The sequence below is a fragment of the Gymnogyps californianus genome, chromosome 6 (genome assembly GCF_018139145.2).
Source record: "Gymnogyps californianus isolate 813 chromosome 6, ASM1813914v2, whole genome shotgun sequence".
Classification (NCBI taxonomy): domain Eukaryota; kingdom Metazoa; phylum Chordata; class Aves; order Accipitriformes; family Cathartidae; genus Gymnogyps; species Gymnogyps californianus.
This window is the reverse complement of record NC_059476.1, coordinates 20,144,299-20,213,907: the sequence shown is the minus strand read 5'-3', so window position 1 is coordinate 20,213,907 and position 69,609 is coordinate 20,144,299. Positions and strand designations below refer to the sequence as shown.

At 41.6% G+C, this 69,609-nt stretch overlaps 4 protein-coding genes across 5 annotated transcripts; 2 read left to right on the top strand and 2 right to left on the bottom strand.

Moving 5' to 3' along the window:
• Positions 1 to 607: 607 nt before the first annotated feature.
• ANKRD22 (ankyrin repeat domain 22) lies at positions 608 to 12,062 on the bottom strand. 2 transcript variants are annotated; one of them, XM_050898692.1, is made up of 6 exons: positions 12,002 to 12,062; positions 5,752 to 5,943; positions 3,812 to 3,919; positions 3,407 to 3,484; positions 2,438 to 2,536; positions 608 to 1,662 (listed from the first exon to the last, which is right to left on the bottom strand). In XM_050898692.1, exons 1-6 carry the CDS (start codon positions 12,020 to 12,022, stop codon positions 1,585 to 1,587), a joined length of 576 nt encoding a protein of 191 aa, XP_050754649.1. In that variant the 5' UTR covers positions 12,023 to 12,062; the 3' UTR covers positions 608 to 1,584. The 2 variants fall into 2 exon arrangements, with proteins under 2 accessions (XP_050754649.1, XP_050754648.1); XM_050898691.1 differs by lacking the exon at positions 12,002 to 12,062 and having other exon boundaries at positions 5,752 to 6,003.
• Positions 12,063 to 19,011: 6,949 nt separating this feature from the next.
• On the top strand, positions 19,012 to 28,944 carry LOC127017564 (lipase member M-like). The gene is made up of 9 exons (XM_050898693.1): positions 19,012 to 19,155; positions 21,166 to 21,280; positions 21,520 to 21,718; positions 22,512 to 22,621; positions 23,514 to 23,650; positions 24,607 to 24,747; positions 25,730 to 25,801; positions 27,129 to 27,197; positions 28,711 to 28,944. The coding sequence occupies exons 1-9, from the start codon at positions 19,024 to 19,026 to the stop codon at positions 28,942 to 28,944; spliced, it is 1,209 nt and encodes a 402-aa protein (XP_050754650.1). The 5' UTR covers positions 19,012 to 19,023.
• Positions 28,945 to 32,366: 3,422 nt separating this feature from the next.
• On the top strand, positions 32,367 to 55,790 carry STAMBPL1 (STAM binding protein like 1). Its single transcript, XM_050899169.1, has 11 exons — positions 32,367 to 32,430; positions 43,534 to 43,728; positions 44,634 to 44,851; positions 46,289 to 46,364; positions 47,807 to 47,902; positions 49,268 to 49,622; positions 50,255 to 50,379; positions 51,265 to 51,402; positions 52,054 to 52,166; positions 53,742 to 53,841; positions 55,484 to 55,790. The coding sequence occupies exons 2-11, from the start codon at positions 43,645 to 43,647 to the stop codon at positions 55,538 to 55,540; spliced, it is 1,362 nt and encodes a 453-aa protein (XP_050755126.1). The 5' UTR covers positions 32,367 to 32,430; positions 43,534 to 43,644; the 3' UTR covers positions 55,541 to 55,790.
• A 1,623-nt stretch (positions 55,791 to 57,413) lies between these two features.
• On the bottom strand, positions 57,414 to 67,541 carry ACTA2 (actin alpha 2, smooth muscle). Its single transcript, XM_050899170.1, has 9 exons — positions 67,520 to 67,541; positions 64,738 to 64,909; positions 62,828 to 62,956; positions 61,374 to 61,484; positions 60,799 to 60,883; positions 60,546 to 60,707; positions 60,105 to 60,296; positions 58,513 to 58,694; positions 57,414 to 57,711 (listed from the first exon to the last, which is right to left on the bottom strand). Exons 2-9 carry the CDS (start codon positions 64,864 to 64,866, stop codon positions 57,568 to 57,570), a joined length of 1,134 nt encoding a protein of 377 aa, XP_050755127.1. The 5' UTR covers positions 64,867 to 64,909; positions 67,520 to 67,541; the 3' UTR covers positions 57,414 to 57,567.
• Positions 67,542 to 69,609: the final 2,068 nt, after the last annotated feature.

The following is a 69,609-nucleotide window of genomic DNA, read 5'->3' as shown; positions in this document are numbered from 1 at the left end:
TGAATTATTCTTGACACTGGCAATGAAGTTGTTGCAAGCACTCTGAGCTATCAGCTTTGACTTTTACATGGGTCTGTGTCTTGACCATTCCTTGTTTAAGCAATTTCTACAGCATGGGAAAGCAGTCAGCTGTTTTCCCTTTCTGGCCATTAGCCCAAAGACTGCCTCACATCTACTCACCTACAAGCTGATCTGGTAGGTAAGAGTGTCTGTCCCCGGTTACACCTAAAGTGTTCATTATTAGAGGCTGAGACAGGGTAGCTTTGTTTCCCGGGGTGTTTCTGGGTGGGGCCTCAAGCTCATATTGCCCAACCAAGACCCTTTGTAGTTGGAATCAGCATCCAATAGAACAGTTACACTGAAAAGTATGTCTGTGTTCTGTAACACAGGAAAAATACACTAGCGTGTCCATGAACCTAGTCTAACAGCCATTAGCAGTGCTGATCATGGCATCTATCTTCTGAACTTATGACAGCTTACAGGAAATGGCAAAAACTGTCAACAAAAATAAAGATCTATTAGACCAAGAAAGCAAGATACAGCAGCATTTGAAAGGAGATTCCCCTTTATTGCTGCATTATTAAATCACAAAGCACCAGGCCACATTAATACTTTGCTTACCACTGCAGGTTTTCTTCTGCCTTCACCTATGCAAGAGAAGACTCATTAATTTATTATTATTTTGGTATATGCATCCCCTGCTAAATGCACCACTCTGCAAAGCATGCTATCTTATATAGTCCAGTGGGAAGGATACATCTGGTTCCCATCAACAGCATTTCATTTATTGAATTTTTACTTCTTTAGTACACTGTTCATATTGGAAAAGTAGTCAAGAGACTTGTTTCTCTACCGCGCCAAACATGTTTTCATTATTATATCTTAATGCATTAAAGCGATGCAGGATTCGGCTTTCTTTGTGGCCTCCAGCAACTCATTGGATCTCTTTTTGCTATTTCTTATATTAAAAAAAAGAGAAGATAATCCTTCCCTTGTAGCAACATACTGAGAATTAAGGTGTGTGAAACTTGTAGCAGGGATGGAAGGAGGAAGTGCTAAGCTGAGAGATCTATTTTCCCAGTCACTCCCATTGTAGGAAAAGAAATACTGAAAGGAAGGGTACGAAACCTTGTAAAAACTGCTGTGGCATATTGTTCAGTTGTCAAGTGTATCCCCTACGGAACAAGTAACACACACTCTAAAGGATATTTTATTTTTGCATTGGCTGCCAACCGTCATGTGCCATGTTTAAACTTCCAGAAATATTATAGCTAGCTTTCAAAATCCACAGTCTGCACAAGTCAAGTAATAAAACTGGGGAAGCAGATGGGAAGGGCAATATTTTGAACACTATTGTAATCATTCACGGCTTAGTAAAATCAAATTAACTCCTTTCAGCCCACGTGGCCTTGGGGGTACTGACAAGTCTCGCACAAAAGCGTCAAAGTCTGCAGCAAGGAATGGGTGGATTTGGACCAAGTCTTTGCCAAGTAACAGCCCTCAACCCTCTGCAGGACTCCTGCTGCTGTGCAAGATGGATTGCCCGATGAGGTCATTTTCTGCATGTTCAAGAGTCCTTGATGACTAGAAAGTTTTCCTTAGCATACTTTCAATGTTGTGGAACTGCAATCTTCTTGCTATATCTAAGGGAGTCTCCCCATCCTGAAAGAAACAGATGAAATACATTGCAATATGATAGATATAGGTCAAATACAAAGAACTTTCCCAAATTTGCCACCCAGATGCAGTGCTGTCCTGCGTAAGTTTCACTGTCACTTCCTTGCTCTAAAACAAAGGTTTCAGAACATGCTGGGTCTAATACTACTCTCACTGAAGCCAGGGGCAGAGTCCGCCCCTCCCCTCCAGTAGTGCCAGCTATTCCACTGTTTCCTGGGGCTAATGTCCAAAGCCAGTGCAGAGCTAAGCGAAGAACTGATTTCAAGAGCAACATGGGCAATACATTGCTCACCTCAACCCAGCAATGCAGATACTACCAGGTCAATATTTATTTGGACAACATTTGAGCTTTTCTGATGACACAAGCAGCTTGACTTAGCCCCTCTCAGAAGAATGTTGTCCAGTGGCACAAAAAGCACCTAGGAAGGCTCTTACGACTCCCCTGCAGCCTGCATCTTAGGAACAACTGTAGAGCAGCTCTGAATTAAGAAGAGGTACCATAAAGATAGCTAAGAGATCTGCCAATCCAGTGGACATGCAGGCAGTGTTTACTGGTAGAAATCCAGCAGTGAAGGATTTGGACTTGCTTGCTCTTGCCAAAGGCAATGGAGCAAACATAGCTTTACAGCCCACAGCAAGCAAGTCTACTGCCAGGAAGCTGTGCACCCTTTTTTTAAACTGCTGCACACCAGCTAAGGCCTACAACGTACTGGTTCACCATCATGATAAGGAAATACAATTATCAACTTCACCTTCTTACCTGATTCTTTACAGAAGTGTCTGCGTCAGCTTCAAGCAGTAGAGGAACGACTGCCTGGTTTTTCATTTCACAAGCATAGTGAAGGGCTGTGCTACCAGACTGAAGGGAAACAGAAGCAGATGAGTTTTAGTTCTATTACTTCTTTAGTAGACCTTAGGCAAGTACAACTACCTGTAGCCTTATCAGTTTCCCCCTAACAGCTGGATGCAAAAGACACGTATCATTTCCTGTCACAATACACTACACAGTAAAACAAATACATTCTCATAAGGGCAACAGGAACAAAAAAAATCATTCCTTCCCCGGGATGGTAAAACAGGTCTGATATACCTTCAGCAGGAAGCCAGTAGTTCTTTACTAATTTCAGAGGATTCCATGATCTTGATCTCAACAACTATGTCTTAAGCAAGACTGTTTGCTCACACTTCAGTGTTTTAGAATTTGGTTGCTGCTAAAATTGGAGGTTCTCCTTTTCTACCTTAGAGTAGAGGAGCTCTTTACCACACCCAGTAGGCTAGTGGATGCAGAACTCTACATACGGCAGATCAGCGCACTCTGAAGACCAAGAGAACACAGGGCCTAGCACTGTGGCACGACCTTTGCCCACAAATCTGCTCCAGTCCAAGAACTCATAAATGGTGATAAACTCAGACCCTTATATCACTAGAATCTTTATAGGATCAGGTATTTAATACGTAAGTATCTCAACCCAGCTTGCCTGGATTCTCTTAAGAGGGCATTGGTCAGAAAGGGAGAATTAGTTATCAGTGGAGAATTATTTCTGTGTACATTACAAAACTATTGCCTAAGTATCAAGGGGAAACACTGAATCCTCCTGGTACATCACAGTCAGTTCAGTCCCTGATCCTACTCTGAAAGCAGGACTATGTTGCTAGAAGATTCTGAAGTCTGTTTTTAGTATGGTTGCATGCATACAAGCCACATTTGCATTTGTATAAACCCACTTACAAAGTCTGTAGCATTAACATCGGCTCCAGCTCTAAGCAACATCTTGATCAGGTTTTCATTCTGTTTAGTCTTTGAGACCTGTTTGGTGCAAGGGAAAGAGTAACACAGTAAGACAGTTCATCTGCATATAGTACTAAGTAGATTTTGGCTAAATACTGTGTTTTTTCCAAAAAGAAGAGTGTCTGACTTCTGCAAATGCCAGGCTGATGCAGTGATACAATTCTGTTCCTTCACCAGCTATATTCACGGCAAAATCCCTGCTCCTTCTGTTGCTCTCCATCAGTCCTTGCTTTAAAAAAGCAGTCTGTATTCTATACAGGTTCCCGGCCTGAAATACTGCCAAGAGCAAGGTGATAAGGGGAAAGGGAAAGGTACAGGGTCTTTCCTGCTTTCATCCAGACTCACCATGAGAAGATATCCAATAAGCATAACTGGCATGAGGATTATGATGAGCACATAGTCAAGGAAGGTAAACCGTTTTCTCACAGCATAATGCAGACAAGTGCGGTCCTTCTAAACACAAAATAACTCTGATTAGTACCAGATCCAGTGATCTGGTTATATTTGTTTAATATTGACAATAGTAGACCAATTTATATTTCGTGAGCGTTCTTTTAGGTTATCTACTAGAAATATTTCTCTGATCTTCAAGCAGAAACAGACACATGCATTTTGCTTCCTTCAAGTAGAAGCACATTTAACACATACAGGCTTATGGAAATTGGGCTACACATGCAAGAAGGATGTGGGATCAAAAAGATCCCATGTGTATGTCTGCAAGCTTGGACGTGGCTGCAGAGTGAAAGAGGGCAGAGTGGACATCTCATGTGGCTACTACCACTGCCTAGCAAGTTAGATCAGCAGGAAGAGTCCCTGCAGCTCCTCTTCTTATAGAGGTGCTGGTTACTGAAACAAAGACATGTGAGAGTTTATGGCATCTCCTTTGGCACACGTGAGAAACACAGGCAAGTAGCAACACCCCCAGCAGATTCCTAGTGAGAACAGAGTTTAAAAAATCTTTGAATACTGAGTGTACCAAAGCAACTAAAGGGCAGAGCTGTAAAACTGTGTGTTAAAGAACACTTGTGTTAAACCTCCTACAGGTTGTCAAACTGGAGTTTGACAAACTAGGTTACAGTGTTACACTGGGGCCCAAAATAAGCAGAGAAGCCTTTATGTGCCATCCTCTGCTCCCCATTCTCAGTCCTGAGCACCACAGTCGAGCTCTGCACCCAAGGGCCTGATTCCATCTGTGAAGGTGAAGCAGAGAGGCAATTAAGAAAGCCAGGCACAGCTAGCAAATGGCTGCCAATGCAATTAAAATTATCTTACTGCAAAATACTGAACGCTTTCAAAGGCACTTTGAGGTAAGATGGAGAGCCTTCTGCATCAAGAAGAAGAGATAGACTAGAATATGCCACTGACCTTACGAACATTTGCTGCCCTTCTATGAAATAAACAAATGCAGTGAAAACCAGAGATATAAGATAGTCCACAAATGTGTAGGAACTTGCTAAACGTTGCTGTGGAGTATGAGAGGATACAATAGAATTGACAATGTTGTGGGGCGTTTTCCTGGCTATTTATCAGCCTTAACATCATAAGAATAAATTATTAACGAAGCCAGAACACACATCTTTCAGCTACTTTTTATTTGTAACCTACAAGGAAATCTACCACAAAAACACACTTCCTCATCACCTTAGGGAAAATAGCCAGTCACAGCTATTGTGCAAGGCAGGTAGGTTTTTTAAAATAGGGAACAGGTGAAGAACAGATGGAAGGCTTCCCTCCTTGCCTCCCAGCACGCTATTACGTGCCATGCTACTGTTCTGTAGCATGACAAAAGCAGGTCTGCAGAGGAAATAAGGAAGGTTTTCACAGAGTCAGTCTCTCCTCAGGGATACATTTGTGAGAGATGGACAGGCTCTCTTTCAGACCTTCCTTTTAACCAGGGTAAAGAAAAAGACAGAGGGAAAGAAAGGCTACAGAAGGGACAGATACAAGCTGGAGGGCAAGATGAATGCAGAGTGCTGCATGGGTAAGCAGGCAGAACCCACTGGGGACTGGGGATGGCATGCAGTATTACCTAAACAGGGAACGTGAACACAGAGAGAAATTCAGATTGGCAATGTTTATTATCTTGTGTGTGCTAGCAAGTTAGGAAAATAAATGAGGAGACAAACAGAAACATATAGGTTTATTGAATTATAATTTGGGGGTTATACTTATGCCTCAGTTGGAAACAAACCTTAGGTTTGGCTGTGCTTGCCAGTGTCCCCACACATACACTCCAAGAATCTGAAAGAACAGTCGCTGCAAAGGAGAAGTCGGTAGCCACTCACCTTGTTTCTGAGGTTGACATCAGCATTTCTTTTTAGAAGATAGCTAACTATCCTGTTGTTTCCCTGTTTACATGCACAAATTAAGGGGGTGTCTCCACCGAAGCTGTCCTGAATGTTCAGATAGTTGCTGTTGCGCTCCAAAAGGGACTGAACGTCATTGAAATCGTTATTATAAGCTGCTTGACAAATGGGCTGAAGAGAGAAGATAATATTTATCAGCATACGTTTCACTAAGACATCCATACTTCCCATTCTGACTTACTACTCGCACATCCTAAGACACTGCCAAGCACTTGACAGAGGTTGTAGTTCTAGGTGACTTCCAGAAGATGGTGGTAAGAGATACTCCTGCAGCTGCCACGCAGCAGCTCTCAGCCCTCAGCCTGAGAAGTCACAGCCCTTACACAGTGGAATGAACTTTCTGTTCATTTTGGACGATGTATCTATAATCCAAGAAATAAATCCGGTTCATTTGCAGCCATTAAAACGGCTTCCGATCTCATAGGAGTTGGTCACTGTATTAAGCAGCAAGCACTGACAAGCCCATGCCTAAGTTTACAACAGGCTTTCCCTTTGGATGAGCACTGCTGAACAAGAGGTACCACTTCTGACTCATTAGTTCGCAGAACAGAACTACACTTCAGGTGAAAGTTGAAAAACCGAACCCCCACAAGGTTTCTTTTCTAGGGCTTGAAGTTAAATTTCATACCTAAAAAATACATGCATGTGTGCCCACACATCAGATCCTGCTTGGCTTTTGAGAACTGCTTGCTGCTCAAGTCTTTGCTCAGTATTTCTATGCACCCTTGATCTAACCTGCAATTCCTTCCCTCTCCAGCAGCAAGAACTCAGACTGAGGAGAAGCTGAGAATAACAGGAGTACTACGAGTTTCTAATGGCCTAATACAGGCAGAAAATAACAGTGCAAAGTGTGGCAGACTGGTAGCATTTGAAGTTCTCCAGTCGAAAAGAGAGTAAGTTTCTTTCTTTTCTTCTTTCTTTGATACTGAGGTTTTTATTCATCATTTTCCAAGATAGGCATGTTCTTTAAATATTATCTGCAGTTTTTCCTTCCCATCCTCCTTTTATCACATCCTAAATACACTACGTGAACAAGATCTAGCCCTGAACTTTAAGCCCTTTCCTCCCTCCCCATGCAGTTAGCTTCCCCCCCCCCCTTAAAAAGATTAATCTTATTTACATTTTCGCTTTAGACAAACTTTGATCTACAACACAAGTTTACCTCCAGCATCATTGCTGCTTAGTCTTCTGGACAGCTGCACAAGAGAAGTGATTTTCCTTTCTAAAGAAAGTATTTACATGCTTACCAGACTGTGCACCACTTCTTCTTTTGTTTTTATTATATCAGACAAAAATCTACAAAGAATACATGCAATGTTGTAAATTTGCATATCTGTCTGTATTCTTATAAAAGCCTACATATACCACTTGCTATTATACTCTCCTCCAGAGCCAGAACCATTTTAATGATTTTGAGGAGAAACCCCTCTTAAATCCCTCTTGGTGCAAGTAACCTGCACATTGATGCCATCTAAATGATCAATTTGGTCTAGAACCGCGGTCTCTGTCATGTTGGTGTCTAGTACTGTATCTTCATGTCCAGGAAAGAGAAGATCAAGTGGAGTCTGTCTGCACCTCTGATTTCCCTACTATTCTTGCTTTTAAGTATTGCTTTGTCTATTTAAAGATGCAGGAGATTTGCTGTTTGGTTGAACACCTGCTCAAATCCTAGCCATTTACCATACAACTTTACTCCTTTCTAGTCTGATTCTTGCTAGTTCAGCAGCTCATGTCACCAAATGATATGCTTTTGTACTTTTCTTTCTGTACTGCCTCAAAGAGTTTTACTTGCTAGGCCATTAGAGCCCAGGGCATTTCTGACTGATACTCTCATTGACCCGTGGGATCTTTTTCTAAACCTCACACTACTGTTGAACCCAGTTCTAGAGCCATGAATAATGATGAAGCACTTACCACTCCCTAAGAGACTACATTATTTGGGACTGAAGTCACGCACAGAGACTGGCACACAAGAGTCACGCGTGCTCTTTTACCTACTGAAACCAGCTGTGCTCAGAAAACATTCAGGGCACAGAGAACGTAAGGAAGCAATTCTCATCCATTCCAACAGTTAAAACATGGTTAATTGATGTACTTAAAGTATTTTTTAATTATTATTATTCCACTGCAGTGGGGGCTCTTTGTAGAATTGATTCTTTTACACATTAATATGTTCCCTTCGTATTAAAAAAAAAAAAAAAAACAACCAAACTTTTTTCCTGGTTTTATGGGATTTTCTTGAGGTCCACTCTGCTGGTTTGCATTGTAGAAAATGCCTCTTTTAGTCAAAGAAATGCGAAAAGTCCCATAGATCAGACTTGTAATATACCGCCCAAATTGATAAATACGACTCCATGACTGGAGGAGCAAACATAGTGGCAGAATATTTAAGTAAGGGAACAAAGTAATCCAAACAACTATAAGCTCATTATTTTGATATCAATAACAATAGGACTTCAGAAAAAATGTGTTAGGAAAGAATAAAGATAAGAAAAATTACAAATAGGTGGCAATCGGTCACCTGTGTAAGAAAGGTATCAGAAACAGCAACCAGTGGCAAACGTTGTATTAGGCAGTCTTTCTCACAAAAAGAGAAGCCAGCAGTTATAGAAGGCACTTAACTGGGATAGTGGATACAGTTCTCATTATCTGGGTCCAAAAATGAGATCAGACTATGGCAGGAGTGTAAAACCTCTACCCAACTGAGGAATCTGAAGAGCCTGAAGAAAGACTGATTTGCTTAGCTTGGCTAGGAAGAAGAGAGACAGGGCTGTAAGTGTTCCAAAATAAATTAAAGGGTAAATATTAGAGAAGAAGAGCCAAATAATTTCAAGGAGCAAGGTAAAAAAGGCGATATATCTGGCCAAGAAGTTTAGCTTGAAAATTAGAAAGAGATTTCTAGCCATGTGCAGAGTAAAGCTCCAAAACAGGCTTCCAGTAGCAGCAGAATGGACACAAAACCTGACTGGGTCCAGGCTGGAGCTTGAGAAGCGCGCAAGGATTTCTGTGGTTGTGAAGCCTTTGCCACAAACACCTCTTTCACCTTTCACTTTTTTGGGTTGCCACCCTGGCAGCTCTATCTAAATTAGGACTAACTGTGCTTACGACTGTTTTAAACAATTCTCCAAACTTTGCTCAGAAGACAATTAATAGTTTCTTACATACACACAGTTAGACAGCACCTGTCTGGAATACCAGCAGTGAGGCCAATTATAGAGTTAGGACAATGTTATGTACAAGCAGTAGATTCCATCCAAAACCCAAGAAAACACATTTCCTTTATGTCTACAGAAAAGCATGAAGGCTAAAAGTCTGGAAACCCTCACTCAGTTTTCTACAGTGTTAGAAGACGGCCTCAGCAATGATGTAGCTTAACAACCAGCTTCTGAGTCACATTATGGTTATCACTATCATTGTTATCCACCCATCATACACAAGAGGGAAATAAACCTATGGGATACGTACTCAGAATAACTGCGCTTCACATGCAAGACGGAAGCAGTATCAGAAGAATCCAAAGTTCACGTCTCAGACTCAAGCTCAGCTGTGGAGAGGAGCAGGACTACAAGTGCGGAGGTCTCACGGCAGTGTAGGACAGCCAGGAGAACCCCTGCAGCTTCCCTCGTTCGAGATGCACTGGCAACTGGAGCACAGACATAAAGTCTATAGCATCTCCTTTAGGCATGTGTGAGAAACAAAGGCCAGTGCTGCCACAACAAAAACCCTGAAGAAAGCATCAGTGGGACCTGAGCTCATAACTTCTGGAGAGGGTCGCAGTCCAAGACACAGAGATTGCAAAGTGGCTACTCTCACTTACACCACATTATTTACAAACCCCAGTGTCCTGACCACCCCAGAGAACGCAGAACAGACCTAGCCCACCTCCACAACGTAGCAGGGCAGACCTGGCACAGGCGCATCAAACATCGCACCCAATACAAACACGAGCTCTAGGTCTGAAGGGAGGGCGAGCAGGACCAAGAATTCCAGCTCAGGTAAAGAGGAAGCGAGCACCTCTTTGAACTGTCTGGCAGCAAAGCCCTTCACCTCTGCTCTCACTCACACTTCTGCAGCACCACCTAACATTCAGACAAGATGCACGCAACGAAGCTGACAGCGTGACCCCGCACAAAACATACGATGCAAGGGAGGGAAAACAGAGAATCACAACACCAAACTCCTTCTACCCTCACCAGTGGTGCCTTTTCCCTGCCGCAGCATCAGGGCTAACTATGAACCGGAGCACATGGCTCTGCCCGACTGAAGAAAGCAAAGGGCAGACACTGGGGACTGACAATTAGAGTTTGAAGATTAGATATGCCAATGACTGAGTGACGCTCACGGAAGTCAGGTGTTCAAAGGAAAACTGAATACACAGTTTTAAAGCAAAAGCTCTGTAGTTAGATTAGAATCTCTCTTTCTACAATACTACTTCTACAAGCCGTTCAGAAGAGGATTTCATTGTTCAGAAGTAGTCATAGGACAGGCAAGGGTTTTCATGGCTGAGATCACTCAGTACAAGATCACCAGATAAGGGGTGCAAGAAAAGTAAAAAAACTTTCGCTGTCAGGAAGAAGGACAATACCTCTACACAACTGATATTTAAAAAAAATTTTTTTAATCAATTGTAGTCCATGTGATTGAAATCAGGACCTGGTAGTTTACTCAGATCCAGATGAACTGCACATCTAAATTTGTCTACTTGTTTTCAGAGCTTCTTACATCTCTCTCTGCTTAGCTTTTTTTGAGGTAGCAATAAACCATGAGCTATTCAGCAAGTTCTACCACGCATGAAATAAAGGGTAAAGGCACGGCACTAAGGAGAAAGCATTCAGCCAATAGAGAGGAGGCTAAGGTAAAGCCGGTCTTGCAACTGGGAGAGCAATTTCAGATTATAATTGCTTCTTCCTTTCAGAACTGCAGGGGATTGCCCAAGTTACATCAATGCTTTGCAGTTGTTTAGACAAAAAGGAGTCTCTTCATAACATCCAGATATTCTGAACGAATCCATAGTCTCTTCCTGTGCACTAAAATTCATCCAAAGGCATGCTACGATCTAAACAGGAAAGTCTAAATCATGTTTGTGACGCTGAGGAATGCGCTAGTATCCAATCCATACTCCTCAGAAAAGGCAACATACACTTTCTAATTTGCACTTCTCTAGATTTCTATCCTGTATGTATGAACGATACTTTACCCAGAAAATTATATCTCACTCAAAATTTTTAAAGGAAGAGAACTAATGTGTATGAAAATGTTAACTAATAAGCATGGAAGATATGGACAGCATTTGAACATTCTCTAAACACCACTTTAATTAACCTAGATGACACTGGTTTCTTGTACAATCCTATCTCAGAGTAGTAGATCTGGAGAAAGGCAACAAATCCTTTCAGAATAAGGTGCAGTCTACCCAGCCCATGACCTTATGAATGCACAGATTCAAACTCCCTATAATACTGAAAGAGAAGATACTTGATTTCATTGAACAGCCTTTTAAAAATAAAAGGGTGGCTTTCAGCATAGAAACGTAACCTTTTAAAGGAACAGCTATGTAATGCTATCTCCAGAAAAAGAAACAGCAGTGCAATCCACTGTATTCAGTCAAAAAGGACCAAAATCCTCATTGGTTCCCAAGTGTACAAATGGAAAGTTTATAAAATAATGAATATGTTTAGGTAGCACTTATGCTAAAATCCAGGGGTATGCTAAATGGACCATGGTCTGGGGACAAACCCATAAAGATAAGAGCTAAAAAAAAAAAATCACATTCCTAAAACAATCATGGGGTGGGGGGAATGTTTCCTTAGGCATTAGTTTTATTATCTGTATTCAACATCAGCTAAGGAGTTGTTTGCAGTTTGCAAAGTTGTTTGTTGTTTGTACTGTGCTCAGAATCATTCTGATCTCAACACAGAACAACAAAAAATGTTGAACACGTACTTTCTGTGTGAAGTCACAATAATTACACTGGTTATTGCATTTTCCTTACTCCTACAAATAGTACTTCTGTCAATTTGTAATAGCTGAAGTACAGCATTTCCAAAGGAAAAGAACTTCCAGATCCGAATAAGCCTGTGTATGGGAGGCTGCGAAGGGAACAAACCAAACCCAGTGAATATCCATATCTTCAACAGCTTCAGTTACTGTGCAGAAAATGGTCACGTACCTCTGAATAGAGTATCCCCATGCCTATTCTTCACTGCTTGAGTTCGTTCTTGTTCACCAGCCCAACAAGTTAACCTCACTTGAAATGCTCTTGAGCTTGTTTGAATCTGATTAATATTTAACTTAAAAGTATCACTCTTTCTTAAGCTACATTTCCTTTAAGTGCTTTCTACTTGGTAGCATGAAACAATTGTCTTCAGAAACCCAACCCAGGGAGGTAAACGTGAGAACAGCAGCTTACGGTAGACTGACAGAACACAAGTTACAACACAGATGCGTTTTCCTTTGTCATTTTTGCAATAACAGCCTCCAGTTGCCTAAAAAGGAAAGCAGCAAAACAGGATGGGGCAGGGGAGGAGGGAGAGAGGGAGGAAGAAAGTGTCACAAGTGAAGAAAGGGAGGGGGGGAAAGAAAAAAAAGCATGAAACCTAAAACTTAAAACAAGTAACTATGAATGGTAGCTAGTTTGCCACCCAAGCTACTTCTGACTAAAACATACTCCAAACCCTCTGCAAGAACACCTCAAGACGCCTACCGGGAAAAGGGAAGCAAATAGATCCCACACCTTTAACGAGAGTCTCTTACTGAAATAGGCCAGCCGCTTTCATCACCTTTTGCTCAGTCTTCTCTTCCTAGCCCAGCCCAAACAATGAATATGATTCATGTTTAACCTGCTAATTTTATATGTTAATTGAATTAGAGCTTCCTTGGGAAGAGAATTATTGTTGATGTCTCCATCCCCTTTGCATGTTCATGGCTCTGAGGATAAGATGCTGACAGTATCTCTGTACTACACTCAGACAGTCTTTCTGAGTAGAGCATGCATATTTCAAGCATCTGCAGACACTCAAAAATATCTTTTCCCTTTATAGTTTAAATTCATGTTTCCTGTATTTCAAGCATATTTTAAAACAAGTTTTAAAACAAGCTTTAAAATATATGCATGTAACTGACCATCTTAAATCCAAGCCCTCTACCTTACATTTGAGAATGTTTATTTCCTTATAATTTTCGTATTTATTCTCCAGTGAGGTGCAGGACCATATAAAATTACATACACTGTCTCTTTCTTTCTCTGGTTAAAGTAGTATAGCACCACTGACTGTAGTGTTAGTTTGCTGGCACCAGTTCTAACCCTTTTGTCGTGGTTTAACCCCAGCCAGCAACTAAGCACCACGCAGCTGCTTCCCCCTCCCCCCTCCCAGTGGGGTGGGGAGGAGAAAAAAAAACAACCAAAAACTCGTGGGTTGAGATAAGAACAGTTTAATAACTAAAGTAAAATAAAATACACTACTAACTACGAATAGTAGTACAATAATAATTGTAATGAAAAGGAATATAACAAAAAAAAAGAAATAACACCCAAGAAAAGACAAGTGATGCACAATGCAATTGCTCACCACCCACTGACTGATGCCCGAGCAGCGATCCGCACCTCCCAGCCAACCCCCCCTGTTTATATACTGGGCATGACATTCCATGGTATGGAATACCCCTTTGGCTAGTTCAGGTCAGCTGCCCCGGCTCTGCTCCCTCCCAGCTTCTTGCACACCTGCTTGCTGGCAGAGCATGGGAAACTGAAAAATCCTGGACTTAAGATAAGCGCTACTTAGCAACAACCAAAGCATCAGCGTGTCAGCACTATACCAGCTACTAAGAAGAAAATTAACTCTACCCCAGCCGAAACCAGGACACTTTTCAATGGCTGTTTACCTGAAGAAAACTAGCTTGGCTTGTAACAGCAACGTACACTACACCTACCTGTGATAAACCTCACTAGGATCCTCCCGATAGATTGATCTATTTTGATCTTTCAGCATGCGGTGAATATTCTGTTGGCCTAAAGACATGGAGGAGTGAGTAACACCTCAAAGGTGAAAAGGTATTCCTTGCCAGTATTTCTCCACATCCAGATCCTAAGGAATGGACATCCTCCTACATCAACTGGCCAGGTCGTTAGAATTTATAAACTACAACTTGAAAGAAATCTCAAATCGCTCAGCTGTCACATATAACAACTTAGTGGTTTTCTTAATCCTCTCCTAACACCAATATATAAATGCATGGTAACATGGAAAAGTATTTTTAAAAAAACGACAAAAAAACCCCTCCTCCACAAAGCACAGCAACAGCTTCAGGCAACACCTTTCCCAAGATAGTGTAAATTACCCTTTAATCCAGCATCACTTCTCAGGCTCTTCTGAAAATCGCTTAAGTGACTGCTTTGGTCAGAGCTTCAGCTGGAGAACAGATAAGCAGCCCAACCATGATGAGGTATGAGACTCATGCAAATTTATGTAGTCACAGGTTCACTTCTGCTTCACAAATTGCTTTAGTGTTCTTTACTGTGCTTATAAATGAGGATTTGAATCCTGAATATTTTAATCTTTTTTTGTTGAATAAGTTTTTTTTCTCCAAAAGGTGCCAAGACACAATGCATGGGCAAACTGTCACCTTCTCAGTCTGCGCAGGAAAGGTGATTCTACTTCCTGAAGGAATTTAACAACACTTCAAAAGTTTCATGTGAGCCAGACGTGAACTAAGAGTTTGTCAGAAGGACCTTCACCAGAGAAAGAACAAGGGCAACTCATTTTTTAAACTAAATATCAATTAAACTTCAGAACAGCATATTCAATCAAAGACATGGAAGATCATTTGTCTCTTTAATTTCCAAGTGCTATAGGTGATATTGCTCCAAATGGCAAGAGTTACTCAGGAAAGAAATCTGTGGCCTGCTGGAGCTGTGTGTGCAGAACAGCCCTCAGAAACGTGAATTCCCAAGAAATGCAGTCCTGGAATGGCCAGTGTCTGGACAAGAGGAACACTCACCCCTTACACTTCCCCTTGGAAGACTGTTAGCTACTCAGACAACATCCTTGTAGCACTGCAAGGGTCCCTTGCACCTCTGCTTCAGCACAGGATTAACTCAACAGACCCACCAAGTACAAAGAAGCCCCTCCATGGCACGGAGCGGAGCCCGTATTTTATAAGACTTTAAGCCAAACTCAGTGAACCACTGGTGTCACATGAAAAACACAGGACTTCCCAGCCCTCCCCTTGCCTCCTGATGCTCATATGGTCACTATTGGGTTACTTCTGTTACAGCCCATCCTGTGGCTAAGCTCCAGCAGCTCATCGTTGATACAGGCTGATCCTGGCCTGCCCAAGATCCTGTTCCCCATAATCAGTTCACAGGCAGTACTGTACAATGTGGAACACGACAGTCCTGTAAAAGTCAGTGGGGCTGTATATCTGCACAAATCTGCTGACACGTGCAGGCATTTTCATGATCAGTGTTATCGTATATGGTAACACTTAATTTAAAATTGGCCAAGTAGCATAGTGACTGGGCGATGTCTCAGCAGACTGACACATTTGATAAACAGCTAGCTTCTTTCCCTTACATGCCTGCTCAAACAACAGGTAATCATCTGGCAAATGCAAGAAGAAAAATTGATGAGAACCACACAAGTACTTGGGAAGAGGAATAGGGCTCCAAGACAAAAGGAAGAGCACATACAGACCATTTCCTTAAATGAACACTATTTTTGTATTTTACAGGGTTTGCAGAGGAGAAAAGAACACACATGTTCCCCTTTGTCCTGCCCCTCCAAGCCTGCAGATCATCAGGGATGTGTTTAGAGGCACAGGATACCTCAAGGGTACCTAAGAGAGAGTTGGCAGACACTGGGGGTTAAGACATACTTGGACACCTCATGCTATGTCCAGCTGTAGGCCAGACCACCTGGGCATCAAAGTTTTGCTCCAGCATTTTCGAAACAGAATACTTACTATCTCAGCTGGCATGATTCTCTAAGTAAGGACAGCACATCCTGGGAAGTTTCTGTAAACCTTTAAGTTTTGTGTTTCCTATGCTCTTTTTATATGCATTACTTTCTTTGCCTATTCCCTATTCAGGTGGGTTTACCTATCTTTTGCTCTTCACTCAGTTCCTACTAACAATATCAGAAACAATATCATACATCCCATATACCGGCATGAGGAGAGACTAGGAAAAATGTTGCAGATCATTCCAGGCTGACAATTCTATAAAACAAAAAAATGTAGTATGGTGTTAGCTGGCAATACAGCAGAGAAAAGTCTTCTGTATCTCTCACTAAGCAGGGGTATCAGACTTGCCGAGCTGTAATGTTTTTCATTGAGAAATCACTTTTTTGGCTTTTCCACAGACTGCACTCTACTTCATAAAGCAGAATTGTTTCTGTGGTGACACTCAGGTCCTGTTTGCCAACAAAGACTTACTTCACTCCATTTTCCCACACAAGACAGCAGATGATTAGCACCCACGTTGCAGAGAATTCGTTGCACCAGGGCACCAGGCCAGTTTCTGTGAGCCCCCCAGGCTGACTGCAATTAATTCAGCAGTTAGGTAGAGGTCTCCAAACATACTGTGTTTTCACAGAGTTCATGGAAATGGCTTGAAAGAAGCAAGAAATCTTGTTAGCATCCTCTCTGAGTCAAAGTTTACACAACGTTTTAAAACTTAATTCAATACCTGAGAATCCCTACAGAAGCAGGCTAATGCAGAGCAAACTGGTCTTCGCACATTGTGGTGTTCACTGAACAACAGAAATGTGTGTGTGATGCTAAAAACACACCTTTCAAATAACTTGTATTTTTATTCTAAGATTACCTAACAAAGAAGAGTTGTCCCTGAGCAACCCGCAAACAGCTGTTCAGAAAACAAGTGGCAGGTGTGGAACCAGTGACCACGCCAGCTTCTGTACAAACCACAGCAGCAGAGACCGCATTCATAGGTAGAAAGTGTTGAGGAAAGCTGGACTCGTCCTCCTCTTCATCCCAAAAAAACGTGGTCACAGCACTCCCCAATACAGGCAGCAGTACAGATCAAGATCTGCCACTGCCTCGGGGAACAAGAATCCCCCAGGTCCCTGCTAAATATCCTAACCACAGGTTAGACCCCTCTTTATCTCTCCTGCTCCATGGTGCAATTTTGTCTTTCAGAATATCATGCAATGGTGCTGTTTATCATAAAATAACTCCACTCATTAAATACTGCCAAATCAGCAAACATGCTCACCTATACCTGCAGACATCACACAGCACTCTACTGCTGCTCCTTTTATTGGCAAAGGTTTCTGCCAGCGAATCAGTCTGCTAGCAGAGACAGACTGGGAACTGCAGCAGAAGACACAAGCAAGGCAGTCAAAGCAGAGGTAGGTTGCTTGTACATATGTGTTCATGGTCTTTTTCTCTGTTGCCTGTCTCCATAAAGATGTGCAGTCTTGCTTTTGTGCAGTTGCTTGTCAGAGTAGACAGCCTGCATCCTTTCTGATCCGCAAGCCTGATGCTATGCATCAAAGTGCATGTCTGCTAAAGTTGAGGAGAGGAAGAAGTCTTTGACCCACGCAAATGGGAAAAAGGAGTAATGGATGGTTTAATTTTGTTCTACTTGTTGGGTTTTTTTCCTAAGGATTTCACTGTGGATGCATGAAAATCTTGGTATTGAAAGCATGTGCATAAATTGGACATTTTTCTTTCATAGTTCCAAATGCATTTAAGCTTTCCTTGTAAGTTAACGAGGAGATTCTGACATCTGCTAGCCACATTAACTGCCCTGGTGCCTTTCTGTCCCATTTATACTATATGTGAAAAAAATATCATGACTCTCTCAAGAGTACACTGATGAATTTCTAGAAGGTTTAAAGCTTATTTTCATTAAATATCAAAAGTTTCCAGAAAAGGCCTTTTGAATGTATCTTTCAGGTCTCTTCCTCTACTTTTTTTTTTTAAGTAAGTATTTCAGTTAATTCCAGCTTGCCATGGTAAATGCCACTCTTTGGCATTGTTTCATTACATAAAAAGACTAGATTGCTGTTCAAGGCTCCTACAGTCAAGACTTTGCCGCTGAAATCAATGAGACAATGCGTGCCTAGCCTTGGAGTTAATTGGTGCACTCTTATTGATTTAAAAAGCATTCATCTGGAAGGGCCTTAAAACATGTCAGCTAGGCCAGGTGACAATATAGTATATAGAAAAAAGTATACCCTAAAAAGGGCAACAATTTAGCTACCCCAATGCTTCATCTTTAGTACAAAACCAAATTGTGATTTAAGCTGAACTTTTCAGTTTTGTTCCCAAACAATGTTGCACATGCAGAAATAGAGGAACATGTTTTACTTCTGTTTAAACTGAATAAAACAGCAGAAAGCAGTGGAGTATCTACTGTAAAATTGTGCTTCCAGAGCACACAGGTGGGAGGATTTCTGTTCTATTGACAGAAGAATGGAAGTATTCTCCTACAAAGTGGATGGACTAGAGTGAGTTTGGATGCCAATATTAAAATTAAGGGTATATCCCAGTTTTGGTTTAATCCAAATGTTGTAGTGACTCAAGGGGTATGATGGATTTAATAAAAAATTTAAAGAATTGAGAACTCCCTCCCTCATGAAGAAGTTCAGAGAAAACAAATCTTTTGGCTATCCTTTCCAGGTTCTCCAAATCTTAAAAATCTTCCACATGATATGTCAGGTAATACACTTTGTTTTTATGACCTGTCTGTTTCCTCTATGCTGATTACAAAGTTGGCTACAGCCAAAAAGCAGGGCACTAACTAGACAGACTGCACTCTACAATTTCTATTCAGAAAAACTTCCCTGTGACCATCAGTCAACCCCTAAAAACCATGAAAAAGCAGTCTTTCCTCCAGGCGGCTAAGACACAGATTTACAATAGGGAGGACTGTATGTGAGAGAGAAAGGAAGGAACTCATGGCACAACCTAGCACCGATATCATACAAGCATATTCCCTCAGGTTGGCTCTACATCCTCCTGGATCCTTTGACTAACTCTTGGCGCCTGTTAAACAGGGTGAGCTGTAGGCAGTCCCTCCTCACACAGGTACTTATGCTGGCACCACCTTGGGGAACAGACCTTGGGCAACCTTCAGGACACTCCCCACTTGGGTCTTCCTGTGGAATTCCACAGCACTCTCTTCCTAACACAAACCCCCCTGCATGTGCTCTTTCACGCAGCCCCAAGATGTGGTGCCTCCTCGTGCTGCTCTGCTCCCAAGGAATCGCCTTTTCAGCAGGATTCACAACACCCTCCACCCTGAATTCAGACACAAGCCAGTACAGGAAGACTCGCAACCCCGAATGCTTTATGAACGTTGTAAGTTGGGTCACTTTCTCTCCCTTTCTTTCTAAAGCGTCTCTCCACGTACCACTACCACTGCCCATCACTAACAGTCCCTGTCAGGAGGCTAAGAAGGGCCCCTTCCACATTTCCCATTTTCCCAACCTGCCTTTTCCAAAACCACTGCGTTAGCGTCACCGCTGCAACGAGGGCCGGCTCTGAATGTGCCAGGGACAGATGTGACTCTTGCACACCGCATGAGGACAGACACGTAGCACTGCAATGGAGAGTGCCGGCTGCTACTTTTGGCTCCAAGGCCAGGCAACTCCCCAGAACCTCCTGAGGGGCACTGGAGATCCAGGCTACTGAATTTTGACCCCGGCAACAGGACTCAGCCCTGGACTGTGGCCAGAGCACAGACTACACGCTCCAGTCCATGCCAAACTGAACAACAGACTTTCGCTGCCTGCATTTAGGGTGAGCCCCAACAGATATATGATGAACACGAGGCTGGGCCATGCCTCATGACACTTGTTTGCAGCCACCTTTCTCAACATATGTTGGTATTTTGGGCTACCGCACAAAGAAGGGAAGAGTGCGAACCTGGCAAGAGGACAAAGATCCCTCCAGCACTACGACAGGGAGCACCGGCCTGGAAGAAACCTTGATGCTCCTATCCAAACAGTCCAAGCTGCCAGAGAGAGAATTCCTTTGCAGTGGAGGCAAAGGCTGGTTTCTAGTCTCAAGGGAAGTAAAGTCTTCCCCTTCTGTAACAACCTGTTTGCTCAGTACAGTGGCAAGGGAGGTTGAACCCCTTCTTCAAACAGCAGATTCTCACAACAAAAAGTAATCCAAGACACCTTGCTCTGAATCACCACCGATTTCCTCACAGTACATGCAAAATTAGGTGTAGGTGGTCTCATGAGTTCCTTAGTGACAGGAGCTCCACCCTTGTTTGCCTTGCCTGCATGGCTTGCCTAATCACACTTTGCAAGAAAGGATTCACGATGGCCCAAAACCCACAGCTTTTGGCATTGTCTTATACAGATACTGCTACATAGTTAATCTGTAGAAAGGTACGATCTGTGTCAGCCTTGCAAAACATGACAAACTATCTCCCAAAAGCTTAGTCACTCAATACAGTTCTGCTTTGTCCCATAATATGGGGTCAAATACCAGACAACTACCACCTAAGCAGGTCTGAAGAAGACTTTGATGCATCTTTTTACAAGACCTGTAATATTTATTCTCAGCCATGGTCCCTGTGGCCCGGGGCCTTGCACTACCATCACAGAACAGCCCACATCCACACTGCTCAGCTTGGTTACCCTCTGAAGCAGGATGGCTATATCCAAGCTGTTTAATAGCATCATCCCCAAAGTCTAAAACAAAGATGCATCCAGGAAAAGTGGTGGAGAGCACTGGGATGCTCGGGGAAAAGCTACTCCCAGGACAGTCCTAACACATGACAGCACATATAACCAAGCTCCAGGGCCCAGGAACAGTCTCATTTACTGCACAGGTGAACTCTGTCTTCCTGCCACTCATATAAGGCTGTGTAGTGCTTGGGTGCCAGTGCTACACCAATTACTACCTAGCCAAAACCTAAGCAATATGGGGTATGTCAGGAAAGCTGCAAGTATAACTAGGTGCTTCTGCCTGAGCAAACGCAGCTCTTGGTATTTCAATTTGAGAGATGAAGCATTAAAGAGCATACACAAACCACATCACACAAACACAGCTCAACTGCTCTCACCGCTGTTTGCATCCGCCCGCCTCCATGGTTATGTTATAGCATATGTCTGATCATCCCTGAAAAAGAGAGGCATGGGTTGTGCTGTCCTGCAGGAATCTCTTTTGGGTCCCTTCCTACCAGTACAACACAAAGCAGTAGAGAAAAAGCCAGCAATATGTTATCACTTTCATCTTCCTGCCACATTCTTGGTCAGCTTCACATTCCTGGACAGAAGCAGCCTCTAGACACCTTCTCCACCCATCTCTACACTGTAAATACATGTTAACAAGCTCTCCTTTGGCTTCCCACAGAGTGAAATTATCAGATATCATGGATACCCCAGCGAGGAATATCAAGTTACCACAGAGGACGGATACATTCTTGGTGTTTTCAGAATTCCTGCTGGGAGGAACAGCCAAAATACAGGTGTGACACAGTTACATAAAGAAAGTCTGAGAGCCAACTCTTACATGGGTCCCCCAACTTTCCCCTTTGCACGTGCAATGGCATGTTCCACACCTTCCCGTCTCAGCAACAGCACCTAGCCAGGAATGTGGCCTGAATTCTGTATATAGGTTTAAAAACTCCTGCAAAACCAGACTCTGCATCCCAGTTTTAACTACACATTACTTACTACTACAGCATAAGAAAATCCTCTTTTTCAGGGAAAAAGCCTGCAGTTTTGCTACACCATGGTACTTTAGGAGATTCTATTCACTGGATTTCAAATGAGCCCAACAACAGCCTAGGCTTCATCCTCGCAGATGCCGGCTATGACGTCTGGATGGGAAACAGCCGAGGAAACACCTGGTCATTAAAACACAAGACCCTTAAGACCTGCCAGAAAGAGTTCTGGCAGTTCAGGTACTCTGTGGAGAAAGAATTACTGAAGAAAGCAACTTTTAGGGGACTAGCAAGATTGGACAGTTAATACTGGGATGCAGAACATTTCCCCTTCTGGTTATATGAAAAAATCCCCTTCTGGATTATATGAAAACCTTAGTGGTTTTCATATAATCTGACTTCAAGTGGGACATGCAACATCTAAGGAGACTAGACTAACTCTTTTCACCAGATGCAGCCACTTCTGGGCATGTCAGGGGGGTCATAAGAAGGGCTTCGCTACGTGATCTGGACAGGCCCTTCTGGAACCAGCACATACAGAAGCAAAGCTGGAAGTACACAGGTCACCTTTGTCCATACACAGTGCTGGTTTCTTTGGGGAAAAGACTTCCAAAACTCTGAGGCATCTGTAACCTTGAAGTCTCCCACCAGATACCATGTCTCAATTGCAGACAGGAGAGGAGACTGCTCAGCTCAGTCTAGAAATCTGATCTATCACAACTGAGGTTAACTGAGAGAGAAATACTTTTTGTAAGCCATGCTGGTGAGAGCAATGATTAAATTCACTTCTTCAAGAGCCTCAGCTAACAGACAAAACTGGCACCTTCTCCACAGAGAGCCCAAGGCATCAGGCAGCCTGGCAGTACAGCTGCGTCCCTCTAACCCCTTCCCCAACTCAAGTAAGAATGCAGACCATGTGTGCAACCTCGTCTTGCAATGGGTCCTGCTTTGTGCAATGAACAAAACTGACATTCAGTAACTCACACTGTGATAGCTGAATTATCTGCTAACTTTTTGTGTTTCTCCCCTGTAGTTTCGATGAGATAGGTAAATACGATATTCCAGCAGAGCTGTACTTCATCATGAATAAAACTGGACAGAAGGATTTATATTATGTTGGTCACTCAGAGGGTTCAACCGCAGGTAATGTTAGGACTGCCTGGGTACAAAACAGTTAGTGTTAGTGTTTATGATTTATATATAACATCCATGAGTAGATATTGGGGTTTATGCCATGGTGTACCATTGCCCTTTTACAAAAATAAACTCAGAAACAGAGGAGAAAATGGGGGGAAGTGGCATGTGGCCACATTCTTAGACAATTATTTTCTTTTCTTCTCAAACGTGCATTCTAAGGGTCTTTTTGCAGAACAAATAATTCAGGCCAAGACATCTCCTCCTTTGTCTTTAGATACCTATGTTTTAGGCAACCAGTTAAAGTTCTCACCAAATCCATCAGTGGAGAAATTTAGACATGTTCAGAAAACAGGATGGGATGCACCCTTTTTGGTCTTCCTTCCTTCCTTCCTTCCTTGCTTCCTTCCTCACACTCTTCCTTTATGTGTGCGTTCACTCTCACCCGGATTTGTGCTTAGTTACAAGTAAAAATTCTGCTCTTAATCTTCAGATAATTATTGTATTATTGCATGCCAGCATAAACGTATACAGTCTTTTAGAGACCGCAAGCTGAAAAACTCATTATTTTATTAGAGTTTGGTGAACTTTAGTGGGAACATGAATTAAGAAAATCTGATTAAAGCATCTTCTCCCCCAAAAATGGCCTTAACACAAAATTGTCAGTTCTGAGAAAATCAATATATGGACACGCTCTAATGAACCTGTATCCTTAGAACGAACTCTGTCTCCCAAATAAAAGTTCCAAGAATCAAACACTTTCCTTAGGTCTGCAGCAGAAATGGACAACAGCCAATGAGCTGTTAATCTAGTCTCACTTCTTCACTGCCTACTGCTTTTTTATTTATTTGGTCTGTGGACATCTCTTCACTAACTTGACTTGTGTCTTCTGTGTTTGCAGGCTTCGTAGCATTTTCTACTTATCCAGAGTTGGCTCAAAAAGTTAAAGTGTTCTTTGCTTTGGGACCAGTAGCCACAATCACACATGCTACCAGTCCTCTGATAACCTTTATACATCTTCCTCAATCACTGATCAGGGTATGTGATTCCTCTTTCTAAAAGACATAATTGTCTGCTTTGCCTCTACTTGACTCACTCAACCTGAACTGATTTTAAGGGGGTGATGAGTTAAGAATGAATTCAGTGTATCAGCCTGCTGACCGTGCTGGTAGACTTGAGACTTTCCACAGAGCTAAGCTGTAAGGCTTGACGAGGTATCTCCTTTGCAACTTCTTTAAGATAACAGGCGTACTTTCACCATTATTTGTTTAAATCAAATATTTTTGAAGGAAGCTCACAAATACCAGAATAAAAGGAGTCTAACATAGTCTACTAAATCTAGCCTTAAGCACTAGTAGAAAACTACAAATAAGATATTTCACATCTTAATTTTATTAGACAGGCAGTTCATTTATGTTTGTGAAATATTTACTTGTAAAACGATAAAGGAAACTTAAAGGGAAATACCTATTTCACACCAGAATTTGCCAATTTAATAGAATTTGCTGGGAATGGTGGAAATCCTGCATGCTACACTTTATGTCAAACTGCAGGAGCACATCCTCTTTCCATCCGAGCTGTACCCGTTATGTGACTATAGAGCATCCAGCCCTACGCCCTTCTCATTTGCTCCCTACTTAGTAGCAATACTCACGGTACAGTTTGTGCACCTGCCTGGAAGAAATATTAGGGCAAAAGGGGACTTCCTATACTCTGCAGTCATGAGTGCAGCCAACTGCCCTTTCTCACTGAGGTCATTGCACTAAAACCAGATGGATAGTGACCTCCAGGACTCATGCCTAATAATAAGAAGCAGGAAGAACATGTGGTGGGCTCTTGGGAAGAACACACTTTAAAGGATACTGGGATGGCAAGCAGTTTCAGCAATCTTAGTTAAGAGGCAAGGCTATTAGAGAAGAGGGAGTGACAGTTTTCTGTATGAAATAATCCTGCAACAAGGGAAAAAAAAAGTTTTGCACTTTTCCTCCCCTCAGTTACTACTTGGCTGCAAAGGAGCTCTTCACCAGAATAAACTGCTGCAAGGGCCTCTAACACAGATCTGCAGATCTCTGGGAAAAGTTTGTGGCAGTGTTTTCTGCTACGTAGCTGGGGACAGGATACAAAATCTGAACACGGTAAGCATGTACAAGAACGCCCTAATACAAGTAAAGCTAAAGTAATTTTGAAGGAAAACAATTTTTCTGCCTTGTGTCTACATACAGTTGCAGGGACATAGAGAAATGTGTTGGGGTTTTCAAGTAATGCCAACTAGGACCTCAGCTAATGACGAGATGTGCCACCTGACACATTCAAATCACACAAGAAAGAAAGGCTGAATTCAGAATGGTCCCATCTTGCAATGAAGTCCCTCAGTGTCCCCTCTTCTGCAGCTAAGCCAAAGAAAAGTTGAACAGATACCAAAGCTGTTTAAATTGGACAAATGGATGGAGAAAGATCTTTTTCTTTTGCACAATTCATATTTTCCTTCCTAAATAGGAAGACATCCAGATCACCTGAACATAAGAGATTGTTTCTTTTTGGTTGCTACACATCAAAACATTTCCAGCCAATACTCAAAGCTGTGCCTTCACACTTCTCTCAACTGCAAGATCTCATTCCTTTACTCTGGCTGCTACCTTTTATCTTGCAGACTTACCACGTGTCTGTTCTCCAGGGGGCTTTGATCTCTCATACTCAAGACTATTTAACAAGTGTTCCCATAAAAAGCTCCCACACATGTAGCCTCACTATGCTTGAGCAGACAGGCTATTAACAATCCTCCTCTACTGATTAAGCACAGCACTATTTTAAAAGCATCACACAAACTACAGAAACTGGGAAAAACAAAGGCCATACACAGTCCCCAAATGATGTTTTCCATATGACTAAGCACTAATGTGGGAAAGACTCTCTCAAAGCGATAAAATCCTACACACTCTTTCCTACTGTAAACTCACATATTTGTGAGTCTCTCCTAACTTTCTTTTTGATATTTGAAGAATCTCCTATTAAAATGGGGTTTTAACACAGCAGCACTATGTTGCTCAGGTCCTTCACAGCTTTATTCTGTCACAGCACTGAATCACTGCCTTTGTAACACTGCTGCTTTCTCTCCAGAGTCGAATGGATGTATACGTAGGACATTACCCTGCTGGAACATCAGTACAGAACATTATTCACTGGCATCAGGTATAACTGCATACTGACATATAAACAGACTCTTAGTACTGCTTTTTATGCAACCGACAGCCTACAGGGAAGTCCAGAGGGGGTGGATCTGGGAAACTGCCCATCACATCTTCTCACTTGCTGCCGTGAGCACCTGCCACAGAGGGAGCACTGTTCCCATGGCTCACCAGACCATTACCTGAATTGCCCCTTTGGTATCAGGCACTGAGATTTCCCCAGGGCACATCAGGCCTCCCTGCATGATGGGCTCTAATGGCTTCCAGCCTTCATCTTTATTTATGAAGGCATTTGCCTTGAACCCTGCAGAAGTGAACGCAAGCATGGTCTAGGCCCTTGGCAGGCAGTCGGAGGAGAGTGGAAACTTGAGCAGCCAGGGGATGAGCCAGACAAAGAAGTGATCCAGGTTAAAGCTCTTCTCCCAGAGGGTTAGCTGCAGCCTGGATCACCTCCCAAAGCCACTTAACCACACAAACGCTTCTGCTGGCACAAGCGCCAAGTGGGGAACTGCCTCTTCTGCTGCCATCTTACGCCACTCTCAGACCTACGCTTCATCTGCCTGTGCTCCAAATCAGACCAGGGCAAGAGAGCGTCGGCTCAGAACAGATCACTCTGTGTGCACAGAATTGTGGCCGCTTCTGCCAACACTGAAATATATGCAATGCTCCTGCACACACCCCTGACGAAAATTCCCAGGATCCAGACCACCAGCACCCAGAGCCAGAAAACAGAGACAAGCTAGCAGATTTCTAGCATATCCTCAGTTACTCAAAGGTTTGCATTAAAAAAATGCACACATGTTTTCAGTGAGACAGATTCACCTTTTATTATCTTTTTTTTTCCCTTTTAGACAAGGCACATTCAAGAAGACAACAGTTTAGTGTTAAGCTAATCACACCCTGCTCCCAATAGCCAAACTCTCGTAAGAAGTACAGAGCCTCTGGAAACGTCGCCACTACTGTGAGCAGACCAGACAAAACTGACACACAAAAGTCGAGGTGTGTGAGGAGGTATCATATGTTCCACTGGACTAGTAATAGCCCTGATGCACCTCCGCGTCACAAACAGGGACCCCAACTTTAGCTAACTAAGATAGTCAAGCAAAATTTTAATAACAAAACATGCCCAGACCGGTGGCTGAGGATCGGGAGAGAATGTCAGCAAGGGGAAAGGCGATGAAGCCACTCACCCTACGATCCACCCTCAGTATCCCTGGAAGCCCGTCCACTGCCTGGGCCTTGGCTTCAATCACAGGCAAGAAAACACCTCCTGCACTCTGCTGTGTCTCTTAACACTTTCATTTTATCTGTCCTTGCTACAATATCAATAGATAACACGTGCAGACCAATTTCAAGCTTATGACTACGGCTCGAAGGAAAACATGAAGAAATACAACCAGGTAAGGCAATATGGTTTTCCTGAGAACTCATCCTTGTGTCCTGGCAAAACTAACAACAGAAAAACTCAGGTTTTAGCACCTGTGAGTGCTAAAGAGGGGGAGAGTGGTCTGAGGTAATGGTTCACCTGAATCTAATACTCAGAAGGGTAAAAGTGTGTCTATTCGCAGACAAGGCATAGACAGATCCTTGCAGACAGCTAAGAGAAGTTCGTTTTGCCTCCCCTACTGATGCAGGGATGTGTCCAATGACATGTCAATTAACCTGCCATTCCCAAAAGGCTAAGAGCCACAGCCAAGTCCTAGGACTGGATGAGTATGGAGCTCTTCACTTCCCAAAAATCCTCAAGGTCTGCCTTTCAGTTAAACACGAGACCGGGGCGGGGGGTGGGGGGAGGGAGGCAGGGCGGGGAAAGTGGAAATGCATACCTTGGTTTTGGGAAGCTACTTACCACAAAAATAAAACAGAAGAGATGATTCAGTACAGCACAGTGGAGACTACTGCTGTGGCGAACTAATGTATCCTGTGCGGAAAAAAGGCAACAGACAAAACTTGGTCACTAAGAGCTTTGGTTACTGCCTAGTCCACACGCAGAAATGCTGCGCTCCTCCTGCAACACTGATCACTTGCCTGGCAATTTTTTGAGATTTGATCAGATCAGTTGACTTGTCATGAGCTTTTCTGAGTCAGGGCAGGTTATTTTATGGGTGGCACATTATTTTACAGGTGGAGAAAGACTCCAAAGATTTCCATCCACACATACGGTCTTTAAATACTGAAGTTTAAACTTTGGAATGGGCAATGTTCTATTCCCAATACTTTGGACGGTTAGGACACTGCCCAAAAAAGCAGGCAACGAGAAAAATAACAGAACCACCCTCAGATAATAGGGGTCAATTTAAAAGCGTCTTGCGCATGGTCCCTCGCCACCCCGTAGACAAATAACCATCCTGCATTAAGTCATTTGGCTTGGGTCTCAGAAGATCTCCATTCCACTCTTCCGTGTTTCTTTGATTTCCTCTGTGATGATAGGCAAGACAAGTATGCTCATATTACTCCATCAGTAGCAACCCCGTGACCTAGGGAGAGTGTCAAGTGAAGTCTGGAACAATACAACTAGAAGTCTTTCACTCCACGCCCCACAAAAGCATGAAGAGGACCCTACATAAGCCAAAAATGGGACACACATGAACAACAACTCTGCAGGCCTTGCCTGATAAACACAGGCACGGCTCCTTCCTTATCCCCACCTCTGAAGGGCACAAGCACGTGTCGATCTGCAGGACAACTCTTAGCCACGCATTACTGAAAGACACAGGAATAGGATGGATCATTCCTCTTCACGGTAGACAGGGAACGGGGTTGCAGCAATAAACACTGAGAGGGTGACCTTCATCCTTACTGTTTCACTGTAGTGAGCACACAAGGCAGAGAGAGATGCTTGCACAGGATCCTTTCTCTAAACACAACTTCTGATACAACAGCATTCACTCAGGTCTCCTCCCTTTCTTACAGTCTACTCCTCCTGTGTACAAGATAGAGAAGATAAGCACACCAATTGCTGTTTGGAGCGGTGGAAAGGACAAATTTGCAGATCCAAAAGACATCGCAAAGCTACTTCCTCGGATTACTAATCTCATTTACCATGAGCGTTTTCCTGCTTGGGGACATCTTGATTTCATCTGGGGCCTTGATGCAACTGAGAAAATGTATTGGAAAATCATTGAACTAATAAGAAAACACCCTTAAGGCTTCACACAGGGAATTCATTCATCCAGTAAAAACCCCAAAGATTTCTATTTAGCGGTATAATATGGGTATAGGGGTTGGTATAGGGGTTTACAAACCACTGTTGATTTGTTTGCAATTTTTTTACTTTGTTTTCCATGGTGTTACATTATTTTGGTGACTGCAGTCTCTCTGAGGAAGTTGAGGTACATGGGGATGACTGCTGAAAATACAAACATATTAGAAGGAACACTTCAGGGACCACTTGTTTTGGAAGATTTTAGCCTTAATAGGACTGATTTTGCTAGAACTAAGATTTCATTTTCTCCTCCCTTATAGATTAATACCACATATTCCACCTGAGACAGAGGTGTTATCCCATGAAAACCCCAAAATGGGAGATACTAATTTCTCTGTTGAAGTATTACTGATCTTTGTTTAAATTAAATCCTCTGTCCTCTTGATAGAGTGTTTTGCCTGTTCTCCTCTCCTCACATTACCAACAGCAGCAAGCCAGACCCAAAAGGCCTTCACTTGTAAGACTACCCTGGCATCTAAGCAGACAGTAGTTGGCTTTAATGGCCCAAATGCCAAGGAATCCAACATCAGAAAACCTATGTCAGAGAGAAATCACTTGATTGTTGGACAGATGCAGATACTCGCTTACCCTTACACTAACTAATGGTTTATTAACCCCCTTACTACAAAGGGCACAACTGTCTTCATGCTCATAACCCGGCAACTGAGGGTTGAGGACATGCAGACAAAGCAGCAGCCTGCACACAAACGACGACAGCATCCATCTCAAGAAATATTCCTGGCACTGTCAGTAAAGAAGTTGTTTCAAGTTCTTCTAGCTTCTCAGTTCACTGTGTTAGTGTGTTCCACTTGCTCACCTACAAGATTATTCCAGGAGGTGAAAGATCAAATTAAAGTGTTCATCATTACAGGCCAAGACAGGGTAGCTCAGGCACTGTGGGTGTTCTGAGTGGGGACTTAAGCCCAGATTCCTCAATCAAGACTTGTGGCAAATGGAACTCATTTAATGATAATCTGGGAGATAGACATCAATATATAAGCAAAACATGTTTGTCTGATGCAATATAGAAAACACATGCTAAGGAGATGACTCACCTTTTCTAGCAGCCTGTGGTACCACTGCGACCTGAGCTCACAACTTCTGGAGAGGGTCGCAGTCCAAGACACAGAGATTGCAAAGTGGCTACTCTCACACCACATTATTTACAAACCCCAGTGTCCTGACCGCCCCAGAGAACGCAGAACAGACCTAGCCCACCTCCACAACGTAGCAGGGCAGACCTGGCACAGGCGCATCAAACATCGCACCCAATACAAACACGAGCTCTAGGTCTGAAGGGAGGGCGAGCAGGACCAAGAATTCCAGCTTAGGTAAAGAGGAAGCGAGCGCCTCTTTGAACTGTCTGGCAGCAAAGCCCTTCACCTCTGCTCTCACTCACACTTCTGCAGCACCACCTAACATTCAGACAAGATGCACACAACGAAGCTGACAGCGTGACCCTGCACAAAACATACAATGCAAGGGAGGGAAAACAGAGAATCACAACACCAAACTCCTTCTACCCTCACCAGTGGTGCCTTTTCCCTGCTGCAGAATCAGGACTAACCATGAACTAACTCAGATTCTCCATGAACCGGAGCACATGGCTCTGCCCAAATGAAGAAAGCAATGGGCAGACACTGGGGACTGCCCTTTCTGGGAGATGATTGGAAGGGGATCTAGCAGTTCCTCAAAACCTGGTTGTGTGGACACAGGTCTGAGATTAAGCTCACTCAGCTTGGAAGCAGCCACCAAGAGGCACCCCAGGACATCAAGTTCAAACTTCTCTAGAGGGCCTTCCTGTGCTGTACAAGAAGACCCAGCCACAGACACACCCTGCAAGAGGTCACAGGGAAGCATTCAGGTCAGTGATGAACACTGCTTGGGAAAGAGCACAACATGCAGTGTCTTCCACACTGAACACCTAAATCAGCCTAATGTTCAACCTAACATCACCTCTGACCTAACTGAGTTTTACAAAGGATTGCCAAATTCTCTAATGGAAGACAACAATTTCCAAATGCTCATCAGATAGGCTCTCCACTTGCCAGAGTTCCCTGCAACCACACGTTATCTTCTTATTGCCATCCATCAGGAATGCAGTCCTGGAATGGCCAGTGTTTGGACAATAGGAACACCCACCCCTTACGCTTCCCCTCGGAAGACTGTTAGCTACCCAGACAACATCCTTGCAGCACTGTAAGGGTCCCTTGCACCTCTGCTTCAGGATGGGATTAATTCAACAGCCCCACTGAGCACAGAGCAATCCCTCCATGGCATAGACTGGAGTCTGTATTTTATAACACTTTCAGCCAAACTCAGGGAACCACCAGTGTTGCACGAAAAATCCAAGGCAACAAGGGAAGTGTTTGACCAAACAGGATTTTTATGGCTTGCCCGAATCAGTCCCTCCCGTTCTTAAAGCCAGGACCACGACCTGTTGCCCCACACCACAGCCACCAGCACCAAGAGTGGTACTTCAAGGCTGGGATGCCAAGCAGCCAGAACAGCCACGCACACAACGAAATGAAGGAAGGGAAATGCCCTTACCATGCCTGGGGCTGCAGGATGAGCTAAATACAAGTATCTTAGACCACATGCGGTCTGCCTTAGGGGAGAAAGTCCCCTCCTCTCCAGCGATCCCTCTTCCCACGGCCCCATACTGACCACCACACCTTCATTTAAACCTTCCTCCTTACCCATAGACACCCTCCTCAGCAACAGTGCTAACTGTGTTTCCCCTCAGCCGCATCCGAGGTGTAGACTAGCCCAGGTGAGGCATGCTTGCCCACCGGTACCCAAGCAGGTATGGGCTGACTTAAACGATGGCTGGGCTGACGCCAGGCACGTGGGAAACGTGGAGGGGACACACGCCAGGTGAGCACGGGCCATGCTGCAGACGCCCCCCTTGGCCCCCTCCGCCCTCGCCCGCCTCCACTCACGCAAGGCACCTCCCGCGCTCGCCGCCGCCGCCGCTTCCCCTCGCCCTCCCGGGCAGCCGTTGAGGCTGCAACGGCGGCCCCGTGCGCGCGGCGGCGCCCGCGGCCGTTGGGCCGTTAGCGGCGGGCGGCGGCGGACCCCGCGGCGCAGAGCGGGCCTCGGCCACGCCGCTCGCCCCGGCGCCGCGCAGGCTCCTCCCTTCGCCCCGCACCGTAACCTGGGCCGGCTGCGGCGGCGCAAGGCGCTCGGCTCGGCTCCTCTCCGCCGCGCCGCCGGCACCTGCCGCCCCGCCCGCCGCTCCTGCGCAGGGCGCCCAGGGCACCGCGTCCCGGCGGGGCGAGGCCGGGCGGCGGAGGCCCAGGCCGCCCCGCCGCTCCTGCGCACCGCCTCCCCCCCCCCCCCCCCACTCTCCGCGGCGGGCCGGGCGCCCCTCGCTTTGTCTCCAGGAGCACCGGCCGCCGGAGCCGCTCAGGCGGATGCGAGATCCGGTAAGCAGCCGTCGCCTTCCCCGGTCTGGGGAGCGCGGGGCAGGGAGCTGGCGGGGCGCTGCCTCGCCGCCTCCATCCCGCTGCTTTGCGCCAACGGTCCCTGCGGACAGAGGGAGAAAGCGGTGGCGCCGTGCCGTGCCGTGCCGTGCCCCTTCCGGGGCCGGGGAGCGGTGGGAGCTGTGGCCGGTACGAGTTCCATCAGCTCGGCTGCCCTGGCGAATGTCCCCGGTGCTCGGTCGGTCCGGGCCGTCCCCGCCCCGGGCGTCAGGTGCCGCGATCCCAGGAGGCCTGTCGGAAATCGCCCTCCTCCAGGCAGGGCGGAACCTGATGTAGGAACAGCCTCGGGCGGGATGCGCGCCGGGGCGAGGAGGAGAGAGGGAGCAGCTCTTGGCGCGGCGCGGGCATCGTGGTGACCCTGGCAACATCTGGGTGTGCGGGGAGGCGGGGGAGCAGCGAGCCGGGGCTGGGGAGAGCTGCTGATTTCACTGCGTCTACAAAAACAGGTGATTATAGTGTGGTGGGGAGCAGAGTTCCGAACGTTATCGTGGTGCAGAGAGAAATCAAACTTATAACAGTACTCTATTTTAAAATAATTTCCATATACATGTGAAAGATTACATTCTTTTACTTTCTGTTCCGATGACAAAAAAAGAAACCGTGTTCACTGGGCATCTGTAACTCTCTCATAAGCTGTTTCTGCTCATGTACCTCATTTTGTACCTACCTCATTCTGACCTCTGTGCAATCTAAGGTGTCCCTCCAAAATGCACCAAGGAACGTAATTCGCTTCTCTCACACATGGATGCACTGTCCTGTTTCAGAAGGGTGGCAAAAAGTCTCTTCTTGGGGAATTTATCTTGGTTTGGAATTCTTTTTATTTAATATGCACATGGTTCTTAATGCTTGTCTGAAAAGTCATGGGCAGGAAAAAAACCACCTTTTACTGAGAACGGAAAGTGGTGAGATTATGAGGTCTTGGATGGACTGTAGTTCCCAGGGAGTTCGTTCCTCAGGTGAAGACCGAATTTGAGAAAGTTCTGTCTTCACAGAAGTGGGTTTTCTCCTCATTGCAGGCTGAAGTGGTTGACTGTCCAAAGCTGTGGTTAGCATATATTTGATAAATTGCCTTAGACCATCAGGTCCTGGAAAAGAGGATACAGACTCAGAACTTCATGAAATATTCCTAGGAGAACGGAGTCCAGGTTTGTTGTTGTGGATGGTGCTGAGGCAATATATTGTGTTACGCTGTAACAGCTGGATTTTCTGACGTGCTAAATGCATTTCTGCCTGGTATATTGCATGTCTAGGTGCTAAAGGTATGAATAACTAAACCAAAGGCCAGTGTTGACAAGTCCAGAGTTTCACAGATCACAGGAGAGTGTAGGAAGCATTCCTCCCAAATCCTGTATAATTCTGTAGGTGCAAATTTCAGTTATGTTTTTTTAATAGTATTTTAAATGGCTGTAAGTGCAGGGAGGCTATTTTGTAGTATTATGTTTAAAAATAGGCTTCAGTGTCTTGATCAATCCTGCAATCATGTGTGTTACAGATATTGCTATGGGGATACTGTGAAGGCATTTCTCATGTGGTTTTCTTTATGTGCATGAAGCATGCTCAAGGTCATGCCTTAAGGCATTTCCTGGAAGTTAATCACCAAGCTGAGGAAGAGTATAGCTCAAGGTGAGGGGTGTCACGAAATCTTCAACTGCTGAGGGATTGGCAAGGTGACTTATGCATGAAGACACTGAGCAAATGGTGTATAAAAATAAATATTTGGTCTCTGTTTGCTGGACTTGTATGCATAGTGGTTTTTTTCTGTTCTTATCCAACTCCTGAGATTTTATTTCTGTGTCAAAGGTTACATTTCCAGTTTGTGTTCTGAAACTTAGTTTGCTGCTATGTAATGAAAGTCTTTGTCTATATCATTTTAATAAATATTTAACGTTTAGGTTGCCATGCCAGAAAACATATTTTTTGGTCATAATTTCCATTATAGAAGTCCATGAAAGCAAATGATCTTGCTTGTACAGTTTCTGAATGATCCATGTGTAGTAGCTTAGTATTGTTGTTGCATAGGCATCCCTTTTATAAAAATCCAGCATTTTCAATCTTACACGGATGATGATACCTCATGGTAATGCTGTGAGTCAGGCACCTGCTCAGACACAACCCATTGCCTACCACTTCCTTCTGGCAGCTCTAGATGACTCACAGTTCAGCACACAACATACGGAATTGCATTAAGGAAGCTGTGGGCTCACTACATGATCAATGTAGGAAGTATCTTCCTCTTTTAGCATCTCTGAACCACTGTCAAAAGTCCTTCAGGGATGTCTAGCTCTCTCTAATCATCTGGAAAGGAGCTTGAATAGGCTGCAAAGATCATTGGACTCATCCTGAAGGGAAAAGCAAATAATTTGGAAATAGGCTCAGAGGCAGTCTGTGCATAGCTTCACTGGAATGAATAGCCTATTGGCCTGCAAGTGTATAAAATGTTAGCCACAAATCATTGTGCTCAGCTTTGATATTCTGGATAATTCAGCTGACTTTCAAGCAGCCCTGTGAACTGAGTGTGTTACAGTCAGTGCTGCTATAAAACATGCGCTTGCCATTGTCAATCTTAGCAAACTTACAAAAGAGAAATTAAATATTGTAACTATCTAAGTATCCAACTATCCAAGTATCCAACTGTATTATCTTAATATAAACATCGTACTGCAGAAACGTGCCAGATTAACTGATAGTTATTTGTACTGGTTGACCATAACTGGTAGTTATTTGTACTGGTTGACCACGCTCCATCCTGTAGGTAATGTTGCTATCAATTTTTTACCTGCACTTTGCTTACTTAACCATTAGTCTACAAAATAGTCAGAATCCATTGAACTAATGCCCCGAATTATTTTTTCTAGATTTGAGGCCACAAGACAAGCTTCATTCTTTATAGGCAATTTAATAGACTTCAGATGAACTGTGAATTTTTATGTCAGAAATGTCAATTAAATTTAATTCTCCTTTTTTTTTGTCACCTACATTATGAACTACAAGAAGTAAGACAGAATAGGGATTTGTTATCACATAGAAACAGAAATTGATTGTTGCAACTGGTTACTCACCCGATTAACAAATGTCCGTATTAGAGGTTATAGAGTCTGAAAGTGTTATAAAACTAAGTAGTAAATATTGCCAGAAAAATCATTACCTTTTATAGGAAGAACAGGAAGGTTCTTAACCCTTCTATCCTAGTGGGACTTTGCCTCTGAGAGAAATAGGGCTATGGGCAGAAAAATTTGTGAAACCTGAGGATTTGCAAGGAATCATACTTTCTTTGTTTCTTGGAAGTCTGTGAAGTGTTGCAGACCTCTGTGCTGATTTTAGCCTCTCGTTTGTTTCCCTTAGCAACACAGCTTCTTGTCTTCATGGTGGAAGTTAGTTTTATCAGTAATGTTATGTATTGCAGGTATCTCTTTTTTCAGTATTTCAGCTGAATCATCAAAGAACAAATTATATAACAACGGCTATTTCTTTTATTTCTGCCCTTTTCTGGCTTAATGTGCCCTGCTACACTAATTTTGATGGGAGATTGTTGTGGGTTTCCTAAAGGAAGGAAATGGCACTGTTTTTCTACACCACGTCTAGAACATCCTTTTAGTGGGTCACTGGAAAGATGCTGTTCTGTGTTGCATAAGTATATTTCAGTGACTGCCTAAGAAGGCTATTGCTTGTAATCCAAGACATTCTAACATTGGTGATACTTTATCCATTACGTTAAAAATGCTTTTCTGCTGGAACTGAATGGTGTTACCAAAAAAGGGAGAGGGAGGGAGGGATTGTGTTTTGTTTTGATGCAAGAAACCACAAGAGAAAGAACTGTCAGCAGTTCACAGATGCATGTTTCAATATTCAGTATTTCCAGTCTGTTTTTTCAGGACAGTCCCTTAAAAGTGACTGATATCTTTGTAGACAGAGCATATTAATAAATCTGGTGGCAAGCCATCACCTATGTGTACAGCTCAAATGCACACGGTTATGTTGTAGTAGCACAAACATACTAGACCTTCACTTCAAAATAGTCTGCATAAAAATGAATGAGAAAATAGGTGAAGGTCAGATGTTTCCTCTGTGCTCTGAAGCAATGGGAAAAGCCTGTAGGTTTTACATTCATATTCTCTGTAGGGAGTAAAAGTCAGGTTCTTGCACGTGTCATGTTGGACGTTATCTGCATATTGTAGTGGTTTATCAGAATCTTAGCAGACCCAGTAGCAATCTAATTTTATTGCTGTAGCTTCTTAGTGCAGTAATGTTTGTATCTGTTCCAAAAGGAAAACTGTCCCTAGAAAACAGTCAGTCAGTGCTATTCAAGTAGCTACATTAACTAACTGCAGTCATCCAAGTATTTGCAGGACAACTTTAGAAGTCTTCAAATAACTGTTCTAACTTTTTTAACTGTGGGAAAACAGACCCTTGTGTCACCCACATTTTCTTTAGATGAAGATAAAGCTCAGTTTTGTGATGTAAGATACAGCAGTGAGTGGTGTAACCATATAGGCAAGACTTGGGTTTGGCAGACCTGTGCATGGAGGATCTCCTCTGCACGTGATTTCTCCCTCTCAGTACCCAAGCAGGTGAAGATGCTACTGTCCGTACACCACTGACACAGTCTGCAGAGAGACCTCTGGGCAGTGTGCTGGGGGGTGGGTGGGACTGGTCCTTCACAGTAGGTGAAAAAGAGGGTGTAACCTTGACCCACTTCTAGGAGAGATGATTGTATAGCTCAGCAGCTGCCTCTGGGAGCTAGTGGAGCCTGGGAGGAGGTCTTGGCAGTGCTGTTTAAATGGAGCCATGGAGCTAAGGGGCAGTGTTAAATTATGAACTGTTACTGAGACAGGCTTTTCTATAGCCAAGCTTAGTAGCTCCTGCTATGAAGAGCAACTTCTCCATTGGAAGATGCAGGGTTCTCAGCAAGCGGCTCCTTGCGGTGCTTCTTTCCATTGAAAGGCCATTCTGTTGTTTTTGATTGACTGGGTTTTTTCTCTGCACAAAAGAATTATCTTGCCATGACATTCAGTGCTTTGTTTGTTTTTTTCCAGAAGAGACTACTTACTATACTAGCTGAATCACTTGCTGTAACGGTGAATGGTTGTTTCAAAAAATGTGTTGACAGATGAACATGCTGTTTCTTTTCGGAGAGAACCAACAGAAGGAAGTTTGCTATTTAGGCTGGTTTTTAGCATATTTTGTATCAAACCCACATGTGTGTATAAATGATTATGTGCTGTGCCAATACATGGCCTGGCATTTCAAAAAGAGCTGAATGAGTTAGGTTCCTGTCCTATTTTTCACCAAATTCACTTGAACATCCACTTCAGAGTACCAAAGTACAAGTATCTGCATTAGGGGTGACTTACTGGCTTGAAACAGTCCTTTATCTTCATCTGGCAATCACTGGATGTGCCCTATTTCAAGTTTGCTGAGACAATTTAGTTCCATTATGAGTAATTAAAAGGTGGTTTTTGCACTTGCTAATTTGGCTTTTTTAATGAGAACTGACCCCTTTATGGTTTGAGATGCATCTTTAGTCTAGGATTCTATAATCATCACACTTCCTAGTATAGCAAAACAGAATATGACTGTTTTAACTTCCCATTATAATATTAAAGTAAGCTTTTTCTTACCATGGGATGAATGCAGAACAGTGCTCTCGAGTAGGTTGTAAGAAGCGGAACTATGCTATGTTTTAGCTTCTATATTAGCAAATATTTCTAGACATACTGTAAGGATCCAGATCCCAATGAACTGAAGTGAATGATTTTGATGGGAACCACATCTGGGCTTTACTTTCGACCAAAATATCAAACAAAAGGATGAGTATTTCTGAAATAATCCACTATTAAAAAATATGCGAAGAATAAATCATTGCTAATGCCCCAAGTCCCTGTTATTCTTAACAGAACCTAAGCTTTGAATGAAAAAAGTGATTTGGAAAATTTTGCCAGTGATCTCTCTAATGCAGCTTTTTAGTAAGACCAATAGTCAAAATATTGACAAATGTTGCTGACAGCAGTGAAGTCTGTGTTATGACTAATTCCCTTGGAATTTAAAAATGTTACAAAGGGGAAACTAATGTTTCAAAGTAACTAATAACAATGTTTCAAAGTAACTAATAACAATGTTTCAAAGTAACTAAGGGTACAAAGTGGAAACTAGTGAATAAACTAATGCTTACTGAAGTTAGGCGGTTACTTGTTTATAAATCTAAAAAGCTCATTCAGCATTTAAAACCCTCTTCTGAAGAACCGAAGAAGGAAAAGCAGCCTCAAGGTGATGATAAGGAGTTGAAACTCCGTCCTCATGCTCTGCAGTCAGCTAGTTTCTGGGAGGTATCCGTACTCTTAGCTCCTCTTTGCGGCTGTGCCTTCTCCAGAAAGTTTGAGCAGTGCAACTCCCGCTGGGGTACCGCCAGTCACTGTGTGCATCCTTTGGCAGAGCATGGTCCTGCTTGGCTTCATTGTCTTTGCTGGTACAGTCATCTCTCATAGTCAGGTTATATTGGTGAAGGACATATCATACTGAATGGACATTTCAGAGCCCGTGATAGGAATGCATGAAGACTGATACAAGCTCTTTCTGCCCAGACTGTGAGCTGGCTCCACACAAGGCAATGCAAACACAAACTGCGTAACTTAAATAGTTCATACTGCACTTGAGCTAATAAGCCTTGCTGTGCAGCCATGTGTACCACCTTTCGCTATCACAGAGCACAGTTACGTAGCTTGCAAACTTAGCCGGGTCATGCCTCTCGGGCTCTGAGCACAGGCAGAGGGGCTCTTGTTTGTCCACATGCATCCGTCCTGGCAATTGTTTGAACCATGCCAGCATGCAGTGAACTGTGAGGGCATTGAAGAATTTGTGATGAATTACCATATTATACCTCTCAGAAAACTATGGGAGCTTGTGTATGCATTCTCCAGATCTTCTCATACCACCTCTGTCTTATTAGCCCACTCTTGAGGTACTTGATAGTCTTGATATACTTATTCTATCTTCATGTACTACTATTTGCATATACTTTTAAGTTAAAATTGCGCTCTCTGCTTTTCACTTCCCTGGTACTTGGTACTATGCTTGTTAGCCTGAATGGAAAGAATGACTTTCAATGCCATTTAAAATGCTGATTTTCTCACTTTGCTCTGTTTGCTGTGGCTGAAGGCCTTTGATTTAATAAAGCTGGATTTTACAAAGGATTAATGCTTAGTATAATAAGCTGGATCATATAGGAAAACAAGTGGTTTTTGAGGAGCAAATGGGATTTTGTGAGGAGTGCCATTACCAAGGAAATCACGAAAAGTTTCTTAACTCTTGAATGGATGTTAAGTTCTTATATTCTGATAATGACTCTCAGAAAATTCATCGTTAGAAAAAGCTTGATTTGCATGCTAAATGTCCAGACATTTCTTCTTAATCAAACATTACCTAAGTCCATCTAAGTTAGTTGGAGTCCCTGAAATTGTAAAGCAGAAAAATGCATCTTTACTCTTAGAATTTAGAGTACTTTACACTCTAATAGACTAAGACAGCTCCAAGCTAGCGTTGCTACTTATCCCCTGTGGTTGAGGCTGCAGTGTAGTTCACTGTATTAATATAACTGTTTTGTATATTTGAATATAATTAGTTTCAGTTACACAGAGAAGTTTGATATTTGAATTTCTCTTTGCTCTTGTAGAGTGAAATATAAGTGTATTTCCAGAAGACAAAGAGTCACTAATCAGGACTGGGCAATTCTTGTAGGCACAGTACAAGCTCTTAGACTGCATTTTCAAAGCAAGCTCATATCAGTCTAGGACAGCACTACCTTGGAAAGGGGCAAGTCAGTCTGTTTTGCTGGCTTCATGTTTCTGCTTTCTCTCTTGCATTCTGAGTTTGAGAAGGAAGTAATTAATTTTAAAAGTCCATTTGATTTTAATTTGCATCAGCTACAAATTGCCTTGAAGTCACTGATGTCAACAAAGGGGAAGTACAAAGAAGTATGGTGGGGGTGAGGGGAGCCCCTTGGCAGTATCATGGCCTTTGACCAGCTGAAGGTGCTGATTGTAAAGCTGCACCATGAGGAACATTATGGACAGAGGCATTCCAGGGAACTCGCAAACATACCTGTGGTGGTCTTTTCAGTAAAGCTTAACTTTCTGCTTTTTAATCGTTTATAATTCTGGCCAGTGTGTCCATGTGTTAAGGATAATATATTGGAGTGCAGCCATAAGACAGCCCATGTTCTTTTTAGGATTTTTTTTTTTTTTTTTTTAAATTACACTACTACCTGTAATAGCTAATATATTTGAGTCTTATTTGACATTTTTGTAAAAGTGATACAAATTCATCCTAGTAGTTCTTCTTTATTTACAGTGTCTGGTTTTTAATGTCCTCCTGAAGCCAAATTTAAAAAGTCAGTTTCCTCTTTTATTTGCAGCGATTCTTCTGCTAAGCTCTTGCACTGTTTCTTGACTTGTGCGCTCTGCAGAGCTTCTTCATCCTTTCAAAGCTCTGACACAATTTTGAGGAAGTGTGAGTTTCTGCTGTTACCAGATGTCTCCTCTTTAAAATACCTGGTATTACACTTTTTTTTTTCTTATTTTTAATACTTCTCTAGGTTAAAAAAATCACTGAAATAACTTATATTTATAACTTTAATATTCTTAGAGGCAACCAAGATGAGAAATGTTTGCAAGTAAAGGGTACCATGATGTCTCCCTGTGCCAGTTCCAAGGAGATTTTGGCTGGGGGATACCATAGGCTTCTTTAACAAAGACCTCTTTGGGAATACTGTGGCCCCCCCCGCCCCAAACCAAACCAAAACACCAATTAGTGGCTTTTGTGTTTCCTGCTTACTGCACTAACATTTTTCCACTCTCCCTACCAGCTAGGCTGAAAGGTCTTCAAGGTGTGGTAATAGTTGAAAGAAGTGTATGATCCATACCCCATGTCCTCCATAGGGAAGCATGTCAAGAGCATTCTCTTAAGTGTCCATTTCCTCACTAGATTTTGGAGAAAGTCTGTAAGGGAGAAAGTGCTTGAAAAGCAGTTTTCTTGCTCAAAAGCTGCTAACTGAAATAGGAAATCACACAGAAATACATTTCTGCACCCTTTACTTTTGAACAATATGGTTTTTGATAAATTGAATGACTAGAATATTTTGCAGTTTGTCATACTTGGATGCACACTTTAGACCAAAACCAGCCTTCCATTCAGCTATCATAGATCTCCCAGTTGCTTCTAGGTGAAATAAAAAAAAAATCCACAAGTGATGGATAAGTGAGTGAATAAATGGTTTTAAAATATATGCTTTTTAGATCTCAGATTGTTTTTTTTAAACTGTTATTCCTGAGCCACACAGAGCATACAAATGCAGAGTCTCTTATTGAAGATTTTATTTCTGCTTAGAATCTGAGCTGCAGGGTCAGAAGACTAACATGAGCTCTGTGCTGGCCAAGCTTTTAGCCCTCTCCTTTCACAGTCTACCACACCTACAGTGGTCCAGCTGAAGAGGGGTTTCAGGTGGAACTAGCCATAAGGCAGTATGTTTCTTGGGGTAGGCTAAAGCAAAAATATTGAATTATTGTGGTCCCATGGGGCCTTTCTGCAGCCTGTGAATAGGCAATAAACAGGCTCTCCTGCCAAGCTGATGATTTACACCAGAGCTCCATGTATGTAAAATTAAATTGTTTAGAGAACTGTTTCCATTAGCGCTGCAACAACAACTAATGTTGATGTCTTGGGTGTATAAGCCATGCTCCATTTTTTTTGTCACAAATTGTGCAAGCGTTTTGAATACCTTAATTTGAAAAAAGCAGGTCTTGAAATTGAATTCACAGACCTGTGACATACCTGATGATGAGAATAAAAATCTTGAAAATGGAAAACATGGGTATAAAGTCAAGCAAGAACATATTCATTGAGGTTGGGAGGTCATACGTAAAAGCAGAGTAAGATTGAATTAATAAGGTGGAAAGAGTATACCAGTAAGGGCTTTTACAAGTAAAACAGGAAGATTCTGATTATTTTAAAGAAAGTGTATTACTTAAATGAATTTAGTGTCTCCTGTAATACTTGCACTCATTGTTAAAATTAAAGACTGATCTAGTAGATACTGTTAGTTTTTGGAAAAAAATGAGTAAGACCCAAATACAGAAATCAATACTTGAGAAATGCAGCCAGCTAAAAACACATTAGGGTGGTTTTTCTCTAACCCAGAGTCCTCTGGCCTCTAGAGAGAGGTGTGCTGGGAAAATATCTTTGCTGAACCCACTCTTTATGCTTTTACAAAAGCATAAAGCATATTTATTGCAATATATAAAGTGCCTTCGACATTCAGGATCAAATTTGTTTAGATTGAGTGCACAGAAGTGAAAAACCAGATTAGGAGCTTCATTTTCATATTTCCAGTGTAATTTAAATAATTCATTTCCCTTTCAGGGGTTTGTTGGGGTCTTTTTTGCTGATGACCACAACATGTCTAAATATTTGTCTTTACTTGTTCAGAGCTGTGCAAGAAGCAATTACTATCAGTTGATTCATCAGAGTTCATTGTATTTTGAGTGTTGTTGAAGTCAGCAAGCTGTGCAGGTGGAACAAGTGGTGCTTGAAATATTTTCTCTGCTTTATATTACTGATATGAGTTTGTGTGCTAAGTTTTATTTTTAATTGTAGGCTTAGCAGGAAAAAAGATGCCAGATTCACCCTGTTTATAAATATGTTTGTCAAAACATATGCTCAAGCAAACACAGATTCTGTGATTAGTCTTTGACCTTTGAGTTTTTCACTTAATGCTTGAAAGTTGGGGTTTTTGAACTTGCTGTAAAAATTTTAAAAATAATTTGTTATATTGTGTTCTAATCCACTGCCATAACATTAGAACAGTTCAGCTAGTCCACAACTGTCCTGTAAGACCCCATGCATTCCCATTTTAAATTCTAGATGCCTGGTAAATTTTAGATTACTATTAAATATGTAAGTACTGTGATACCGAAGTAATGAGTGGGTGCAGGCGTGCAAACTTACATGACGTTTGAATGTATTTCTAATCTGAATGACTTGTCTTTTTTTTCCCAGCACACAAGCACAATCAACGTATCTATGTTCAAGTTTCCCTTGGGCTAATAAACCCTGAGACAGCTGGCTGCAAATATTGAGCGCTGGAGTGATACTGCCCTTTGCAGTCAGATGGAGACTTTGGAGGAAAAGAGCAGTCTCCTTGGTTTGCAGACAGACAACAACATGGAACAACCATTCACTGTCAGCTCGTTGGTATGTATTACAAAGAAATGCTTTAATGGCTGAGCACCCTCCCTTTCAAATAGGAAACAATTCAAGAGAGCTGTTTGGCAGTGTTGGCTGTCAGCTCCAAGGGTCTCTTCCTGCATGCTGCCAGTTCCTCCCATGTTCTGCCTGATGGTTTGGTTGGACTTTATTTTATTTCTATATATGTGGTTTTAGCTTGTTTCAGTGATCAGGCTTTTAAGAAGTTGAAGTGAACATTTTGAATAAAAAGAGTAAAAATTTTCACCAAAGTAAGAGGAAACAACTTGCAGTAGCCAATTATTTAGCCACTTAACAGGAAGGTAATGAATATAATAAGCAGCTATGCTGCTTCTTCAGTAGAGTTAGTTCTAACTTCTTAGGCTTTAACTGCCTCGTTTGAAACTGGAAATGAACATTTGAAGTGAACTGTTGACTGACCAGGGGAACTTACTGCTCTTTGTTAGCTGAACTATACCCAGCAGTCATACCCTATACATCATGTAATAGGAGTCTGAGTATTCAGGCCCTCCATCAAATTATTTCAATAACTTAAGGCAGAACCTTGTAGAATTTCATGTGTGGGGGATTCTAAAGAGGACACGCTTTGCGTTGCCTTTGATCATCTCTACAGGGGTTTACTTAATTTTATCTTTTTTTTTTTCCTGGGATTTTTTGTAGTTTGAAGATTTGAGGAGGTGGATAAGATCACTTTTTATTTGTAATTGCAATCACAATTTATTTGCAATTGAGAAACATGCTGGAATGTTTCAACTGTGGCTAGAGGTGGGGAAACCAATGCCTATTTTGAGAAAAAAGCTGAAGATTTCCCTTGAGTTTCTTGAATGACATCACTTACTGAAAGTGAAACATAATATCTGGTTCTCTTTGCTAATCTCTCTGTTCTTTTTCAGAAAAAGCTAGTAGCTATTCCTGACCATACAGACATCTCTGTGACCCCAGAAGAGAGAGTACGTGCCTTAAGCAAACTTGGCAGCAATATCACAATCAACGAAGATATCACTCCACGTCGTTACTTTAGATCTGGAGTAGAGATGGAGCGAATGGCATCAGTATATATGGAGGAGGGAAACCTGGAGAATGCTTTTGTTTTTTATAATAAGTTCATAACGTAAGAAACCATTTGAAGTCATTACAGCTTATAATTCTGAGTAAACTGAAATGAAGAGTTGCAGTGAAAACAGGGCACCCCTTTAGATTAGGAGAAAAATGTTTAGTGTGTTTGTGCAGAATAGCTTTGTTCTCTAGAGATCTTTACTCTAACCACAGGCTTTGTTATAATTTCCTCTCAACTGTTAGTATGGTAGTCCTATCCATCTACTAACTACCAGGTGTGAACTAACCTAATATGCAGCGGTTTAAGTTTACCGTACCAGGCTATACTACGAGCACTGTTTCCCATAGACTGGTCTGTATCTATCAGCATGTTGGTTAAATACGGTGCATGGCTTAAAAAGCAATGTTTGGATAAGATTTCTGAGCCTTTAATAGTTACACCCTATGAGCTTCTGCCGATCTTAAAGATGGTAGGATTGCACAGCACTTAAAAAAACATGAAAAAATGGCTTTTTGCCTCTCTTTACTTTTCTTCCCCAAAAGGATTAAGTATAATTTATTGCTTCTTACAGGAGTGAATGCAAAATCCACACAATATGTTGTGTGATTATTCTCTGCACCCAAAAAAACCAAATCCGGACAGCTTTCATTACAACTTTCAAAATAGCCAGCTGAAAAAGATATCAGTGGCAGATTTAAACTTTTTAACTAGCTAGTTTTGCTGTAGGATTGATTGGTTTGTTTTCTTACTTCTGAAAGGTTGGGGGGGGGGGTTTATATGCATATTTTAACATTTTTCTGATAGGAGAACTCCTTTGCCCCCCCCCCCCCCCCCCATTTTCTTCATACTCTGAAAACTAGACCAAATCTTTCTTTCTCCACTTAATTTTAAATGTATGTGTTGCTATAAAAAGAGGGTCTGGAGGTGAGCATTGCAGAAATTGCTGAAAGAATGATAGCAGCCATGTATTCCAAACTGTTTTGCTGCTGAGTTTTGCCATAATTTAGGTGTCTGGGTACGTTAATAATACTGCAGTTAGCTGTGCAGCTTGGTCTGGTAAAAATAACTGCTTTAATGGTAGTCAGTGGTGCATTCTGGACTTCCCACTTAAGATTCAGCATTTCAGCTAAGGACAGATAAAGACAGTAGAAATAGGATTTATTAACACTGGCTAGGGTGGAGGGTGCTTTTGAGGGCCATTTTTAGGTGCTGGCTGCTAGTTAGTCCTCTTTTTAACCCAACCCACTACTAATGAAAACCAAAATATATTCAGATGTAGAAAATAATCTCCTGTCATTACCCTATGTGTCCCATACAAGTCTATACAAGAATTTAAGTGTTAAGTTTAAACAACTGTGTAGAAACCTGCTCCAAGTCATCTGGAATTCAGTGTTTAACACTTATGTGAAACTGATTTTTCTGCCAACATAAAAGCTATTGTGGATATTCCTCTGGCTACTGAGGCAAACACATGCATGTTTAATTCTCTAGATTGTTTGTAGAAAAGCTGCCCAGTCACCGAGACTATCACCAATGTGCAGTACCAGAAAAACAAGATATTATTAAGGTAGGGTTATGGTTTCCTGGCCTTTAAGAAGTGTTTCCCCCAGAATCTCTCCATTCTTTCCCAGAACTGCTTTTCTCCCAGTGCACACATAAGCCCACGGCAGCCACCACAGCTTGAATTTCTGATACCTTTCTCTACTAGTCATTCATGTTTTATTTTGGTTTAATCACTTGATCATTACTGGAAATTAAATTATCATTCTAAAAGGTGAACAAGAACGGTCTCTGAATAAGTTGGTAGATTGTTGGAAACCCAGGTACATCTGTTTCTGAAAGTTTACATATTAAAAATACACTAATTTTAACAGTACTTAAAGTTTGATTCTGGTCCCAATTATGTGAGTGGATAATGGTCCAAACTGACTATTGCAGACAGAGGGAAAGAGGGGTGTGGGGCATTACTGGTGTCTGTGCAGTATTTACTTACCCTGCTAAATAATCAAAGTATATTTTTGCTTTCTTTATTACCAAATATGTATTTGCTTAGTTTTTACCAGTTTTTTTTCCTCCATTTTTATACAAAATAGTTTTACTTCCCCCCTCCCCCCCCCCCAAGAGAAATTTCAAATACAGCCTTATACTGAGCTTAAAACATCTGGAATTGCCCAATGAGAATTGTTAGAATAAGTATGAGTGTCTCTTGCTTCATGCTGCCATATTTGCATGCCTTCTCTACTGTTAAAGCTGAATAATGTTATATTCAAAGCCAAAATGCTTCGTGCCAATTTTTTTACTGTGGACCACAATCTAGGAAAACATCCCTGTTGAGAAAGAGCATCTAACATGCTCCCTCCTATGGCACTCAGTAGGATTAAGCACATGGTCTCTTTCCCTCCCTTGCCTACAGCCTCTAAATTATTTTGTAGTAGCCTCTGCATCAGTAGAAAACATTGGGCATTGTTTTTGTTTTACAAACAAAATTGTTTTGTCTGCTGGGGCTGTCACAGGAAGCTACAGATATAGCTATCTCTGCAAATAAACATTTTTTTTCCCACCTGGAAATGGGCATATTCATTCATATTTCTGTCCAGGGAGTCCCAGAGAAAAAGGTGATGATCCTACCTGAAACATTGAAAGTTGGAAGGCTTTTTTTATAACCTACACCTACAACAAAAATGTTAGTCATCACACACCTATTAAACAGAACAGAGATAATAGATTGCTAGAAAAAGGACTAATCTTTCCTTGAGATAAGAAGTAGTCATGTCACACCTTTCACTGACATAAATTAATATAGCTTTATTGAAATCAGTGTACTATAGAAGTTTCATAAGCTGATGATTTAGTGTGTATTTCTTCCTTTCTTTCCTGGGAGAAGAGCAGTGTTTTTTTCTATTTTGTATTTTTTTAAATCTGTATTACAGCTGAGTTTGTTTTCCAGGTGGTTCTTTTAAAAAGTGAAAAGTAAACTTATCTATCTTTCTCCCCCATCCCACCCTAAAGAAATTGAAGGAGGTTGCATTTCCACGGACAGATGAATTGAAGAGAGATCTTTTAAAAAAATATAACTTAGAATATCAAGAATACATGCAAAACGAAGTAAGTTTTATATGATTATTAAATCATTATTGGTATGAATAGTTTTCTGTCATATAAAACTTCTTAAAAATTAAGCAGTAAAATGCCAGTTCTACAAGAACCTACTCACTCATTTCACGGGCTGCTTAGAATGACTTTTCAGTTCTCAGAATCTAATCCGTTGGTCATTTGACAATAAGTAATACAAGTGTGTGCTTGGAAATAAAGGTACGGTGATATTTACTTAATAACTGTCTACAAATATCCGAATAGGTCTTCGGTACACTCTGATTCTGTTTTATAAAGAGGATACTGTTGATATACTTACATAAGTATGTGGAAAAAGTCCCTTGGCTCCGAATGTGCTCAAGTTTGAATTGATCCTGTTTGATTCTTTAAGTGACTGTAAATACTTGCATCTTGTCTATTGAAGTCACTGAAAAGAGGATCTGTAGTTTAAAAACCCATCTTGGAAAGAGCGTCTGAGAAAAAACATGTTTTTCTTTCCTTCCCTTAAAACTGACCTAGGGAATTATGAAAAAATCCCAACCAAAACAAACACCAAAACCCAAAACACCCAACACCCCATATTCCTGTCACCACTTGGTTTGAGGTTTTCTTTCTTGCTCCATTTTGTTCATGACATTTAAGAAATGACTTTGCTCTGTTTTTTTCATTTGCTCCTGAGGATGCTTGATGCTCTGCTTTACCAGGGAGCAGGAAGGGCTGTTGAAACCTGAAGCTTCCCTTGCAGTTTGTGGAACAGCAGGTGCCTTGGGGGCAAGGGGGCACAGACCAGAGCAGAGAACGCACCTAATGTGTCTGAGGCTGGGGAGGCTATGCACCAAAGCCAGGTTAAGCGACCCAGGGAAAGCTGAGGAAAGAAAGTAGCAGGAGAAAGTTGACCAACCTATCCAAACAGCAGTGACAAGCAACGAAACCAGATAACAAAATGGATTATGAAATCTCCCCAGAAAACCCATGTGCTCATGGATCTCTTGTTGCATTGAAAATTTTAAGGGCTTACACTTGTGTCTACTCTCTTTACCATCACTGTTCTGAAAAGTCTTTTTCTAATGATTTTATTATAATGGGCAAATGAGGCCAGTGCTATCACTACTGAAGTAAAAACACAAAGCACCACAGGTATGCAGATTGGAAGCTTTGTGTTAGTAATTCCTTACTTACTGTATTTCCTTCCTTTCATATCATACTACTTTTGGGGATATAGTTGTATTTGCCAGTTCAGCAAACATGTTCCAAAAGACTTAAACTATCAAATCCTGTCATTAAAAATTTATTAAACAATTAGATTGCTTCTTTCCCTTCATTTTTTGTAGCTTTTTTTAGTGTTCTGAGAAAGTCACTATTTTGCATATGTTTCAGAACAAATGTAAAACTGAATTTCTGAAGAAACTAGAGCATCAGAAGCTAATAGAGGCAGAGAAGAAACGAATCGCACATATGCGGCAGCAGCAGCTTGAATCAGAACAGTTTCAATTCTTTGAGGATCAACTTAAGAAGCAAGAACTAGCTCGAGATCAGAAAATCAAAGAGAGCATAGTTATGTCTGAACAGATAGATGGAAGTATGCTATCTTGTATTTCTGTACCGGAGAACGGTTCCTTATCTACTGCACTGCTTGAGAAAAAGGAGAGGAGCGGCACATCTGGCTGCACTGGACATTCGCCTCCAGTAAACCGGATCTTAAAGCCAGCGGCTACTTTAAGTGCTGTTCAGAGTAAGTGCAGAGATCTTTTTTTTTCCTTTTTTATTTTATCTGCCTCCTTGCTGCTTATAGCAGTCCACATATTGCATATGCATATGTACTTATTCACCGTGAGGATGTCCATAGTGAAATAAGCATGAACAGCTTGATGTACACACAACAGTTCCATGTAGTTTCTTCATTTTAAGAGAGGAGATTAGTTGCACAGTTTCACATTTTCCAGTTGAGTACCAATAGATGGATCTAGAGATTGAGCCTTAGTGTTCCTGTGGAATGAAGTCTGAATCTTGCCGTGGACTTCAAGGGGACAGAAGCAGAACCTGCAGTGGTTCACCCTGGAAAGCCCTGGCCTGGGAGATGGTATCAGCTCACTGTCACCTCAGGGGCAGGCTAGTGAGCATATCTTATGGGCTGGTGACCTTAATTTAGGATGAAGTGCTTGTGCTATAGATTTATTCTCATTAGAAATCTGTGATGTGGTAAGTATAATTCTTTCACTTCTAATAATTTCCTGTAACTGTGTATATTTCCTAACTTTATGGAACCTCACCGTGTAAGTTGCAAATGTCTTTTTACCTCTCTCTCCTTTTTTTTGTTTGGTTTTTTTTTATTTGGGTTTTTTTTTGTTGTTTTTTTTTTGTTAGCTCAATTGGCCGAAGCACTCAGAGGCGTCATTTTGCCCAGGGATCTCTGTCACAAATTTCTGCTGCTAGCAGAGGCAAATACAGTAAGAGGAATAGAGACATGTGGAATTCTCTGTGGAAAACTGGTACAGTTTAACCGTCACATTTGTATGGGGAAGACATATTTGATAGTGCTGTATTTTCCTGTAATGTATCAATTTCAGAGCAAAAGCAGATCTAAATGATTAGTCTTTAATGTAATTAACTTCATATTATAACCTGAGTGGTCACTTCGGCAGTGTGGGCTTGCCTTATTGGGGAAACATCTGATCAAAGTACACTGCTGTTGTTATAAAATGTAGCAAATTTTTCAGCATGCTGTACAATACAGGCTATTTCGAGTACTTTCTCTGGCATTCATCTAAGGTAAGTGAGGTTTAGTTACAGGACAATGAAATATAAAGACTGTTAGAATCTACTGGAGTCATCAAATTCATAATGGCACAACAAAAAAGAAGAAGAAAATCCCCCCATCAAGCTGTAGAACATCTGATTTTCAGGCTGGTTTTTTCCTTTGACCTAGATAACACTTAATGTCCTTTCAGAGCAGGGAAAGATGTCATGGCTGATGCTGGCATACAAAGAATTTTAATGATGTCCATCTGTATTTGAATTGTATAAAGAGAAAGAATAGCAAGAGTAGTGATGTTCCAAGTTTCACAGAAAATAATTGTAGTATTCTCAAACCTCTTTTTTCATGTTTTTAATTATTTTAAAGGACAACCTTTTCACACTGGTCTCTGAGAACATTTCAATACAACAATCTTGTGTTGTTACTAATAATACCCTGTATGTTTTCATGATAAAATGCTAAGGCATATTTTCAGGTGCAGTAAGTCAGTATAGCTGCACTGGAATCAGTGGAGCTATACTGCTTTGTTTTAGCTGAGAGGCTGACATCTTTCAGATTCTGATTCAGCATTTATTCATTAGTTCATTTGTTCCACTCTAAGTCAATGTTTGTTTTACAGACACATAATGAATTTACTATAACCCATGTAATAGTGCCAAAGCAATCTGCAGGACCAGACTACTGCGACATGGAGAACGTGGAAGAATTATTTGGTATTCAGGATCAGTATGATCTCCTCACTTTGGGTTGGATCCATGTATGTATGACTCATAGATTCTGGCTTTTTTCTATCAGCTCTGCATACTATGTGAAAAAAAACCCTGGAAATAACAAACTAAAGAAATAACCGGAATAATCCAAATTAATTTGCTCACTTAATTCTAATTGTAGTGATGTAAATAAGCACTAATGTTCTCCACAGATGAGTATTTCTTAATGCAGTTGAGGCATCCTGTTGACACAATGGGCCTGCTTTTGCCAGTACAACTTTTGTTTATGTTGATTTAGGGGTATTTTATTACTTTCTAATGCCATTTGTTTTTCTACTGTATTCAAAATTCGGGGAGAAGGGTATTGTGTTGTTTAAACTTTATATTAATTTCACTCTTAGGGATTTTGGACAATCAAGTCATTTCCCTTTGTCTTGTGCTTCTTCATTCCATCTTTTTCCCCCCACGATCAGAAAATTGCTTGTACATCTGGTTGTGAATGTGCCTCCATAAACCTCGTACAGAAAAGCCACCCTAACAATGTAGAATCTGGGTTAATAGGAACTTAAGAAACCAACCTGGGGAAGTACTGATGCTTTCACTTGTTACAAATTATTGTTCCTTCTTGAATGTATGTATGTCGACCTTGATTTGTAAGAAATATTTCATGATGTTGAGTTTTCTCTTTCTTTTTGTAGACACATCCAACACAAACTGCATTCTTATCCAGTGTTGATCTTCATACTCATTGTTCTTATCAGCTAATGTTGCCAGAGGCCATTGCAATTGTTTGTTCACCAAAGCATAATGAGTGAGTTCTGATTTTTCTAAGTAATATTTAGATATTTTCCCCTGCTCCTTATCGTAAAATTTGATCAAATGCAAACAGCACGTCAACAGGGATGAAGGGCAGGAATATTGTATTGTGGGGTTTTTTTTCTTTAAGTTGTTTAGGCTTGCATTCTAGTCAGTCTCTATTCACAGTATTGTTTCTAGCTTCTCTCTCCTCCTCCCTTCCCAGCCCCAGGTTTTAAATTTTATTTATTTTTATACTCGGCTCAACCGAGTAGTAATGACAGGAGCTGTTCTTCTGGAGACCTCATTGCCAGTGCCCTACCACAGACCTGTCTTCACTCTGTCTGATGAAGGAAGTGGAGGGGTTAGACGTATTTCTCTAGGATGATATGAAAATTGCAGCTTGGGGAGTAGAGGGATAAAGATAACTTCCTTGATAATAAGGTCCTATTTTTATATTTCATAAAATACAAACAATAAGTATCTAGAAAAACCTGGAACTGTGTAAGTATTAATGTGAAAGTTTATAATGGAACAGGTTGCCCAGAGAGGGTGTCAAGTCTACATCCTTGGAGATACTCAAAACCTGACTGGATATGGTCCTGGGCAACCTGCTCAAGGTGATTCTGCTGGAGCAGGGGGGTTGGAGTAGACAATCTTCAGAGGTTCCTTCCAACCTCAACAATTTTGTGATTCTGCTTTGGTGTGCTTGGTGTTTCAAGGCCCCAGGGCTAACGCCATTGTTTAGACTGTGCGTTTCTTCAGCCTTTCTTTCTGGCCGTCCGCCTCTGTAGATGACTTCTATGAATCCCATTCTGGTCGCCTAACTTCCTAGATAGGCCATTCAGGTAGCAGAGCTGTAAATACAGACTGAGTGGCAAGTGCAAAAGCACTAGGCTTTGTAACCCAGAGCACGTCTGCATACTTTTCCAAATCTCTGGTCTTCCAAACTTCTGTCATAGTTTATGCTGATACCCTGTAACCAACTCTAACCTGTTACTCCTATCTGTAACATTTATTAATCATGTGCTGTCCTGTAGTTATTAGGTATTAATGTTCTTTACAGAAGGGTGGGGTTTCTAACGTTTTATTCAATACTCAGTGTTTGATCATACATATGCAGCAGTGCATTTTCTAGTGCGTTGTATTACTTGATTACCTAAAAGAGTGGGGAGGATGTACACTCTCACTAGTCATTTACACAGCTAGCTTAAAGGCTGTTCGCTTATAAGTTGCCCCTCTAGAGTTCAGTGAGTGAAATGCAATCCAAAACACCTAAGTTTCTGGTTTGTATCTGTTCCTGTATGAACTAGTCTTGGCCCTTAGTAGGCTAACCTGCCTAATGGGAATAGCACCCAGTACTGTGATTTTTTTTCTCCCCTTCCCCTCATCATCTCTTCCTTTACAGGAATACAACTCCTCTTGATTTCAAGTACCTTTAAGAATCCAACTCAGCCTTGGCTCCCGTGTATCAAAGGTCACTGAGTACCATTCTGTTGTCCTTATGTTAAGCTAAGCAATTTATATGTGAAACCTTGGACTTGTATTATGGGAGCAGTATGTAACAGGAGTTTCATCTTTTGCTTTCCAGCACCGGCATCTTCAGACTTACTAATGCTGGCATGCTAGAAGTTTCTGCTTGTAAAAAGAAGGGATTCCATCCACATACAAAGGACCCTAGGTTATTTAATGTAAGTATATAATCCAATATGGTTTTGACTATTCAAATTCTTGCCCATGGTTCTGCTGCAAGCAGAAATTGTATGTGCTTCAGATTAGATTTCTTTATAATTTTTCCTCCATTTTAGTAATTCATTACCCTTACTTCACTGACCAAGGTAGACATCAGGATTCTACTTAAGCAGTCAATAGCACCCATGAGAAGAGTGTTACACACTGCTATTCAAATGGTGGCTAACTAGGGCAATTACCATCAGTCACCACTTCTACCTGCGTTCAGAAGAAGCAAAAGCCACAAACGGGAGTTATTCCTGAGCTCTTCAGTTTTTAAACAAAGAATTCAGTTCATCTCCCCAACTGTAGTGTCCCAACAGAACATCCCAGCTGCTAAAAAGTGCAGCTATGAGTAGATTAAACCCCATTTCCTTCATTGCCCATAATTTTCCCCTGTCTTCTCATAAGCCTTTCTCAGTAACTACCATATCTTTTGACGTTTTAATAGCATAGTATGCTATATGTATGGCTGAATAGTATAATCAGTCAGAATTATCAGAAATGTCACTGTTATCTGGAAGACAACAACCTTTACCTTTGAATAATTAAGATTTTTTTTTTTAAATGGGGCTAACTTCAAATACAGAGAATCTCATATAGCGCAAAATAAAATGATCAAATGCAGAGAAGTAATGCTGAAAGACATTGGCAATTACTACTTTGTTGTAGGACTCTTAGAATGTCAGTATTACTCCTTAAAAGAAAGAGAGGTTGGGGTTCTTTGTTTTGTTTTGTTCAGTTCTTTTATCATTGACTGTAGGGATAACGAGAAGGTAGTCCAGCTCTGAAATATTTTGAGACTTTTGTTCCAGATGGGCTCTTTTCAGTGGTCCTTTACAGACTTAGTTCATCAATGAAGGTACTGGTCACTTGACCTCGTTTATAATCATTAGACACACTGCTGGTATTGCATATCAAACACAAATATCCTTTCAAGTGCAATCCCCAAAACACGTTGGTCTTCCAACAAAAACAGTAAGATCACAGCCTCATTTCCTGGAGGAACAATATCAGCAGTGATAATACAGGAAGCTTCAAGAAACCTGACTAAACCAATCCTAATATGCATCTGGTTTTTGGTAAAAACTCTTCTCCACAAACCCAGTACAAGCTGTTACTTAGTCATGACTGTGACTAAAGACACAGTCTAGTTCTAAATGCTTAAAAAAAATCCATCATGTGGGCAGACACATCTGAAGCCACTGCAGGAAGAGAACAGAGTTCACGCTTTCCTTGCTGCTGTCCCCCATGCACCTGTTCTAATGCAGGACACACCACCTTCCTTCTCCATTTCAGGTATCCCATGCTGTGATACATAAAGGATAGCACAGAACTATAATCTGTTTCACAGGCTAAGCAGTAAACAATATCCTCTTTAGAAATTTGTTTCTGATTGGATGGTGTAGTCCTTGCTTTATTCAGCAGTCTACGTATGACAGTCAAATTTGCCTGTGAACAGGCACAGTGACAGCTACAATCAAAGCTGGATAGATAGGTACAGTAGTAAGCAGGCTCAGAAAATTAAAAGGAAACAATAGCCCTCATATGCTGTTTTATTGAAACTGATTTCTCTGAGTAATGGGTTGACTTCTTCTGCAGCCATGTACCCATGTGGTCGGGAAAGACATAAAGATAATTGTGCTGGATCTGAGGTGATACGGATGGATGATAGTGATGTTACTATACAAATGGCCAAAACAGAAAAATGGATTCCTGTTTTTCCTACATTTTCAGAAATGACTTTTATATTTATACATTTTAGATTGAATTGTTTGATATTTATTGCTGTAGCCTGTTTTGGAGTTATTTTGTTGCTCTGTCAAGATGGAGTTCAGTGGCATTACCCCTGAATCTGTAAACAAATCTCACCTATAAAACACAACAATAAAATGAACTTCAAACAACAGTAACTGTTGAAATAAGTAATGTTTCTTTTGTCACTTGTTGGCATTAATTGCTTTCTGAGAATTAGAGATTTTTAACAGTAGTTGGCTTTTTGTGACTTCCAGCTATGTACATCTCTTCACTGCTTCAGTGAATTTACATTATATGTAGTAGAGGCAAATACATCAGTTTGGGTGATTTTTTTTTCATCCTTTTCCCCATTCCATCCTTGTATAGCTCAAGTTTTGGCTAAGTTATTAAGCAGAAAACACTTCAGAAAACACAAGTCCTTTACCTGAGAGCTGACCCTCATCACATCTTGGAATAGCAGAGATGCATCAGAGTCCCTTGGAGAAATGTGTCTTCCCCAGCAACCCTCCAGTAGAAACTTTTATTTGAAATCAAGTTCCTAGCCTGAAAGGGATTCCCTGGATCTATCTAGAGTTAGATAAAAAGATCCGGATAGAATTAGAAGGAAGAACGATACAAAGTTATTTGCTCTTACAAGAGTTTATTTAGTATCTGTTCCAAGAACCTAGATGACCTATACTTTAAATAGTAAGGTTAGTACAAAAAAGTTTGGAACATGTGCTAACAGTCAGAAGCTGGACAAGATCTGGAACCCAGGGGTTACGCGGACATGGTAAATAACAAACAGGTGCTGTTGCAAAGAGCTTGCAGTTTGAAAGATAACGAGTAACAGGCAAGTGAGGTAAACTATTGAGTTTAGACAGGTAAATAGGTAACAAAAATAAATAGCATCCTTTATCCTGAACTCTAATGAATACAGATTGCAGCAAGTTCCTTACAACTGACCTTTTCCAGGTCTGTCTCAGTGAATTCTTTATTCATATATATACTTTTAAGACAGTATTACTGGCTTCAGCTTCTATGCATATACTTCTAGTTGAATATCAGTTTTGCTATATATAAATGGAATCAGAAAAATCACAGAAAAGGAAAATTGTCTAAATTATTTTATCTACTTTGATTACATTACCCCCCCCCCCAAAAAAAAACAGTTCTGAAAAGAAAGTGTATTAAGCCAGCTTAATTACTCTTTAGACCTTGCCAGAAATCACAACATAAAAATAATAGGCTGCACTCATCGTGAGGGCATATGATAGGGAAGTCATGTGTTCAATCTAATATTAGTGTTTAGATATGCTCCCAAAGGAACAGGTTTCGTTTCTTCAAAGAAAACACACAGAATTGTGGTAGTATGCATCGTACACCTCTGGGCCACACCCTGTAAGAACTTAGCTTTTCCAGCATGACAGCTGTGAATTAAGAAATGATGTGGATAGATAACATTTCTGGATAGAGCAGATGCAAAGCAGAGTGCACATGCTCATCCTGATATTGAACAGATGCTATGCTCCTTTGGTACTGCCCAGAACTTTGGAAAAATCAAGACTGGTTCTGTCTGCAGACTAAAATGTTTTCTGAGGCTAAACTTTGACAATGTGCAGCCTGATAGCTGAGCATTTTCTAGCATTGGTATCATTGAGCAAAAGGTACCACTTTTTCTATTAAGACCAGTACAGTGTAGTAACAAATTCATGTCACAAGATGGAGCTTCAAAGCAGCTGTAATGGTACCTCCACAAATGCATGGGTTTTTTTTTAAAATAGGAGCAGCAATGTCATAGCATATTTAAAATTTATTCAAAAAAATACACAGTATCCAATTAATTAGAGTAATTACGATGAAGGATTTATGGAATGAAATTATAAGAATGTATTTTCCTGAATACATTCACAGTAATACACTAAGGAGACATACAAAGATAAAGCAATTTAAAAGCATTTGCGGTGAACAATGGATGGGCCAGCTTCATCATATTCCTGTTTGCTGATCCACATCTGCTGGAAAGTAGACAAGGAGGCAAGAATAGAGCCTCCAATCCAGACGGAGTACTTACGTTCAGGAGGAGCAATGATCTGTTCAAGAAATAAAAGCATTAAGTACAACTGTCTGCTGTGAATAACATACATTTGTTATACAAAAATATTAAAGCAGTGATATTTGATATTAACAAAACCACTATATTTATGTGCTAATGTCATCCCTGGCATCACAGTTAGCCATTGCTGCAAGCAGTAAAGTTAAAAAGTTGTTATTTAAGTCTGAGTCTAAATCATCAGTTTCTCTGCCTGAGTCAGTCTGCCCAGTAAGAGTAGTGCATTTGTGTATTCATGGCTGCATATGAGAAAAGGGGAGATGATAATTGCTCTGGAAACATATAATGATAGCTCAGGGGGGCTTGGAAAAACGAGTGACCTATGGAGCACTCTATTGGTATAGCTGATAAAATGTTTGTAAAGCAAGGAACAGATGATTTGAAGCAGCAGAAGAAAGATTGGCTTGTCAGAGGCTCGCTCTTTTCTGAACTTGTAAGCCAAGGACAAAACCAGCATTTCCTCTCTCCCATCTCCATCAGCCAAAAAGGGCTGAAGAAGCTCACATATAGCCCCAGAGCAAAATTTATGCTGCTGGGTCCACACTATTCTTCTTTGGCCATGTTAGGGCAGTCGGCAGAATTCACCACGAACAAGGAAATGAGAGGAGAGAAGGCTCTCCCAGCAACATAGTTACCAGGTGGTGATTATTTGCTAGAAGGTACAGACATGGTTCAAAATACGTACAAAGCACTTACTTTGTAAAGTGTTGCTATGTTTCACTAGATTTTTGACAACTTTGTACATGCCAACTCAAATAGTCTACAAATGATTGCACCATACCTTGATCTTCATAGTGCTGGGAGCCAGAGCAGTTATTTCCTTCTGCATCCTGTCTGCAATACCTGGGTACATTGTAGTGCCTCCAGACAGCACATTGTTGGCATAAAGATCCTTTCTGATGTCTATGTCACACTTCATGATGCTGTTGTAAGTCGTTTCATGAATGCCAGCAGACTCCATGCCTGGGAAAGGTACAGAAGAACACTGAGGAAGCAACTCCATACAGAAACTTAAAATTGTTAACACAGAACTGACAACATGAACTTTAGTGTCTCTTTGGAAGACATCAGTCTTCAGAGCTGTGGAAATCTGGAAAGTCATTCTGCAGCTGCCTAAATTATTTGCTTAGGAGTTCCTTGGTGTACAGCCCTCCTCTCCCCCTTACGCACACAACTCCTCCTTAAAAAGAAAGCTGGGAGTGTGGAATAGTAAAGTTTCCACTAGGCTTTTGCAGGCACTCTCAAATGTCCTAAGAATTCCTTCCTTATATGGTCTTGGAATCATTTGCTTGCTTTTTTTCCTTTTCTTTTTCTTTCTTTTTTTTTTTTTTAATTAAGCCAGCTCAGAGACAGAACAGTCAAAATATGTCCTAATACCTCTAAGTATGCAACTACTTTATCTATTTCTGAGCTGAAATTCTGCCGATTGGGAGGACCGACACTGCATTTCTGTGTGACCTCGTTGCAAGTCTGCCTTCACGGCTGTTGATTAGCATGGCGTTGTCTTGGCTTTGCTCTGCAAATGTGATGAACCATGGATCCAGGATTTGGAGCAATCTTTTTGAAAAATAAAAGTAGTGCTTCCTGCCCACCTACCCCCCCCAACCTCCCTGCAAGCACATTCAAACTACAATCCTCACGCTATTTAGCAAAGTGACTTTCTGGCCACACTTCTCATATTAGCCAACTGCATAACATACAAAATGGCATACGCCCAATGCCAGAAGCCAGGAATAAACATTCAGGGTTTAATTTGGGAAAGCATTTTGCCTTATTGTTTGACATGGAGTTCCTCCCACAATATTAATAGTGCTGTTCTAAAAGATTACTTTATAATGGGTGCTAGGACATCTTGTTGTCATGGTTTAGGCCCAACCAGCAACAAAGCACCACACGGCCGCTCGCTCACTGCTCCCCTCCTCCACAGTGCGATGGGGAGGAGAATCGAAAGAAAAAGATAAAACCTCGTGGGCTGAGATAAGAACAGTTTAATAGAACAACACAAGGAGAGAGGAAATAATAACAACAATACTGATAAAAGAATATAAAAAGCGAGTGTTGCACAATGCAATTGCTTACCACCCGGAACACTATGGTCAGCCAGTTCCCAGGCCGCACTTCCCCACCACCTGGCCAGCTCCCCCAGTTATATACTGGGCATGACTTCATATGGTATCAAATATCCCCCTGGCTAGTTCAGGTCAGCCATCCCGGTGCCCCCTCCCAGCTTCTTGTGAAAATTAACCCTATCCCGGCCAAACCCAGGACACTTCTGTACAGGCCTGAGTGAATTAGCAATGGGATACAACCAACAGAAAATATGACTTGATATTTATGTGCAGTTTACCAAGGCAGAACAATCATTCAACCTACCAATGAAAGACGGCTGGAAGAGGGTCTCTGGGCAGCGGAAGCGTTCGTTTCCAATGGTGATCACCTGACCGTCAGGAAGCTCATAGCTCTTTTCCAGAGAGGAGGAAGAGGCAGCAGTGGCCATCTCATTTTCAAAGTCCAGGGCCACGTAACACAGCTTCTCCTTGATGTCACGGACAATTTCACGCTCCGCTGTCAAGAGGATTCAATCTTTAGAATGGCATTCGGGAAGGACCCAGACATGTTGACAGGTTGTTCCCTTTCATCCTCCAACACCCTCCTCATTTTTTAAACAAATCCTCTGCTAGTCTTGCAGGGGAGTTTCCTGTTGGATTCCTTCTTGTGTCTATTCAACTGCAGAACCACTGCTACTCCTTCTAACGCCACTAGAAACATTGCACATTAAACAACTCTCTTCCTCAGTCAGCAGCATGTCCTTACCAGTGGTCACAAAGGAGTAGCCACGTTCCGTCAGGATTTTCATGAGGTAGTCTGTCAGGTCACGGCCAGCCAGGTCCAGACGCATGATGGCGTGCGGCAGGGCATAGCCTTCATAAATTGGCACATTGTGGGTGACGCCATCCCCAGAGTCAAGCACAATCCCTTTGAGAAGATAACACACGATTCATTCCCAGGTGCACATCAACATACTTCACTATTTCAAACGCCTATGTCGCCTTCCCCAGAGGCCTACCTGTGGTACGTCCAGAAGCATAGAGGGACAGAACGGCTTGAATAGCTACATACATGGCTGGCACATTGAAAGTCTCGAACATAATCTGAAATGCAATTAAAATAACGGCCTTAACACTAGGGGTTTTAGCTTAGTTGAAGCAATTTACTGAAAGAGAGGGAGAAGACAAGATTTTCATATTTCTTGATGGTTGGTAATAACAAGGAAGGAAAATACAACATCTAAATCCAAAAATATTTGTCCTATAAGACATCTCCCTGTATCTGGCCTATATATTTAACGTATGAATATAGACACATGCACATATTAAAGATAATTTTGTAATAGGCCTGGGCATAAAACCAGATTAAGATGACTAAAGCTTGCACAGACAAGTACATTCAAAGTGGATACACTGATTTTCCTAAAGTAAATGTAATAATATGCAAATATGATAGGTAGTTACTATGCACTTTCCATCTTCCATAACTAAGAGAGAGACACTACTGGACAGCATGCCTAACTGAAATGATGAAGGTGACATCCTGTTGAATTCACAAAGTTGGAATTATTCCATAGCTTTAGTGTGAGCTTACTTGGGTCATTTTCTCTCGGTTGGCTTTGGGATTCAGTGGTGCTTCAGTCAGCAGAGTTGGGTGTTCTTCAGGTGCAACACGGAGCTCATTATAGAAAGAGTGATGCCAGATCTGAGGACAATGGGAGAAGCCAAAGGAAAGAAACACCATCAGCCAGCAGCTCAGAATCACTTCCAAACAGGTATTGTGCCCCAGCACTCTGCTTACAGCCCTAGAGATAGGCTAGTAATGTTTCTCATGCAGTTGTTCTTATTGCCTTCATAGAGATTACCAAAGTAACTGTAGAAAGAAAAGCACTATTCTCAGGTGTTACTGCCAGTAATATATAACTTATTTTAAGGACACATAAGTTAATGAAAATAAATATGTTATTCTTACAGTAGAAGAGACAAAGCAGGAGAGACTTGATTCCAGCAAAGCTATTTCAATAGTGATTGAAAGTGAAACAGTTCCAGAACAAGTCTAGAACATACGCAGACCTATGTAGTAGAGTTCAATAGATAACAGGTCTCTTGAAGACAGTTTCATCTTTTGGTTTGTAGAGGCCAGCCCAAGAATTCATAAAAAGAAATGAAGGCAAATGGTTTGTGAGGCTGAAAGTCAACTTGTGTTTATCACCTCCACACAACTCATTCCTACCAGCTATAAAAATCTGAGGCCAAGTGGACCGCCATGAGGAGGTTAATACACCAATAAGAAGTAAAATCACCAGAAACTTTCTAAAGGCCAAGAAGTTTTTTCTAAGCTTGTTTTCAAGCTGGTGGTGATTAGGGACCGGTTGATAGGTTCGGCATCTGAAAGGTTTTCCTTCCAAGTAAAACCTACAGTGCTATGAGAGTTAGTAAGTCCTGTGTGACTCCACACACTTGCAGTGTGTTGTGAAGTCCTGACTGTTCCAAATAGCCCCATTTCCACAGCACAACATTAAATAGAGATACCATCTTAGAAATTATATCAACCGTACAGACTATGACTATAAACATGGTTCTGGAAGCCTTTCATCCAAATACTGGCTCTGAAATGGATGCATTGCACTGCAATATTGCTAATCTTTCAAGCATTAAAAAGTACGCGTGTAAACAGTGCCCTTCACATCAGAATTACGTACATGCTTTGCATTTTTGCAGAAACAGATACCTTCTTAAATTCCATTTCCTTACTAGCAAATAGAAGATATTCCTTTTCTTTTCTTTCTTCCCCCACCCTCCCCCAGTAATTATCAAAGAGTTATAGATCAGACTGGAGCAAAAGAACTCCCAATAACTATTTTGATGTGCTCCTAGTGATACTTCAGCTTTACATGCAAGTTAACCTTTGCTGTTAACAAGCTTCTCATTAAACCATACTTGATGGCATGATGCTTTCATCTAAAATTTAGTGGATATTCTGCAAACATTTGGTTCAAGTAGTTCTGTTTACCAGTGATACACATCAACTTTTCCAAGCTGAAATACCTTCTCCATGTCATCCCAGTTTGTAATGATGCCGTGTTCTATGGGGTATTTCAAGGTCAGGATTCCTCTCTTGCTTTGAGCCTCGTCACCGACATAGCTGTCTTTTTGACCCATACCAACCATCACACCCTATAAAATAACACAAATGGAGTTAGTCTCTCAGGGAGAGGTGCCACAAAGTAGATAGAACATTAGCTGTGAAATAAATCCAGTTGCCAGCTATACTAGTTACAAAATACTTTACGAATGCTAATGAATGGAGAATTACTCGTTGCTTTTTAGTTGCCAAAATCAAATGTTTAGTTCACTTAAATTTCTGGAGTTCATGTTTCCACTACAGTTTAAGTAAACAGAACAAGTACAATGTTAAATGCATCAAGATAAAGCGGAAAAATAGTGTTGTTTTAATGTTTGTTACTATTTAGGGATGAACTGTCTGCTAAACTATAATAAAGTGGAGTAATAGCAGAAAGTGATGTTGTGCCATCTAAGGGTCAAGACGGAGCAATACACACTTTACATTTCCCAAAGCTTAAATTTCAACATTTTTTAATCTTTGTTTTGAACACTGTAATATTGTCATTAGACACAGACAATTTAAATCTATTGGTACAGGCTTCTTTTTAGGTATTTTCATGAATCCTGTAGAAATGGTCCATGGACCAGAAGCTGGTAACTACTCTGGATATACACTAGTCTCTATGTTAAAGTCAGAAATAGTGGAAAAAAAATAATATATAGTAGGATGCTTTGAGTGCATAATACTCTTATCAGAACTTAGTCATTACAGATTCCAAACCTTGGCATCTCTAACTCTCTGTCTTAAAAACAGGCAACCTGGATTTGCAGTTTTTGATGGAATGATCCTTCCTTCAGGGGACTAATACTATCTGTGATATGTGATCACCTATCACATGTGATTACTATCTGTGTTATGTGATATGTGAACCTAAGAAAGGTTCTAGAAATATGTATTGGTTTCCACTGTCACTGTATGCCTTGAGCAATTAATACCTTTCGTACTATCTACAGAAGCTGGCATTTGAATATATTTTTTAAATTATGGTAATGCCCAGAGGCCTCAATTAGACACCCAGCCCTAGATGCTAAACTGAAAGGCAGACATTTCTCCAGTCCTGAAGAACTTAAAATGCATTTGCTGGGTATATAAAGTGCCGCACCTTACAACCAGTTTACCTCTTTCCACTTCACCAGGGCCTCGGATGGCATAGAAGCAATTGGGTGGATCTGCTAATTAGGTGGATTAGTTTGTTGTGGCCTAGCCAAGCTGCTCTAGTTCATGCTAATGATCATCTGGCTCAGAAACTCTCTATATTTAACAGCTCAGATAATAAATGTATTTTGCAAACTATTAAAATCAAGTGGAATGCATCATATACTCAAATGTGAACCTTGAAGCTAAAGAAACTCAACCCTAGACAGGTGCCCATTTGTGATACAGCTAAACGAATAAGGTCAGGAAGGTTAATAGGAAGCTGACTGAAAACTTCTCCTTCCTCCTTTAGTTTTCCACACATCACCTATCATCAGCTTTTAGGGCAGTCAAAATTTCCAGATACTTCTGTGTTGAGCTTTTTTGTTTTGTTTTTTTAAACTAGTTTTACTCACCAAGTTCTCTGGGTAACCCAAAATTAAGGGGCAGGGAAAAGAGGGCATAGAAGGGAGTGAAGAATTTCAGAAGGATTCCTCTCACAAGGCAAGAGACCTGCTTTGACTCAGGTGAGTGCACTGCTGGACTCATTTTGCCTGGAAATACTGTGTTACACAGATCACCCAGGGCTTGCCTAGCCCCAGACGCAGGAAAAGGTGGCCCTGGGGTGGAGAGCTGGGGATGGGCAGCAAAGCCTTCCACAAAAGCCCGGTATGGAATAACCAAAGCAGTTCATTACCTGGTGCCTGGGACGACCCACAATGGAAGGGAAAACTGCTCTTGGAGCATCGTCCCCAGCGAAGCCGGCTTTACAGAGCCCTGACCCATTGTCACAAACAAGGGCAGTGCTGTCCTCTTCCTCGCACATCTTCTACGTCAACGTCCTCAGGCCCTCCAGACAGAAAACGGCCCTATGAAAACAGCAGGAAAGAATTAAAAAAACAAAAACAAAAAAACAAACACCACCACCAAACCAAAAAACATACTCAGGTAGCAGACCCACCCTTGAAGAGAGAGATGGCTGTATAAAAGCAACCAGCACCAGCAAAGAGAGGTATGGCACTGGTTTGGGAATCACAAGGCCTGCGGGGCCATACGAGGGAACAGGCTTCCTTTTGAAAGTGCGAGAGGTTTCAACCATGTCTGCTGGAGGGCTGTATGCACTAGAGATTATCCAGGGGATTCCAGAGGAGACTTCCAGTCCTGCGGCATGGGCAGACAGATCAGGGAGCACCAAATGTTTATCTAAATTTGGTCACAGAAATCCATGGCTGGGGGTAGGTGGGAGATAAAAGAGAACGCTGGACTGACAGCTGCAAAAACAAAGATCCCTCTGCATCAGATTCAGCACAACTTCCCCCGCTTTTCTGTCACCCTGACAAAATCCTGACACATGTGGAAAGCTGTCAAAGGTAAGAGCACTTCAGTCTTCCCCATTCAGTCTTGGGTTTCCCAAAAACTAACCACATTAAATGCTATGCATCTACCAGGGGTGTTTTCCTGATGCAGATATTAACCCATCAGGTGAAGATGGTCAATTAAATTTACTTTTAACCTTTTAAAAGAGAAGAAATTTTCCCAATTAAAAAGGAAAAAAAAAAAAAAAAAAAAAGCACCTTTTCCAGCCTTTCCCTAGTCACTCAGAAAAAATAACCCGCCTTTAAAATGAAGTCAGGGACAGTATGTGTTTTAAAGACAGGCCATAGCATATGCTCTATCATCATTTCAAAGCAACTCATGAACTGCATTTGTAGACTGGCAGAGTAATTTATGTTGGCTCATTGTGTCATTAAAAAGAAACTGTTTTCCTCCTCTGGCAACAGGAAGATAATGTGGGTAATAAAAATGCTTTGAAGGCTTTGGATTAAAGTCAATTACAGAAACAAGCATGAATACCAGGACTCAAGAACTATTTGCTCGCAATTTATAGCATGGTAGGGAATCACATGGCTAGCTCTGAGCCCGGGCTTCCATGCAGAGTTCAACAAATTGCAATGTGTTAACAGCTAAAGGAGACAGCTGTCATCCACAGACCAGCTGGCTCTGCATGCAGTCTCCAAAACCTTCTGCCACGGGAATACTGGAAGCACAGGACAAAGTGGGAATGGAGTCAGCAAGAGCCATGGCCGATAAGCAAGGGAGCCCACAACCTGTTTAGCCTCTACAATGGATGGAACAAGCATGGACAGTTCTCCCAAATCCTTCATCTGAAATCCTCTGTCTCTCCCCGGCCAGGCAGCCACGAGACATGGCTGCAGCCCTGCTCCTGCAGGCTGCATGGGCATAGCTCCCAGGAGAAGACAAGGACAGGGAAATCCTAACTTGATGTACTCCAGATATTTTACCATTATTATTAGGAAAGGAAAGTAGATTGCAATTTTTGCACTTATTAAACTCCTGGGAAAACAGGTTCTTTATATTCAAACATTTACTGAATGGAGTACAATTGTTATCTAGCATGAATAAACAGACTGGTTTGGACAAACCATTTCCTAATTAGGAAATAGGCTTTTCAACCGTCTGTTTTTGGAACAGAGTTCGAGGTCAGGGGGTTTGCTCAAACCCATGCAGCTAATGCAATGCCAAAAATCACTTGGGGGAGGGGAAAGAAGGGGGCAGGAAAGGCTACATTTCTGAGCTTAGTAGACTCTAAATGAAAACCATATTTAGTAATAAAGCACAAAAAGTTGAAAAATCAAAGCTGAATGATTTCAGACAGGGCGCTTTGCTGCCAACCAGTGAGTTACAGCTCAGGACTGCCATGGCATGCAGTAGCAACATCTTGCAGCAGTAAATGTCACTCAGTACTGTGGAAGAAAGGAAATTGTTCTCCCAAGTAATTAATACAGTATTTAGCCTCTTTCTTCTACCTGCTTTACATCTAAAGATAACCGATCACCTCACCAATCTCCACAACAAACTATTAAGAGAACTCCAGCCCCACAAGAAATACTGTGTAGCCTGTTCCGTAATGAAATGTTTGGCATTTTACAGAACAGTAGTTTTATATACATAGAGACAAGGATGAATACACACGCATCCTCATTGCATCCTATTAGACAGTGCTAATTTGCACACTTCCAGCTCTTTTTACAGTCACATTCCCCAAAACGCATCACCTTACACTGAGTTAACAGCACTGAAGCAAACCTGCTGAGAAACACTACTACATACCCCTTCAGGAACCCTGTTCTGTCCCAAACTAACACCCCAAGGTCACACGGGTTCATTTAAACACGAATATGTGGCATTACACAGACTCTGTCTTTATACAATTGCTGGAGTGCTGGTGGAATCAGCAAAATTATCAGGTAGAACTTTTCTTTTCCTTTCAGAAGTGCTATAAAATAGACAACTCTATAGATATTACAAGCATTTTATCAATTCAACTCTAGTAAGTAAGTTTGCTTAAGCAAACTACAGCACAGCAGTACATCCTGCTGAATAGCTTCCATTTGACATCATTTAATTGAAGTCCTCCAGCAATCTGTAAATCATGCTATTTGTTCAGTGCCACTTACCCTGATAGCGCTTGGCTGGGGATAGCTGCTCTGGGATGGTGCACTCTGTATCTAAAAGCTCTGAGGTTATATAGCCCCTTCAGCTCTTCTCCTCCCACTAGCCTCCCAAACAAGGAGCAGAGACAGACAGAGACAGAGCTGAAGTCTCTAACAAAACCATATAGGGACCTTATTACAAAAACCTCTAATCTGGGTGGCCACAGGCTCTGGGTCTCTTCCACTGCATTCCAGTGTAGAGCTCATGAAACAGGAGGAGACTTTCAGCTGTGTAAGATAAACACTTTAAAACTTCAGGAGAGTTGCTAAAATACAGAGAGATGGCGTGTGCCCACAATAGGCACCCTCTGGCAGGAGGAGCATGTGTTCAAACAAGAGAGGTCCAGGCCTCCATAGTAACATCCAAGAGGCAGAACGAGAAATTGGAAGAGCAGTCATTTATGATAGGGAAGGTGTTTTTAAAGAAACATTTTGCTTTCATTCAAGATTTCGACAAAAACAAGGAAAATATTTCTGGCAAGCTAAACAGCTGCTGAATTTTGCTACAAAGTCTCTTTAAAAGCTTGGCATTTTGCTTGTACGCTAAATATTGCCCATAGGCTTAAGGGTAGTGAAAAAAGTACCTGCTGTTGTATAGAGTTCACAGTGAAGCCTTTGAAGGTTGTGAAAACGTTCTGTTAAAAGATTGTTATGATCCCCTCTGGATTGCGATGGGTTAGAATCCATTCTGTTTCTCTGTCAGCTTATTTTCAAAACCCTAGGACTGGCGGGCCAACTTCGCCCCAGTGCTGCTCCACTGATGGCCACAAGTCTGGACTGTGATAAACTCACATCTCAAATTGTTCATAATAAAGTTGTTGAATTTTATAACCTCCAGCTAGCTTTTCTGTTGAATATATTTTTAGCAAGGGTTCTCACTGTACAAGTTATTTTCAGCATAGGAGTGGATTTTTACAGCTGTAGCCAGCTGTTCTCTGGACAGGCTGATTCTAGCAAAGCAGCCCTTTCATAGCCAACAATATTTTGTCATTAAGTTTGTACTAAAGACCAGAAATCGTCATCTCTAAACTCCAATACTAAACCATTACAAATTCAAAACTGCTCTACACACACAAGCCAAGGAAGATGTGAGAATCCAAGTGAGATCCTTGCTTTGTGAGTCTTGGTACAATGGGGAGGGGCATCATGTGTTTGCTGCCTAATTGAGTAGTCTTAATGCAAGAAAATCTCCGATTAAACCACAGTGGGGGTTTTTCTGATGTGGAGGTTGAAGGATTAGGCCACTAGTAGAGATAGCAGATAGGCAGAATTATGGATTGAAGACCAAAAGGAATTTAACTTTTAAGGAAAGAAACTTTTAAGGAATGTAACTGCCTTTGAGGGTCAGAAACAGAAGCTAACAAGTGTTGGAATATGAGCCATGCAAAAGCTATTTATTATTTCACTTCCAGCACTGGGGCAAAAGATAAGAGATATTAAAAAAAAAAAAAAAAAAGGAAAAACACCCACCAAGGTAAGCAACCTAAAACAGAGGATACAAACAGATCCTTTTTTGCATGTCTCCAACTGACACTCAAAGGACAGCCAAAACCAAAATCTTTGTTTTCATACAACGCTCAAAAACATAGCTGAGAAAAATTACGTACCTCATATAGAACGTATGGTATTAGATCAGGGAACTCAGGTCAAGGGGAAGGCGAATTTCACACAGCAGAACCCTTCACTGCAGTATCATGTCTGATTTTGATACAAACATCAATTACCTCCTAGATTGGAGGAAACATAATCCAAGGTTTTCAGAAGCATCATCTACTACTACTCCTTGGAAATACCAAGACTGGGACAAAGATCCAAAAGAATCCAAACTCTTCACCTTAATGAGAAGAGGTTCACACTCCCAAAAAAGCTTACTGGTGATGATGCTATAGTGGATACAGCACATATGAGATTGCAAAGCCAAGTAAACAACCCTTCAGTACAACTGGTACACCATTCACACTGCACCTCAGCATAGCTAGAAATACAGGCAACAGTTTTCTACAAGAGGCATCTGTGGATATTATAGGAGGCAGTGGCCATGCAGATACCACAGA

Coding starts and splice junctions, on each gene's coding strand:
- ANKRD22 (XM_050898691.1), bottom strand. CDS start 6,003: ATGGGAAGTATGGATGTCTTAGTGAAACGTATGCTGATAAATATTATC. Junction 3,920..5,751: donor ATGTCAACCTCAGAAACAAG/GTGAGTGGCTAC, acceptor TTTTGTGTTTAG/AAGGACCGCACTTGTCTGCA. Junction 1,663..2,437: donor ACACTTCTGTAAAGAATCAG/GTAAGAAGGTGA, acceptor TGTTTCTTTCAG/GATGGGGAGACTCCCTTAGA.
- LOC127017564 (XM_050898693.1), top strand. CDS start 19,024: ATGTGGTGCCTCCTCGTGCTGCTCTGCTCCCAAGGAATCGCCTTTTCA. Junction 21,719..22,511: donor AAAGAGTTCTGGCAGTTCAG/GTACTCTGTGGA, acceptor TCTCCCCTGTAG/TTTCGATGAGATAGGTAAAT. Junction 25,802..27,128: donor ACATTATTCACTGGCATCAG/GTATAACTGCAT, acceptor CAATATCAATAG/ATAACACGTGCAGACCAATT.
- STAMBPL1 (XM_050899169.1), top strand. CDS start 43,645: ATGGAGACTTTGGAGGAAAAGAGCAGTCTCCTTGGTTTGCAGACAGAC. Junction 47,903..49,267: donor AAGAATACATGCAAAACGAA/GTAAGTTTTATA, acceptor CATATGTTTCAG/AACAAATGTAAAACTGAATT. Junction 51,403..52,053: donor TCACTTTGGGTTGGATCCAT/GTATGTATGACT, acceptor TTCTTTTTGTAG/ACACATCCAACACAAACTGC.
- ACTA2 (XM_050899170.1), bottom strand. CDS start 64,866: ATGTGCGAGGAAGAGGACAGCACTGCCCTTGTTTGTGACAATGGGTCA. Junction 60,708..60,798: donor TGCTTCTGGACGTACCACAG/GTAGGCCTCTGG, acceptor ATCTTCTCAAAG/GGATTGTGCTTGACTCTGGG. Junction 58,695..60,104: donor CTTCCAGCCGTCTTTCATTG/GTAGGTTGAATG, acceptor TACCTTTCCCAG/GCATGGAGTCTGCTGGCATT.